Source organism: Triticum aestivum, chromosome 2B (assembly GCF_018294505.1).
Source record: "Triticum aestivum cultivar Chinese Spring chromosome 2B, IWGSC CS RefSeq v2.1, whole genome shotgun sequence".
NCBI classification, from domain to species: domain Eukaryota; kingdom Viridiplantae; phylum Streptophyta; class Magnoliopsida; order Poales; family Poaceae; genus Triticum; species Triticum aestivum.
This window is the reverse complement of record NC_057798.1, coordinates 772,123,947-772,196,035: the sequence shown is the minus strand read 5'-3', so window position 1 is coordinate 772,196,035 and position 72,089 is coordinate 772,123,947.

Sequence of the window (72,089 nt, the reverse complement as noted above, 5' to 3'; positions counted from 1 at the left end):
TCAGCTCCCAGTTATGGGACTAAAACAAAAAAAAAGGCGTCTTATTATTTATATTTACATGCAGACCTACCTTGCAGCTTGGATTATGCGCTTTATCTATGGTGTCTTCTCGACGAAATAGGATTCCCCCCACTTTATATTATAAAGCCTGGACCAAAGCACACAGGTAGCAACAAGATTCAACGCACACGCACACCCAGAAACACACATAAAGTGCAACACAACAGCAATAGGTCTAGCTGGGGGAGCAGCACAATAATCCCCAAAGAAGAAGTCCAAAAACAGCTACGCTAATCCGGCTCCGGGGGCGACAGGGGGAGCGGTGGCGCGGACATGCGGGCGGCGATGGACCGAAGCTATGCGATGGCTCTGCCGATGGAGTCCCGATCATGGTGCCGACTAAGCGGCTGCCATAGCTGTAGAAAACCACATAGTTTGTACATTGCATCAGTCGCACGAAGAGGAATAACATGCTCTATCACAAGCTTATTACGGATATTCCATAACGTCCATAGAAGGGCGCCATGGTCACCCAGAGGGCCGGTCGCTCAGCCGAACGGTTGGGCTCGAGCACCTCGCTAAACATATCAGGCAGGTTGGTATGGCACCATCCACCACCTACAACCTACCGTAAGGAGCTCTAGAGAAATCTTACCGCCGGACAAATGAAGAATATATGGTTAGAGTCCTCCGGGACCAAACACAAGGGGCACATCCCGTCGGAAGGGCCGTTTCGCTTCACTACCTCCGTACAGGAGGGGACGCGGCCGCACACCAACTGCCAAAGGAAGTTTGGTCTCCCAAAGGAGGTTCAATTCTATTTGTCCCGGAGTTGGCATAATGGCGTGGTATAGTGATTTCACGAATAACCGCCCACTGAACTCGAGGTGCCAATGCACCACGTCCTCCTCACTAGAAGGAGTGTGGAGAGCTACGCAGGCTACTAGATCCTCCCATAGTTCCCGTTCATCGGGATCGAAGGTCTGTCTAAAGGCGACGTTCTCGAGATTTCATAGGGCAGTAGCCACAATCAAGCTTTTGTCAGCACAAATATTGAATAGCGACGGGAAACGGGAGGCGAAGGGCTGTGAGCCGCACCATCGGTCTAGCCAGAAGAGGGTGGCGGCGCCCCGGCCCACCTCCATCGAAATGCCGATCCGTAGCACTAGCATCAGCTTAACGAACATTTGCCAGAATTGTGATCCACCAGATCTTTGAGCAAACGCTAGTGGTTGGTCACGCAAGTATTTAGCGCGAATAATGTCAAGCCATCGGCCACCCTCTCCGGATGCAATCCTCCATAGCCACTTAGCTAGAAGGGCAATATTCATACTTTTGGATGAAATAATCCCGAGATCCCCCTAGTCCTTGGGTTTGCAAATCTCCGCCCACTTGACCATGTGGTATTTTTGTTTATCACCATTCCCCGCCCAGAAGAACCTGGACTGGTACTTGGCCACATCCTGGTGCAGGGATTCATTTAGGCTATAGAATCCCACCAAATACATCAGTAGACTAATCATCGACGAGTTGATCAGGACAACCCGAACCGCTTTGGACAACCAACGTCCCTGCCACGGTTCCACCCGGTGTTGAACCTTGGCCACTAATGGTCGGAGGTCTTTTTCTAGGATACAGTTGTCACTGATGGGCATGCCTAGGTAGGTAGTCGGAAAGGTCCCTAACCGACAATTAAGCCGGTTTGCTATCCTAGCCCTCTCCTCTTCTGAGTAGCCCATGACCATAACCTCATTCTTGATGAAGTTAATAGTTAGTCCGGACATCTCCTCGAAGCATAGAAGTAGGAATTTGAGGTGAGCAATGTCCTCGTCCGATCCTTCAACCATCAAGATCGTGTCATCAGCATACTGGAGATGGGTGATGGCGCCCGCTCCAAGGAGGTGGGGGAATAATCCCTTAATGTGGCCGCCCCCCTTGGCCTTATCCAGGATAGTGGCCAAGGCATCAACTACGAGGTTGAACAAGAAGGGGGAAAAGGGGTCCCCTTGCCAGACGCCCTACTCCGTGGTGAAGTAGGGTCCAACCTCGCCATTGATGTTAATGGCCGTCTGCCCACTCATCACCATTTGCATCACCCATGTGATCCAACGCAGATCAAATCCCTTCTTGTACAACACTTCCCGAAGGAAGGACCAATGAACTGTGTTGTACGCTTTGTGAAAGTAGATCTTAAAAAACACCGCGCATAGATCTTTGCCTTGACCTCATGAATAACCTCATGCAACACAAGAATCCCATCAAGGATGAGGCGGCCTTTGATAAAGGCCATCTGGTTTGGGTGGGTAATTCGTGGTGCTATAAGGGCCGCCCTACTGGCGTACCCTTTGGCCATAATCCGGAAGATCACATTGATGATTGTGATCGGACGGAACTGCCGAATATCCGACGCGCCTTGCACCTTCGGGATAAGAGTGATGATCCCGAAGTTGAGCCGGGAGAGGTCCAAAACAACCTGCGCCAACTCATGGAAGAGCACCATGATCTCCCCCTTAATAGAGTGCCAGAAGGTCTGGAAGAAGTGCACCGGAAGACCATCAGGCCCCGGGGTCGAGGCGGGGTTCATACCCTTAATGATCGCAGCCACCTCGTTCTCCTCAAATGCGGCAAGCAACGACCTATTATTTGAAGTTGTTACCCATTGACCCTCGTCCCAAATGGTCTCAGCGAGGGCGATCCCCGAGTGGGGGTGGCCAACAAAGAGATTCTTGTAGAACCCGTCTACGTGCTCTCGGATTTCTTTAGGATCCTGTAGTAACCGATCACCATCCCATAGAAGCGGGATGGTGCATCTATGTCAGCGGTCATTCGTGATAGCCTGGAAGTAGGCCGTGTTGGCATCACCAAATATGACCCAATTAAAGGACACCTGTTGGCGCAAGTACTCCTCTTCCTTCCGGTAGATTTCAAGTAGCTCGTCTTCTAAGCTATATCGCAAAGCCCAGTCATCAGGGGAGAGACTGGCCGAGTCAGCCCTAAGGTCCAAGCATTGGATTTCTAGGAGTAAGGCGTCTTTCGGAGTTTAATGTCACACCCAACATTGCCCCCCTCCCATCCTTTCATAAATTGCCTGGAGCGCTTAGCCAAGAAGTGCCAATCATCAGCCGCAGACATCACCGGTGCGGCTCCCCTCGCGCGGTCATCCAATGGGCCCTAACCGCGTCGATGAAGCCCGTTGGCGCAACCATAAGGCCTCAAAGCGGAACCGTGGAGGGGGTCGCAGCCTCTCATCAGAGGATGAGAGCATAAGGGGAACGTGGTCTGACCCGATCTGGGTGATCACCCGCAGGAAAGCTAGAGGAAACCGCACCTCCCATTCCGAGGACATGAAAACCCTGGCACGGACACTCTACGTGAGGTTGAGCCGGCGATTGGTCCAAGTGAACCGCGTGCCAACTCGATCAAGCTCTCGGAGACCGAGATTAGCAATCCAATCATTGAATCACTTCATGCCGGGCACATCGACCCGCACATTACTCTTATCTAAAGGGGAGCAGATGAGGTTAAAGACACCCCCATATTATGACTGGGAGGGTTGCCGCCTCAACTTTCTGGACAACCTCCACTAGGAAGGCCTGGGACTGGGAGTGGTTGGCCGGGCCGTACACCACCATCACCTCCCATTTGAAGTTGGCATCCCGCTCCCAAACCTCCATACTCACGAAGAACTCCCCTCGGTCCATGGAGCCCATACCAAAGGTGGTATCCTTCACGCCTAGTAGGATACCACACGAGGGACCAGCTGCACCCGAAGATGGCAACCAGTGCCATGCAAACAAGTGCCTACTCAAACACTCCAGCTCAGCCAGGGAGAATTCCGTTTGCATGGTTTCCGAAATCGCAACAATGTCGATGTTATCCTCACGCATGTATTCGACTAATTGCCTACGGCGGCCATCATGGCCAAAGCCCCGCAGGTTCCAGAAAAGTGCCCGCATCTATTCCTCAAGGGTGGTCATGATGGTCATGAATTAAACAATTGATGATTATTTCCACACAAAAAATCAGCGTTGTTTGGCAAGTTGGCAGTTAGTGCACTATACCTCTTTGAAATTTTTGGATGCCTCCCTTAGAAAGTGAATTTCATTTACAACCTTATTGTGACAGATCTTGAATATTTGATAAATTCTTGCCGCGGTCGTACAGTATACACTCACCTGGCTCAATCTTGGGATGATGAAGAAATTCTTGCCCCGCCATCATCCCCCGCATGGGCTTTTCCCAGCCTGGATCCGACGGTGACGGGAGGGGAGGCAAAGGGGAGGGGAGGCGGACGGGAGGCGGAGGGGGTCGGGAGGGGCGGAGGCGGACGGAAGCCCTCTCGAGATGGGGAGGGAGCCCTCTCGAGACACTCCAGCTCACACTTCTTCCTTTGTGACTCATGCAAATATGCAAATATGGTAGGGGTGGCTTTACTTAGCCTGAGCGAGATTTGCGCAACGGCGTAGTCATTTCCAACAGCGGTGATTCCTGGCCGGTGCCCTTCGCCGTCACGACTGCAGGCGATGGTTCTATAGCCCCTTGCTGTGCCGGCCGCGGCGCCGATCGATCGGTTCATTGCTGACCCCATGCTGTCTGGATGGCGGTGAGGGTCGGCCGGCTGGTGTTGTGGCTGCACGGCTCCACCGAGATGGGTGAGCGGATCCTTACCGCCGGTTCTCTGCCGCCGCTGCCCGTTAAAGTCCCACCACCGCACGACGGATAAGGCCCCGCCGCCGCCATCATAGGCTAGGCTTCGCCGTTGAGGCCTCAGGCGGCGGCTGGACGGAGGAGGCGAGGGGAGGGGACCTAGGGCTGGCGGCGCGATCGCCCCCGGTGTCGCCTAGGGTTGGCGACCCGGGGGTGGGTGGGTGGGTGTCCCAATCAGCCCTTACCTAAAAAAAAGCAGAGTACCTGGAGTCTAGATATACTAAACTGAGTACTTCTTCTGTATCCTTGAATTGGACCACGAAACTGGATGAAGAACAAATAAATTGTCCCAAATCTCTAAACATTTACAAGCTAATACATCAGTTCCTATTATTTTCACCCCATTTGCTATTACACCATTAATTATGACTTACTTTGCTCATTTTATACCCACTTTGTTTCTTAGACCACTGTTAGAGATAAGGAGTCCATAAAGCCGTTGAGCATGTGCACGAAATGTTAGACAAAGAAGTTGCACTGGGACGAGCCCTACAAACATTTTCGTCTGTGGATTAAGCCAAGGAGGTGCAATACTGAAAGTTGCAACTATCATTTCGGGTGTCAAGATAGTACCTACTCCTTCTGTACCGGTGCATAAGTCATTTTATGAAAACTAAATAATTCCAAATACTTAGGTGCGGTGCATTAACTCTTACCTCGTTTCTTGTTTCTTGACATTAGTGAAGGAATCAATCAATAAGAAACATGGGGCGTATATGTTTTTAATAACTTGAGACTACCTAGCACGGCATGCAGTGGCTAGTTCATTGCATGCAATGGTATTAAACTATTAATTAGTGAATAAATATTAAATTATCTGGTTTTCCCCTCTGCCTTGGTCGCGGTGCACAATGTAAGATGACTTATGCATCGGTACGGATGGAGTACTTACTAGCGGAATTTTGATTGCCATTCCCTCTCAATAGGCGATTTAACCATAGCAAGTGTACTACTCTTCCCAAAGACTATAGGTGGGTGTGTTGTTTTCAGTGGGGTGACATCTGAAGCCACAAAGGTAACAACAGCCCAGCAACCACGGTTAAACTAAATATATTTTGTAGCTGAATCCTCTTGCAAATTTACTGTTTTTAATCTCAACTTGAATTCTTGAAAACCTGCAGACTCCCGTGTTATGGACTTATGGTTCCATGAGATGGCAGACGGTGTGGTACTGTTTGAAGCAGGGCACGCTAGATGTGCATTTCTCCAAGAGTTTGGCATGGCCTGGGAATTCAAGGTGGCCATTTTTTGAAAGAAAAACACCGCCTAGTAGGCAACGTTTTTTCTAACTAAAGGACATTCTGAGCAACAACATACCCTGAAGCAATGAGATATAAACATATCATATCATTTAGGCCTTGTTCGGTTGAGGTGATTTTTGAAGGGGAATGGCAGGGTTTGAGGGGGATTAGATCCCCTACAAGCCAAAATCCTCTTCAATCCACTCCAATCCCCTAGGGAGGAGGATTAAACGAACAAGTCCTTAGGGGAAAGCATGGGAGGTGCTCAAATCTGCTCAAGGAGGGGAAGTTTCGAGAAGAACACGCCAATTTTTTTACAGTTTATATGGCTAGATCGGGTATGACTCCCTTTCTTCTTGACTATGCAGGAGTGTGCATATCATATATTAGAGAAGAATGGGGACAAGAACCCCACTACCAAACAAGTTCTACATAGTATTCTTACATGGAAGATCATGCAAAATCCACCTCGACGCTACCATAAATGAATTTCTCGCTAAAGGAGAATCTTGTGAGGAGTTAAAGAAAATTGAGGGAAGGGCTCCAGATGCTTTTATTAGCAGCACCGACTTACCAGATAAATAATGGATGATTACGCCTATGCGACTTTGTGTGTTTCTCATGTATTTCTCGCTGCACCACAACTAACACCATGCACTATCATTTCTTACCACTTGAAGGCCATTTGTGTTCACCACTCTTAAATGACAACCAAAAGAACATTACATGGATGAAATGCAAGCTCACACTTCTAGCGTGACATCCTATACTATACATATATATATCCTTTCATAACCTTTCTGGGAAACAAAACTATATGTAGACTGAGATTGATAATCCTTTCACAAATGTGTCATACTATATGCTTATATTTCCTTTCCTTTCCCGTCAAATATATCCATGAGCTCTGAGACATGGGAGTAAAACAAAAAACACAAAAGGCATCTTATTATTTTTGTTTGTATGTACACACATATTGAAGATCTGATTATGGGCTTTATCTATTGTGTCTATCTAAACAATTATGATATAGCCGCTTAGTGAGTTGATGATATGAGTTGCTGAATGGCTTCTCCGCTCAACCGATGTACTTTTTTGGCTGGACATTCAAATTAGGGGGAGTTAAATCATTTCCTTTTTTTGCGAAAAAAAGGACCCATGTTTTGATCTCTTGTAACAATAACGTTTTATCAATGATTAAACATTTGGACTATTAATATTTGTTAGCACCTACCATGGTTTGTAGAAAAACTGGACACACCTTTTCTTTTTACTCATGCGGTCATGCTAATATGCAAATATGGTAGCGTAGCTTTACTTAGACTGAGCGAGATTTGCATAACGGCGTAGTCAGTTCCAGCAGCAGGGTTTCCCGGCAGGCGCCCTTCACCATCACCGCAGGACAATGGTTCTAGAGCGACGCAGCAACAGAGTAGGGTGACGGAGGTATATTCGATCGCACGGCACGCCACACACGCTGCCGCAACCGTCTTCACGCAGAGCCCACGCCTACCACGCCAGCACTATTTTCCTTCGCCGTACCCTTCACCAGCACGAACTGCCTTCCGCGCCGCCGATCGATTGATTCATCGATGACTCCACGCCATCCAGATGGTGCCTCCCCCTGCCGCTGCAGCGACGATGATGGTCGGCGGGCTGCTGAAGTGACTGCATGGTTCTGTCAAACACACGTGCGATCTCTCCCACAGCTGGATCAATGCGTGGTTCGGCATCTCGGTCTGAGATTATCCGAGATTCCCATAACCGCCGTACTTCTCAGCTCAATTACCCCCAGGAACAACTGCTTGATGTTGATGTTCGGTTTGTTACATATAGACTGTAGCCACGCACATTTTTCTCTTCAGTACTCAATATTTGTTGCTACAACTTACTGCTAAAAATCAGACGATACTATTTACCGATGCTGCTGCAGTCTCCACATTATGCATGCATCAGAAACCAAGCTTTCTTGATACAGTACACAAGTTACAAAAGCAGAGTTACTCATGAGTCCTCATGACCATTAGAAAAGACACTTGCAAAAGAACCATTTTAGAATCCTCATGACCATTCAAAGACAGTGCACAAGTTACAAAAGCAGAGTACATGGAGCCTGGATATACTAAACTGAGTGGATTGTTGTTCTAATGTTGTACTAATTCTGTACCCTTGCCTTTGCGCAATTAGGCGCACATCGTTCACACAATTTATGTTTGGTTGCATCCCAGATTCACTATGTTAGGGTTTTTATTCAAATTCCATATTTGGCATTTCACATTTATGTAAAATAGTCCACTAAATAAGTGTTGATTGTAAACACTAATTTGCAAACAGACTCTACTAAATCTAATGAATGACAATCAAGTACTGGCTTATTACACTTCTAAAGAGCCAGACATCACTGAACAACAAATTGTATCATCACTTATGCGCGAGTGGCCCGCCGATGCCTCAGGGTTAGCGATAAAAGTTATATCACAGATGGGCTACTTGACAGGCCACTGATAACCAAGCATCACATACCACTGGTTGGTCAGTGATAATATCACCACTAATCTTACCAGGGTTATGTTTTATTTATGTTTGGTCAGCCGGACAAATGAATCTGACAAAAAAAACAGAATACACAGGCATACATCATTTATTTGCACAAGTACTTTACTTTTCAACATACTTGTAATATTAACACATGAAGACAATGGTGTTGTGATGTCACTAAATCTATTATCTCAAGTAGTCTACATTTCGAGCCTGTCATTAGTGCAGAATTCTAGTAGCGGCGTTGGGAAAACGTCATTAGTGGCGCACTAGCCGGAGGCCACTGATAACTTGTCATGATTGGCATCGCAGCTCCACACCGCTAATTGAGCACACATTAGTGGCATCTTGTGGCACATCGCTAAATGAGACACTACCGGTGGCGCTGGACATATAACTTCACAGGTATTTACTATATTAGTGGCGTTGCCTAATTTTCCTTTGCCGGTTGTATATTATCTATCAATGGCATTATTAGGACCAACACCACTAGTAAGTGTTGATTGGTTTTTTGAGAAAAACATTGCCTAGGCAGCGTTTTGTCTAATTAATGGACATTCTAGGCTACAACATAACCTGAAGCAATGAGATATAAACATATCGTATCATTTAGGTGAAAACATGGGAGGTGCTCACATTTTCTCAAGGACGGGAAGGTTTGAGAAGAACACATCAAATTTTTGACGAGTTATATGGCTAGATCAGGTATGAGTCCCTTTCTTCTTGAAAACATAAGGATGTGCTTATCATATACTCCCTTCGTTCCTAAATATTTATCTTTTTAGGATTTCAAATGGACTACCACATACGGATGTATATAGACATATTTTAGAGTATAGATTCACTCATTTTGCTCCGTATGTAGTTGCTTGTTGAAATCTCTAGAAAGACAAATATTTAGGAACGGAGGAAGTATTAGAGAAGAATGGGGACAAGAACCCCCAGCACCAAACAAGTTTTACATGGCATGTACATGGAAGATCACGTCAATCCACCTCGATGCTACCCTAAATTAATTACTCACTAAAGCAGAATCTTTTGTGGAGTTAAAAGAAATTTGAGGGAAGGGCTAGAGATGCTTTTATTAGCGCACCGGCTTACAACAGAAATAACGGCTGGATACTGAAATCTGATTGTGCCTATGCGACTTCGTGTGTTTCTCATGCATTTCTCATTGCACCACGACTAACACCATGCACATATGTCATTTCCTACCTCTTGAAAGGCATTTGTATTAAACACTCTTAAATGACAACCAAAAGAACATTACATGAATGAAATGCAAGCTCGCGCGCTTCTTCTTTTCTTAAACTCAAGCTCACACTTCTAGCGTGACGTCCTATACTACATATGTATCCTTTCATAACCTTGCTGGGAACCAATGTAGACCGAGATTGACAATCCTTTCACAAATGTGTCGTACTACCTCCATCCAGAAATACTTGTCCTTGGAATGGATAAAATGGATGTATCTATAACTAAAGTAAGTCTAAACAATCATTTCGAGGACAAGTATTTCCACACGGAGGGAGTACCATATAGACTTACATTTCTTCTCCTCCCCCGCCAAATATACCTACCTTGCAGCTCGCTTTATCTATGGTGTCTTTTCAAACAATTATGATATTGTTGCTTATTGAGTTGATAACATCGTTTCCAGAATGGATTCTCCACGGGGCGGAAGTACTTTTTTTGACCGAATGGTCAAATTACAGGGAGTTAAATCATTGTCCGAGGAAGAGAACCCCGCTGTTCTGATCTCTTGTAACATGATAATTTTGCATCAACGAAACGTGTTGAGTGTTAGTATTTGTTAGCAGCTCCCATGATTCGCAGACAAGGTTGAACACACTTCTTCTTTTCTTATTTTTTTTGAAAAGGAGGATTTACCACTGACCTCTGCATCTGGGCGATACATGCAACCATTTATTAATTATTCATAAAGCTCTTATATGGTAATACATCAATAAGTCTGAAGTCACCATCTTGGCAACACCAGTCACTACTCCTATCCCCGTAATGAAGGTACCGAATGTCTGAGTCTAATACCAAATAGACATTGCACCAGCACTTAACATCTAATGCCGGATGTCCAATCCAAGCCACAATACTTGGACTGGGTTACACACCGGTTCGGCGCACTTTCAGTGGACACAACATGCGCACGTTGCAAGGGCCGTCACCTCCTGCATCCATCCATCCATCCTCAGATCATATACTGATGCATCGACCTTACTAGGCCTCTCTGCCATCGACGCCACCACGATGCCAGACAACATCGTCCTCCTGCGCGAGTCCATCGTCACCCATCGAACACCGAGTCTCCACTGCGCCATGCCGCCTAGATTCGCCGCCATCGATGTGTAGGATGAAGCACCGCTCCACCACCTACTGACGCCCAACCACCAAGCCGTCCACATGTCCGTCCAGCCGATGAATGTCTCCAAAGATGATGCCCTCAAGGGGGTGACGACGAAGACGTCGCCATCATCCGATCCAGGAGGCCCCTCAACCCCTCGAACGAGGGCTACGATGCCCACATGCACCACCGTCAATGGTAGCCTCCTCCAGATCTGAGGTTTCCCCCAGAAACAATGGAGCAAGGGATGCCCCGCCATCGCCTCCAACGAGGAAAATGACACCCACGGGCACCGCCGACGAGGGTGGCATCCTCACCCACTTCAGCAGCTAGGCCACCATCTCCTCGTCCGGTTGATTCACCGCCCGGAAGCCACCGCGAGGCAACACCCACCGACTAGATCCCTTTGAACCGACGATGAAGACAGCCAAAGGTAGAGGAGGTCACATTGCTGTGTGACCGATGCCATGGCCACAGACACCTCGTCCCGAGGCGCCCACTCAAGATCCACCGTCACAGCCACGCCTTCATGCCGTGACAGAGGGACGCCCCGCCGCCGCCATCATCCCCCGCACGGGCTTTGCCCAGCCTGGATCCGACGGCGACAGGAGGGAAGGCAAAGGGGAAGGGAGGCGGACGGGAGGCGGAGGGGGTCGGGAGGGGCGGAGGCGGACGGAAGCCCTCTCGAGATCGGGAGAGAGCCCTCTCGAGACACTCCAGCTCACACTTCTTCTTTTGTGACTCATGCAAATATGCAAATATGGTAGGGGTGGCTTTACTTAGCCTGAGCGAGATTTGCGCAACGGCGTAGTCACTTCCAGCAACGGTGATTCCCGGCCGGCGCCCTTCGCCCAGGTTTAGTGTCTGTTGTACTGTTAATTTTGGACGAACATGACATTATTTTCTCATGAATACTGTTAGTTTTTAGGTTTAGTATCTGCTTGCTTGATAAACTGTAGAGTAAGTTCTTAGCACTTTGCATTATAAAAGCAGAGTACCGGGAGCCTGGAACAGAGTGCATTGTTGTTCTATTGTTCTGCAAATTCTGTATTCTTTGAATTGGACCACAAAATCGGATGACGAACAGATAAACTGTCCAAGTCTCTAAACATTTACATGCTAATATCTCATTTGCTATTATAACATTGATTATTCTTTTTACTTTGCTCACTGTGCCCACTTAATTTTCTTAGACCACTGTTAGAGACGAGGAAGGAGTCCTTGAAGCGGTCGAGCATGTGCGCGAAATGTTAGACAAAGAAGTGCTCGCTGGGATGAGTCCTACAAATATCTTCGTTTGTGGATTGAGCCAAGGAGGCGAAGCGCTGAAACCTGCATCTAATCTTCTCTGTCTTCAAGACATTACTTTTTTTGTAGAAAAGGAGGAACCTCCCTGCATCTGGACGATGCATACAACCATTTTATTAATTATTAATACCAGACCTTACAAAATCATACAATAGTGAGACTAAAGCCACCTTCAAAACAACATCCATCGTTACTCCTATCCAGTTGATGAAGTGACGCTGATAGTCTGGGCCTAATACCAAACAGACATCGCAGCCAAACCTAACATCTATGATCTGAGGTCCCAACCAGGACGTCTGCCGGGTATGGGTACCCACCAGTCCGGCGTGCTCCTCAACCAGGACGCCTGCCGGGTATGAGGCCGCCGCAGCCACCTGCCACCAATCCATCTTCAGAGTTGTACTGCTGCATCTACCTTGCCCGGTCTGGCTGCCGCCGACGCCACCACGACGCCAGACAGCGTCACCCTCCTGCGCGAGTCCATCTCCGCCATCGGGTGCCGAGTCTCCATTGCGCCACGCCACCGTGATCCGCCGCCATCAACGGGCAAGATAAATCACCGCTCCTCCTCGTGTCCCATCCAATCAGCACTTGCTCCAAAACAATGCCCCTAGGAGGGAGAACGACACCGAAAGCGCCGTCATCGTCCGATCCGGTAGACCCAGATCTAGCGTTTCCCCCTGAACTTCCCGATCAGGTTGACGTGACCTGCAACGACGATGCCTCAAGAAGGGAACGACGTCCGCGACGCCGCCATCGTCCGCCAAGACCGCAGTCAGGCACGATTTTCACCGGAAGCCACGTCGCCCCGATCTCACGGCTGGCTGGAACCGAGCGGAACCTCGTCATGAAGACCTATGATGCCGTCAGAAAGCCGGCTGAGGACCTCCGGCCGCCCCACGCCGGCCCCATCACGCGTCGCTGGTCGGCCATAGCCGAACCATGACGGATCTGGCTGGGATGCCAGATCCACGGCCACCGCCGCCGCCCATCGCATAGCGAAGAATCCCACCGGAGGACCTCGCCAGCCCTTGGTTCGCCGGCTGCCGCCGCACAGCCAGGACACCGTCGTGGCTGCCGCGTGAAGACCCCGTATGAGGCGCCCCAGCCGCCTGATGGGAGATTCGTTGCTTCCCTCCTGCCCTAGCCCTTTAGGCGTCGGGCGCCGCCACCACCGCGGCCAGTGCCGGTGGTAGCGGCGGCAGCAATCGCCCTGGGTGGCGGCGCGAGGGGGTCGCGAGAGGGAGGGTGTCGCAAGAAGGAGGGGGTTGCGAGGGGGTCGCGCTGGGCTTCGGGATGGATGGAGAGAGGATGTCGGGAGGATTCCGGATCTGTGCTTGACTGGGCCGGAGGTGGCCGGAGAAGGGAGATCAGCCGTTGGCGGCGACGGGCTTCAAGACATTACTTATTGAAAGAATTTTGATCTCCATTCTGTCGATTCCTCTAAGCAAATCGCTTGCCGAGAGGGTGCCACCTGAAGCCAAAAAGGTAACAACAGCCCACGCTGCAACCATGAAAGAACTGAACATATACCTCATTCTTCTTGCCAACGTGGTCTCTGAATTCTTGGAAACCTGCAGACTTCGGTTTTATGGTTCCATGGGATGGCGGACGGGGTGGTACTGTCTGAAGTCGGGCCGCTGGGTGTGTATTTATCCAAGAGCTTGGTATGGCCTGCGAATTCAAGGTGATATAGAAACATGTACTAGATGAGCATGCGCGCTTTGCTGCGCCGGGAATTGTTGTGATGGTCCATCAGTTATGTCCTTCACTGTTTAGATGTCGACTTAGCAATCAAATGAACAAATTACAATACTCTAGATATCAGAACCAGTAGTAACAGACACTCTTTAACAATGTTTGTTCTTTTTAAAGCTGAATAGAATGCTCCATCTCTTTAAACTAACCTTACAGACATTACAGGAAGTGAAACCAAAATGACAACATGCTATCATAAAAAGATACGATGGAATCAGTTTTTTCAATGTCACTCATTTGAATAAAATAAAAGGAACATAAAGCAAACTGCAAACTGTACCATAACTTCATCTTAGTAGCTTTGGGCCTCTGGCCCTGTATCCTCAGGTCACCATCCATCCATTGGTGGAGGCATGGAAATCAACCTTTGCTGCATCAAACACCTCTGCCGCCCATCAATGGAGGCGCCCTCAACATCAATTATATGACTTTGGAAATAGTTCAACATCATGTACAAAGCCAAAACTGAATTAGCCAAAAAGGAAACCACACTGCAGCTTTAAATCATCTTTTTTTGGACAGAAGGCAATCATCATCCATTTCACTTATAATGTAGCTAAAAATGTATAATAGATAAGCATAACCAATGATTTAAGTTTGTAACACCAAGTCTAACCTGAAGTGTTTTCACATTCATGAGTGAGAATCACTTTTTTAATGACTCAGGGATTGGATGAGAAAAAATACAGATACAATAAACAAGAAAAAGAACGTCTTACTCAATTGATTGAGGCTTTAGACTTAAAGGCAGAGGTCACTCTGCTCTCTGTGCATGAGCAACAAACGAAGTCCCAGGCTGAGCAAGGTCTACGGGCCCTCTTGAGAGAAGAGGAGCTGAAGTGGGCATTGCGTGCGAAAACAATGAAGGTTGTCCAAGGGGATGACAATACACAATTTTTTCATATGGTTGCAAATGGCAAGCATAGGAAGAAAAAAATTATACAGCTTGAGCAGGACGAGGGGACAATAGCGGGACACGAAAATCTGAAGGCTTACATCTCTAACTATTATAAAAAACTGTTTGGTCCCCCTAATTCATCGAAGGTGTCCCTGGATGAATCTGTGATTGATGATATTCCTCAACTACAAGCAGCAGAGAATGATATTCTCTCTGCACCGTTTACTGAAAAAGAGGTTTATCAGGCAATTTCCCAAATGAAGCCGAATAAAGCATCGGGGCCAGATGGATTTCCTGCTGAATTCTATAATAAATGTTGGCATATTATTAAAGATGATCTTATGCCTTTGTTTCATGATTTCTTTGACGGTCATTTGGAGTTGTTTCATCTTAACTTTGGGACGATCACGTTGTTACCTAAGAGAGATGAGGCTGTTCGAATCAAACAATTCCGCCCCATTTGCCTACTGAATGTGAGTTTCAAAATATTCACAAAGGTAGGAACTAATAGATTGACACAAATTGCTCATTCGGTAATCCAACCGAGCCAGACAGCGTTCATGCCGGGACGACACATACTGGAAGGGGTGGTCGTTCTACATGAAACGCTTCATGAGATCCACTCAAAGAATCTAGATGGGGTTATTTTAAAAGTGGACTTTGAGAAGGCGTACGAGAAAGTAAAATGGCCTTTTCTTCAACAGGCAATGCGCATGAAGGGTTTTACTGAAACTTGGAGGAAGCAAGTAGATACCCAAGTCCAGAAAGGTAGTGTCGGAATCAAGGTGAACGACGACATCGGTCACTATTTCCAGACACATAAGGGGTTACGACAAGGTGATTCCATGTCTCCTCTTCTGTTCAATATTGTGGCAGATATGCTGGCCGTCATTATTGGCAGGGCCAAGCAGCATGGCCACGTAGAGGATCTAGTTCCTCATCTTGTCGATGAAGGGGTTTCCATTCTACAATATATTGATGACACTATCCTCTTCATGGAACATGATATGGCTAAGGCAGGTAATATGAAACTTATCTTATGTCTCTTCGAACAATTGTCTGGCCTAAAAATAAATTTTCATAAGAGCGAGGTGTTCTGCTTTGGTAAGGCCAAAGACGAGGAACACAAATACAGACAACTGTTTGGGTGCAAGTCAGGTGCCTTACCTTTCAATTACTTGGGTATACCGATCCATCACCGTAAACTCTCCAATAAAGATTGGAAATGTATTGAAGAACGAATTGAAAAAAACTAAGCTGCTGGAAGGGTAAGCTTATGTCATATGGAGGTCGGCTAGTTCTGATTAACTCAGTACTGACTAGTATGCCGATGTTCCTTCTGTCGTTCTTGGAAGGTCCGAAAGGAGTTCGCAAGCGTCTTGATTTCTTTCGATCTCGTTTCTTTTGGCAGTCGGATGAGGCCAAGCGGAAATACCGTCTCGCGCGATGGTATATCATTTGCCGACCTAAAGACCAAGGGGGTCGCGGCATTGAAAACTTAGAAATCAAGAGCAAATGTCTTATGAGCAAATGGCTCTATAGACTGGAGACTGAGCCGGAGGGTATGTGGTCTCAAATCTTGCGTAATAAGTATCTGCATTCGAAAACGCTAGCCCAGGTTACCATGAGACTGACTGATTCGCCGTTCTGGAAGGGACTTATGCGCACGAAGGACCTATTCTTTCGTAGAGTAAAATTCTTGGTTGGCAATGGCATGTCAACAAGATTTTGGGAAGACACATGGCTAGGAGAGACGCCCTTGACCATCCAATATCCTACACTCTATAATATTGTAGAACGTAAGGAGGATTACGTGGGTACCGTCCTTCAAACAATTCCCTTGAACATCCAATTCAGACGAGTGTTAGTTGGTGAGAGATAGACCGCCTGGATGCACCTGGTTTGGAGATTGATAGAAGTTCAACTCTCCAATCAACCGGATTAAATACAATGAAAATTAACTTCGAATGGGAGATTTACGGTGAAATCTTTTTATATGGATCTCATTAATTCAGACCCCCTATCTCGGTCATTACACATTTGGAAAGTTCAGATCCCTTTGCGTATTAAAATTTTCATGTAGTTTGTTCATAAGCAAGTGATTCTCACCAAGGACAACCTAATTAAGAGGCGATGGGTAGGTTCTTCGCGGTGCTGTTTTTGTGATCATGACGAAACAATACAACACTTATTTATTGAGTGCCCACTTGCCAAATTACTTTGGAGAACGATTCATATAGCTTTTAATATTAATCCACCAGTTGATATTGCGTCTTTGTTTGGGACGTGGTTAGCTGGGGTGGAGCAGATTACTGCGGCTCGTATTCGGATTGGAATGTGTGCGCTATTATGGGCTATATGGAACTGCAGGAATGATATGATTTTTAACAAACAACACACTTTAACTTTTTTGCAGGTTATCTTCAGGGCTACAGTTTGGATCCGCACGTGGTCCTTACTAACTCCTATGGACTCCAGGGAGCCTTTGGTTACTGAGTGCAACCAATGGGAGATGGTAGCTCGGGTTATTTTCAACCGGTTCGGGATGGCGCTCGCATAACAGGATAGGAGTCTAGAGAATCCTATTTATATTCATTGTGCCGGTTGACTTGGTTCGCATGTAATTTTCCTTTTTTGGATTTTCTTTTATGCTCCGTTTTGTGAGCTGTAAGACTTGTTCGACGATTCTGGTTTGTTAATAAGATGGCCGCATGCATCATCATGATGCAGAGGCCGGGGGTACGCCTCCATTTCCAAAAAAAGTAGCCATTGACTATGGAGACGGCTCTGCAATGCATATTTTGTTCTTCGAGTGGTATTGCGGGATATGTTTTACATTACCAAATGGCAAAGAAACCACTACAAACAAATAGATGATCGATTAAAAGTAACTTCTATGTTGGAGAGATATCACATTACCATTAAGGTGTCCTACATTAAAAGACAACATGTGTTGCTCAGTAGGACACCGGACCGATGGTAGCCTGAGTGCCTTAATTTCTTCAGCATCACTTCTAACTCTTAAATTCAGCATTATCTTGACTGGTGACATATCCACTAAATGATGTTAAATCAATATATATGCTCAATAAATTATCAACAAATTACATAGAGAATAATTGTCGTGAATTCCTTATGTCCGCATGGAACCCCCATATGCTTGTATTACATAAACCGCGGACTAATATACCTGGAAATGAAATTATTATGGACTTATGGTTGAGCAAGTAGGATAATAAATAAATCTGCTTACCTCTGTATTCATAGTTTCATACCAATCGAGACAGACTAACTAAACTACTATGCGGACGACAACACCCCGACCGAACGCTGGACGATGTGGGATTGAACGGCCTTGTTCAGTTTTGCTCTACACATGCACGGCTTGATATGATGCATCGTCTGAAAAACGTCTAGTGTTTGTCGTCTGTGTAGCAGCGCTCACAGAGTTAAGATGTCGGTTGTATTTTTAACCATCGTGCCATCAAGCTCTTGTTGGCAACCATCTTCTGTATATTGAATCCTCTTATGCTGGGCCGAGCTACCGTCAGTAAAGTTCAACACTTGTACAAATTTTATGAATAAACTCACCATCAAAATATATAAAGAAAGACACCCTGATTTCGCTTATTAAAAATTTGTGGTAATTTATGAAAACATTCAACCACTCAGGAACAAAATATGGATCTACAGGGGAATGTTTTAACTATTTAACTATTTTCAAATTAAAAACAAAAACATGTGAACTCTTGTGTGCATACTGAAACAGAAAGGTGTAACAGCTTTCTGACTGAAATTGAAGTATACGCTAGCTTGGTAGCTTGGTTGGTTCATACCAGGGAAGGTCCAAATCAATCACAAACCTCTGAACAGGCAGAACAAGGACGCAGGGGATGCAAACCCACCAGCCGACGCAGCTCACAGCCTCCCCCCAAAAAAATCGATGCAGAGGCAGAAGAAATCAGCAGCAGAAGGTCTGACCCCGACGAAGAAGCAGCCAAGCAGGCACCAAACACGCAGCAGAAGAGCACTGAGCACCACACTCCCCGCCCGCTGAAGAGATCGACGGCACCATGCCTTCTGAGAGTAGGAACCAGCGCCGCCACTTGCTTTCTCTGAGAGGGAACCAAAACCGGTACTCGCCTCACCCAAATCAGAAGAGGAAAAGAAGTCATCGCGACCCCAGCAGTAAAAGGAAACGAAGAACGCCACATGCAGAACAGCGGAAGCTTCGCCACTGGTAGCGACACCACATGGCGCACGCCGGCGCCGACGCCGGAGAGCGAGGTGAAGACGATCACAAAGCCGAAGCCGATCTGTGTCATCAGGGCATCAACATCGGCCTCCCATGCTCGGCCTCCGCACCGCAGGATCCTGCGCTGGTGGCGAGGGCTTGGTCGGTCCTTGAACCGCCACCGCCGCTCATGCGCCAGATGCCTGAGTCCCAGGGAAGCGAACGCCCGAGGCCCTCCCCTGGCGGAGCAGCATGGATGAATGCGATAAGGGCGAGGCTCTAGACACCGACGATAAACGTCAAACCGACTAAGATCGTGTTCACAGTCCACATACATCAAATGCGCACAACACACATGGACCCAGCTGCCATCCGACCGGTTCACACCCTGTCAAACGTTGACCCACACAGCTTTCACACCACAGATTCACCAGGAGCCTCACAATCTTGGGAGCTTAGTAATTGTATACTGATGTCAACAGACTTATCGTACTCTTGGGCACTCACTGGTGGATGAAGAGCTCCGGTATTTTCGGCCATGGACATTCGACCATCTAGGGATCTCTCAAGGAACTTATGCAGCAACACAATCATCGTCATCTTGACCACAAAGATTTCCATTAGGTACTCAAATTGATGGGTACCATTTCTACTGAGTACATCAACATGAGTAACCTGAACCTCAGTTTCCCTTGCCACACGAATTCTTTGGAACATGATCCAGTGAATTCTGGCATCTCAGTTCGTGTGAGACTGACAAGAGTGAGACTGACAAGAGGCCTCCAAGCCCGCATGGCTTTGGCTTATCCATGATTAATGTGTGTTTTTTTTTTGTGATCTTACCAACATATTTAACCCGAATTCTATAGTACCATTTTTTTAGGTAACAGAATTGACAAGTCAAACTGAATATAATTTTTTGGGGAAATTTTCTTTTTGCGATGGGATTCAACATTTTTTCCGGTTCGTACCAACGCGAGAGGAGTGATCCTAATTCATTTTTTTCCGTAAAAATGATCATGTAAAATGGTTCTACGAGTCTACCGTACCAACTCTGAAGGATGATTTAGGAGTTTATACTTTATTACTCCTACTTTGTTTTGCTAATGAAGTCTCACTCTATTTGATTCCATAATTTCATAATACGATTTGACATGTAGGTGGGTATTCTGGGCGTTGTCCCGTTTTGAGCGAGTGAATTGCAAAAAACATCGACACTTCACGCAAGGTTTGCAGGAACCACACATTTACGGAATTGTGCCAAAAAACACTAATTTTTTTAATAATTTTTTGTAAAAAACACTAGTTGGCGGCTTTGGTCGTTTTGATGAAGATTATGACAGGCGGGTCCCGGAAATGATGATGTGGCGTAACTGATGATGCTAGAGGTCGTTAGAGATACTTTTTACCAAAAACTGCCTCACTTCTTCAAAAAAGAAAAAACACCCCTGCACATAGGACGGCCGGACCTTGCCTCCGCCGCCGGCGTCTCCATGCCCTCCCGACGCCGCCCATCCCTCCTCAGGCCGCCCTCCGCAGAGCCCCACGCTGGATCCGGGCACATCGACCTCCAGCACCCCCGTCCGGCACTGGATCCGCTGGGAATGCTGCAGCTTGGCCACCGGATCGACCTCCATCACCCCCGCCCCCGTCCTGCAGCATGGCCGACTGGCCGCGGCCGGCGCGGCTGTAGCTCGCGACCGCCAGGGCTGCTGCTCACGCCCATACGCGGCCACCCCGGCTGACGCTCACGCCCGTGCGCGGCCATCGCGGTTGATGCTCGCACCCGTGTGCCCGTGCAGCATATGGCGGGTCGACGGGGAGGCGCACCGTAGAGCTCCGCCGCCGCCCCATGTCGTGCCCTCCACCGCCCCCGCCCGGTATGTCGGCGAAAGCGCTCCGGTTTCCCGCTCCCCCAGCAGCTTCGCCCCCGCAAAAGCTGCTGCTGCTAGCCCTCAAAAGCTGTTGCTGTCAGTGCTCCGGCGCCCGCGGCAGCTGCTGCTCCGGTGGGGAAGAAGGCAACGCTGAGGGCAGGCCATGGCACGTTGGCCGGAGAGAAGACGCGAGGAGGAGGGGGCTGATTGCTTTTTAAGTTTTTGAAGAAGGGCGTCCGTGTAAAATCCCCGGTTTAACGGTGTCACCTCCGAACCGTTACGCCACGTCATCATTTCCGGGACCCACCTGTCATAATCGTCATCAAAACGACCAAAGCCGCGAACTAGTGTTTTTTGCAAAAAATTATGAAAAAAATTAGTGCTTTTTGGCACAATTCCGTAAATGCCTTGTTCTTGCAAACCTTGCCTGAAGTGTCGATGTTTTTCGCAATTCACTCATTTTGAGCAAGGCAAGCTTTTTTTAAGAAAAAACTAGGCAAGTTTGATCGAGATTTCTTAGCCGTTTCCGTGCCCCACTAGTCGGTTTCACTGAGAGTGTGGTGGTTGTATTCTCCACCACACTGCCACCTACACAATAGTTGTTGAGCTATATAGCACATGCCAACGGAGTGATCGCCAATCACCAACCCAACCAAAAACCTACAGCTACGTAGTCTGTACCTAACGGCTAATAATTTAGCGTGTAAGAAAGGTGTTGTCACGGTTTTCTCATGCCACGGAGACATGCGCAAAAAGCTTTGTCATTGGCTCGCGGAGCCCTCTCCACCAATGGCATGTCACCAGCTGAGTGGAATTGAAACCTGATCAGGCCTGTGTGACATCTTGTTTTTCATCATGCATTTTTACATGCATTTCTCGCTACACCACAACTAATGACATGCATGGATATCATGTCTTATCTCTTGAGGGGCCTTTGTATTCACAATTCCTAAATATCCCCCAAAAGAAAATTTGATGAAGGAAATACGAGTTAACACATCTAGCATGACACCCCTACACTATATATATGTATATGTGTGAATGTATGCTTTCATGAACTTGCTTTGAGAACGAAATTACATGTAGATCGAGAGTGATAATGCTCGTGGAGGTGTCTCGTGCTGGGGTTACATTTCTTCTAGACCCCAATCAAGATATTTGTTAGTCCTGAGATATTAGAGGAAAACAAAGAAATTAGAAGGCATTTCACTCTTTTTATATCTTGCTTGTTGTATGATGAAAGCTTCTTCATATGTTGTCTCTTCAAGGTATTTCCAGTACAGTGTCACAAATACCCTTAGCAAAATTATGCCACGAAATTTGTCGGGAAACAAAAACCGGTATGTCCAATCGGCTTCTTCTCCCGCTGTCGATTTTTATAGCATTGACAATGATGACGGTAGTTAACGTGAAGTCTGCTAATACCTCATTGCTCTGAACTCAATACTTGTACGAAGGTGTTCGCAGAACACAAATATTTTTCTTTTGAAGACATTCCAAATTTCTTTGTACACAACGATTCAAGCATTTGCACCTTCATCCAAAAAAAGTATTTGCACCTCATAATAGAAAAGTCACATGATATAAGATCCCTAATAAAAAGAACAAAAATTTATTTGTAAATTTATTTACATTGAGTGCATTTTTTAGCGGGTGTCAATTACCATGCGTTGTACGGATGGTGCCTCTACGGGTCGGGCAGTCTGGTGCGGGGCTACAGGATCAGCCGAGATGGTGCGACCAGAACCGCACCCAAGTCAGCCCCTACTCTGCCATCGCCCTCTGCCTCTCCAGAAACTCAAGGCTTGAGCGAAAACATGTGTGAATGTGTTATCGATCCTCTCCCATCCCGTTGCTCCATCAATTTTAATTGCCATGTTCTTGTAGGTGACTCTGTAGGTGATGAGGTCATCAGTTCATGGTATGAAGTTTTTTTTCATGGCAATACTTGTCTCATTTATATCATAAAAATAAAAGTACAAGTCATGTAAGGACTGACATGGCAAAACTGAAAAGATAGCAAAATATTTCTGAGCTTGACACCAACGCCCGTGAGTTGCCTCCGGCATCACCACAGCAGCCACCAAAGAAAATTATGATGGATCACCTCCTCACCCGAGGTCGTCATGGCTCCATCGCTGATATGCAACTTTGCGGGCCTCTAATTTGGCTCACTGAAAGTGAAGACATTGCCATTGAACGAATCAGACCAACACAGCACCCCGGACACTCATCTAACTCCAGATCTAGCACCCCGGACACTCATCTAACTCCAGATCTAGCACCCCACCAGGACTAAGATGCCAAACGAGGAAACCACAATTGTCATCCATCAACAACGAACCCAACACACATTCCATCTTTCAGATGTCGTTGATTCAAACCACAATCTGCATCTGCTTCAGGACTACCTCCCAAGCTCCGCGCTGACGTTGGAACAGAAGGAAATGACAAGCGATTCTCAGCAAGATATTTTTTGCAAGCACTGAAATTGTCGGTAATAGATAATTTGTAACTAAAGTGCATCAAGGTAGGCCAATCCTTTTTGTAGCAAAGTACACGTTGGAACAGTCTCTTATAATAAATAAAGTGTTCTTAAGGACACACGAGAATTTCATCTAGTCACTTTCATCATGTTTGTTTGATTCATGTTCGTTACTTTGATAATTTGATATGTGGGTGGACCGGTGCTTGGATGTTTTCTTACTTGAGCAAGCCTCCCACTTATGATTAACCCATCTCGCAAGCATCTACAATACGAAAGAAAAATTAAGATAAATCTAACCATATCATGAAAGATATGGATCCAAATCAGCCCATTACGGAATAGCTCATAAATTAGGGGTTAAGCTTCTGTCATTCTAGCAACACACCATCTAATAATTACTTCACAATGCCTTCCCTTAGGCCCAAAGATGATGAAGTGTCATGTAGTCGACATTCACATGACACCACTAATGGAAGCAACAACATGCATATCATCATAATATCAAACGAATACCAAATTGACATGATTACTCATGACAAGACTTCTCCCATGTCTTCAAGAACAAAAGCAACTACTCACAAATCATAGCCATATTCAATATCAGAGGGTACTAAATAGCATCATGGATCTGAACATATAATCTTCCATCAAATAAACTAACTAGCATCAAATACAAGATGTAATCAACACTACTAGCAACCTACAAGTGTCAATCTGAGGTTTTGAGACAAATATTGAATACAAGAGATGAACTAGGATTTGAGATGAGATGGTGCGGGTGAAGATGTTGATCAAGATTGGTCCACCCATGGTGAGAGGGTTTTTGGTGATGACGATGGTTTTGATTTGCCCCTCCCGGAGGGAAGAGTCCCCGGCGGAATCGCTTCGTCGGAGAGCAAAAGTGCTCCCTCCCAGGTTCCGCCTCGAGATGGCAGCGCTTCATCCCGAAAGTCCTCTCCGTATTTTTTCTAGGGAAAATGAGGTTATATACCAGAAGATGGGCCACGGAGGCTGGCTAGGGTCCCCACAAGCCACCAGGGCGCGCCTAGTTGGGTGGGCGCGCCCTGGTGCCTTGTGGGAACCTGGGTGGCCTCATATGGTATTTCTTTTCTCCAATAATTTTTATTTATTCCAAAGTAATTCTCCATGAAATTTCAGCTCATTCGGAGATGTGTGGAACAGGTATCTCTAACATAGCTTTTTTAGGTCCAGAATTTTAGTTGCCGGTAATCTCCCTCTTCATGTAAATCTTGCAAATTAGGAGAGAAAAGGCATTAAAATTGCTGCACAAAGTATTATATTGATCAAAAACATTGTAAATAAGAGTAGGAAAACATGATGCAAAATGAACGTATCAACTCCCCCAAGCTTAGACCTCGTTTGTCCTCAAGCGAAAGCCGATATCAAAAAATATGTCCATATGGTTACACAGAAGGTGTCGATAAATTAATACAAACATAGAAGCATCATGATTGTTGGGGATATAACTATTTTTGTAAGCCGCCCAGGAGGGGCCGGGTTACGCAAAGAAGACTTACCAGAGAGAAGCCCAAGACCAAAGGTGAAAATGGCGGTTCATAGAGGGCTTAAGGCCCGCAGGCGACTTAAGGCCCGTTGTAATAAACCGCCATAGTAATATGACTTGTATCATAAGGTAGACTTTACTAGTCACCGAGCCGGACACTGTTTATAAGACGGCCGGGACTCTGTAAGCCGCAGGGCGTCAACCCGTGTATATAAGGGGACGACCTACTGGCGGCTTAGGGCAGGAAACAACTCATCGAGAGCCAAGCATAGCGTATCTCGCTCCCTGGTCATCGAAACATCAATACCAACCCAACTAGACGTAGGCCTTACCTTCACCGTAAGGGGCCGAACTAGTATAAAACCTCTCGTGTCCTTGTCCCGATTAACCCCTTCAAGCTTCCTAGTTGCGATGGCTCCACAACTAAGTCCTTTCACGAGGACATATGATGTGACAATTCCACGACAGTTGGCGCCCACCGTGGGGCTAGCGCACGGTGGATTTGAGTTCTTGAAGGGAAACTTCGAAGGGCTCAAGGGATACGTAGTAGGCCGGATGACCAAGAGTCATCGCGGCAAGATCTACATCGACGACGAAGGCTGGGGCCCCGACGCCGACTCAGTTGAGTACGGGTACCGGGTCCCCTTCGGAGGGATCCATGTCTTCATCGGCCGGATTGGTGAGCCGGGGCCTGAGCCGGACAACTGCACCGACCTCGTCGAGACGGCTCAGTGTGCGAAACCCGCCGGAGCTCAACCTGGCATGAAGCGTGTCTTTGTGGGCTGCGTCCACGGAGAAGATCTTTCTGAAGGACCTGAAGATGGTGGTGAGACGGCCGTCCACTCTGACGGTGATTCGTCCGCCGGTTCAACAGATTCACTGTATCAGGTACAAGATGGTGTGCTCGGGGGCTGTTCCGATGGCTTCAGTATTCCGGACCCCTGTGAGTCGCCGAATTAGGCAGGAGTCTTCATGGATGGGACTCAACCCGGCCAAAACTCTACAGCCGCTACTGCAATTACGTCCGAGATAGGAGCGGCCGGGGCAGGAGGCCCTGTGCGCCCGCCGGCTCAAGTGCTGATAGATCTCATGGATAAGCTTACAGCCCTGTTAACCGCCACAGTTATCCCTGCGAACAAAGATGAGCATGACGCGGAGGTGGCACGGGTGCGTGAGGAGATAGCTCAGGCCAAGGAGGCCTTGGCAGCTGATGATACTAGACTAGCTGCAGAGCGGGCGGCTCTCGACGCCCGGGCACATCGGTTGCAGTCAGAGGCTTACCAGTTCACGATGAGCTTAAATGCGTCCAATGAGGTAATGAGGAGGAGACACCAGAAGACCCAATCCCGGTTACCTCCAAATTATGACCCTCAGGTTCTTTTCACTACACCCGGAGCCGGCCCAAGTAACCCGCTAGATGCCAATCAGTTTATGACAGCCGGAGCAGAAGGACCGACTGAGCGTCGAGAGATGCCACCTCCTCATGTGAGCATGGCACCACCGCATTATGTGCCGATACCGGAGGGTCACTTTTCCAATCCCATGGAGAACTTAATCGCAGCATCAGCGCGCCTGGCGGCTCTCCCAGTGGACGGTGATGATCCAACAGCGGAGGAGACCCGGAGAATCAGGGAACTTGTCCAGACGGCCCTGGCTCAGCAAGAGACCTATTCTTACAGCAGAGACAGGATCCATTCAACTCCTCCGCCTTGATTAGCACCGCCGCGTCAGAACCGGAGCCCAAGTTACAGCAGGCACATGGAGTCCGAAGCTTTGTCAAGCAACGCCCAACGCCGTGACGAACATGGTGGCTATAACCCGGTGCAAGACCGAGTACGTCAGGAGAACGAGCAGGCGGCTCAACAGGCGGCACATCAGAATATTCCAGAGTATCTAACGACTTCTACTGAGATTGGAGTAGCCACCAGAACTGGTGGTGTTCCTTGTTTGATAGCGGCTTTGCGCAACGTGCGCCTGCCCAAGGACTTCAAGGGACCTTGAAAGGTGCCGAATTACACGGCCGACTTACAGCCTGGAGCATGAATTGAGAGTTATGAGATGGCCATGGAGCTGTTGGAAGTCAGTGACGCGGCAATGGCTAAATACTTCACCATGATGTTAGATGGAACGGCCCCATCTTGGTTAAAAAGTTTACCACCCAATTCCATTGGTTCGTGGGAGGAGTTAAAAGCCCCGTTTCATCCAGAACTTCAAGGACACCTGTAAGCAATCTATGTCAATCGTGGACTTGACGAATTGTAAGCAGGGGGAGGGTGAATCCACCACCCATTGGGTACACCGGGTCAAGGAAATAATTCATTCATCTGATAAGATGGATGCCGGCTCTGCAGTCCTCATGTTGGAGAAAAATTGCAGCTTTGAGCCGCTGAGGCAGAAACTGGGGCGCCTTAAGCGTGACTGCAGAGATATGGGTACGCTGATGGTGGCTTTAGTCAAATATGCCGATTATGATAGTACCAAGGATCCCGTGTCGGACGATGAGAAGACAGGGAAGGGAAAAAGGAACGGCAATGGAAAGGGTCAACAGCACAACCCGGTGAATCAAAGCGGCAATAAGCATAAGGCGGACGGCAACCCAGAGCTTGTAGCTAATGCTAATACATAGGGTAACAGTCAGAGACGTAAGGGTAAGTGGCCTCGATCCGGCGGGTCAGGCCCATCTCTTGAGCAGCTACTCAATGAGCCCTGCACGAAACACGACACCCGGGAGCACCCCGCTACACACCTGTGGAAGGATTGCGCGATCATGAAGGCGTTTAAAAATTCCAATACCTTTGATGGTAGTCATGGATCTGGCGGCAGTTCAGGAGCTGGCGGCTTTCATGGCCTGGGCGGCGGTTCAAATTCCGGTTTTCAGGGACAGCCGGGTGGAAATAATCAACAGCAATCTGGTCAGGGGGGACAACAACAGCAGCAGTCGGGTTATCAGAGCCAGCTGAAACAGTTGAGTGGTGGGCAGTACCATGTGTTTACCACTAGCTTATGCAAACGTGACCAGAAAGTTCATAAGAGGGCTGTAAATTCGGTTGAGCCGGCAGTTCCTCGTTATTTGAGATGGTCAGAGCAACCCATCATTTGGAGCAGAGAGGATCACCCTCCACGAGTCGATAATCCGGGTCAGTTAGCCTTGGTGGTAGCACCCCAGGTTGGTGGATATAAATTCACTAAGGTACTCATGGACGGAGGTAGCAGCATCAATATCCTCTATTATGAGACTTTCCAGCGCATGGGGTTGACTGAGAAGAATCTGAGAACATCCAACACTGTTTTCCATGGGGTGGTTCCTGGCAAGTCGGCTTACCCAGTTGGCAAGATTGAATTGGAGGTGGCCTTTGGAGATGAGTATGACTCCAGGGCTGAGAAGTTGACGTTTGAAGTGGTCAAAATCAGGAGTCCATATCACGCTCTGTTTGGGCGACCGGCTTATGCTAAGTTCATGGCACGGCCGTGTTACATTTACTTACAGCTCAAGATGCCGGGTTACAAGGGCACCATCACTGTGCATGGGAGTCGAAAGGTGGCCTTGGAATGTGAAGAAGGCGACGCGGCTTACGCTGAGACTGCCTGTGCCGCGGAGGAGCTCAAATTCTATCAAGACAATGTTGACCCGGCGGATATGACCTCCCTCAAGAAACCAACTACTGAGCATGACCCGGCGTTGAATTTTAAATCAGCCGTTGAGACAAAGCTTGTTGACTTTACCCCGGGAGACGCCTCTAAGCAGTTCAGTATCAGTGCCAATTTGGATCCTAAATAGGAAAGCGCGCTCATCGAGTTCATCCGTGAGAACCGAGACATATTTGCATGGAAACCTTCTGACATGCTGGGTGTACCGAGGGAACTCGCTGAGCACACTCTCAATATTGATCGAAGTATAAGCCGGTCAGGCAGTTTCTCCGACGGTTCAACAAAGAGAGACGGAAAGCTATTGGGGAAGAGGTCGCCCGGCTCTTAGCGACCGGGTTTATTGTTGAATTTTTTCATCCGGGGTGGTTGGCTAACCCGGTGTTAGTGCTTAAGAAGAACAACACTTGGAGGATGTGTGTGGATTACACGGACTTAAACAAGGCTTATCTGGCTGACCCCTTTGCCCTCCCCCGTATTGATCAAATCATTGATGCTACGGCGGGTTGTGAACGTTTGAGCTTTTTGGATGCTTACTCAGGTTATCATCAGATCAAGATGGCAGTTAAGGACCAGGAGAAGACAGCTTTCATCACTCCGTTTGGGGCCTTCTGTTATGTATCTATGCCGTTTGGACTCAAGAGTGCCAGGCAACTTATCAGCGATGTGTATAGAACTGTTTGCACGATCAAATTGGGCGTAATGTTCATGCTTATGTGGATGACATCGTGGTGAAGTCCAGAGAAAAGGAAAGCTTGATATCTGACTTGAGAGAGACTTTTGACAATCTCCGGGTTTACAAGATGATGCTTAACCTGGCCAAGTGTGTGTTTGGTGTACCTGCGGGCAAGCTCTTGGGTTTTCTGGTGTCAAACAGAGGCATTGAAGCTAATCCGGAGAAGATCACGGCGATTACCTCTCTGGCTAAGCCGGCGTGTATCAATGATGTTCAACGCCTGGCAGGTCGTGTTGCCGCTCTAAGCCGGTTCATAAGCCGGTTAGGGGAGAAGGCCTTACCGCTATATCAGATGATGAAGAAAACCGACACTTTCGTCTGGAGTGATGCTGCTAACACTTCCTTTCAGGATTTAAAGAGACAGTTGTCTGAACCACTGGTTCTTGCGGCTCCCATTGATAGAGAGCCGCTATTGTTATATGTGGTTGCTAACTCGCGGGCCATCAGTGTTGCCATCGTGGTGGAGCGTAAGGAGGCAGACAAGGAGCATCCGGTTCAACGGCCGGTTTACTACATCAGCGAGGTTCTCATTGAGTCTAAACAAAGGTATCCACATTGGCAGAAGCTTGTTTATGGTGTGTTCATGGCAAACCGGAAGCTGGAGCAGTACTTCCAAAGTCATCCTATAACGGTGGTAAGTTCAGCCCCTTTGGGAGACATCATTCAGAACAGGGAGGCCACAGGACAAATTGCCAAGTGGGCTATCGAGCTTGGGCCCTATGGTTTGAAGTATATGCCTCGTACTGCTATCAAATCTCAAGCCTTGGTGGACTTTATCAATGATTGGACAGAGTTGCAGGCACCTGAGGAGAAGTCGGATAATACATATTGGACTATTCACTTTGATGGGTCCAGGCAGTTAGACAGCTCGGGGGCTGGAGTTGTTTTAACTTCCCCTCGAGGTGACAAATTTCGTTATGTGCTCCGGCTCATGTTTCCCTGTACTAACAATGCAGCTGAATACGAGGCCTTGCTCCATGGTCTCCGGATGGCTAAGGAGATGAATTTGAGCCGGGTAAGGTGCTTGGGCGACTCAGATCTCGTGGCTCAACAGGTCTCAGGAACGTGTGATTCTAAGGATCCCCTTATGGCGGCTTATCATCGTGAAGCGGATGCTGTAGCTGGGTACTTCACAGGGTATCAGGTGGAGCACATTGATAGAAGGAAGAATGAGGCGGCTGATGCGTTATGCCGGTTGGGCTCTCAGCATAAGCCGGTGCGGCCTAACACCTTTCTTGATGTTCTGCATAATCCTTCTGTCAAGGTACCTACAGAGGAAGAGCTTGCAGTGCCAGACCCGGAGGCACAGTTGGTGGCCGCACTTCAAGTCATCCCAGATTGGACATTGCCATACTTGGCTTATATGACCCAGGGAGAGCTGCCTGAGTATGAGACCTTGGCAAGACAATTTGTCAGGCGGTCCAAATCCATGACAATTGTTAATGGCGAGTTACATCACCTCAGTGTCACAGGGGCGTTCCAGCGTTGTGTGTCACCTACAGAGGGTCAAGAGGGAGATCCATGAAGGAGATTGTGGTCACCATCCTGGCTCAAAATCTCTGGTGGCCAAGGCCTTCCGTCATGGTTTTTATTGGCTAACGGCTCATGCTGATGCAGAGGATCTTGTTAGCAAATGTAACGGATGTCAAAAATTCTCACGACGAGCTCATGTGTCGGCTCAAGAATTGAGGATGATTCCAATTACTTGGCCGTTCGCAGTCTGGGGGCTTGACATGGTGGGACCCTTCAAGAGGTATAAGGATAAAAAGACACACCTCCTGGTGGCAGTGGATAAATTTACAAAGTGGATTGAGGCAGAGCCGGTCAGTCAGTGTGATGCAGCCACAACAGTTCAGTTCATCAAAAAGGTGATCTTTCATTTTGGTTTTCCACATAGCATCATAACTGATAATGGCACTAATCTCTCCAAGGGTGCCATGGAAGAGTTCTGTCAACGAGAGCATATCCGGCTTGACGTTTCGGCTGTTGCTCATCCTCAATCCAATGGTCAAGCAGAAAGAGCTAATCAAGAGATCTTAAGGGGTTTCAAACCACGGCTCTTGGTCCCCTTACAGCCGACTCGGGGTTGTTGGGTGGAAGAGTTACCCTCTGTGCTATGGAGCATCAACACTATGCCTAATAGATCCACGGGTTATACACCTTTTTTCATGATTTATGGAGCAGAGGCAGTTCTGCCAAGTGATATCCGGCACGATTCGCCCCGTGTGGCAGCTTACATTGAGGCTGATAATGAAAAGGCTCGCCGGGAGGCACTTGACTTGTTGGATGAGGAGAGAGACTTGGCAATAGCCCGCTCAGCGATATACCAGCAAGACCTTCGTTGCTATCACAGCCGCCGGGTCAGAAGCAGAACCTTTCAGGAAGGCGACTTAGTGCTCCGGCTCATCCAGGATCAGTCCGATATCCACAAGCTATCCCCTCCTTGGGAAGGACCCTTTGTGGTCAGCAAGAATCTGAACAACGGGTCATACTACCCCATCGATATTCGAGAGCACAAAGACTCACGTAAGTCAGAGGAGGAGACCCGCCGGCCGTGGAATATAGCCCATCTTCGGCCTTACTATACTTAAGCCATCAACTCTTGAGATGTATATATGTTTTGACGATGTATATATTATATAAAGTAATAAAGCATGACCTCTGTCCTTTTTCACCCTCAAAGGTTTATGTGTCTTTTTGTCAGGTAGTGGAAACAACCAACATGGAGCGGATCATATCTGAATCCGGCTTTACCTTTGGTCCGGCTTATGATCATATCTGAATCTAGCCATGATCACTTGGGGGCTTCCTGTTCAAACATAGGTCGTATCCGAACCAAAGAGAACATAGTTGTCGATACCCACTTGATCGGCATACTGCCAAGCCTACTTGAGGGCTTCTTGATCATATTTGAATCATAGCTTAACCCCTTTGGGCCTGACATGGATCGTATTCGAATCAGCGTCATTAAACAAATCTTATGGTCACTTGGGGGCTTCTTGTTCAAACATAGGTCGTATTCGGACCAAAGAGAACACAGCTGTCGATACCCACTTGATCGGCATCGCCAAAGCCACTGGGGGCTATATGATCGTATCCGAATCTTAGCTTAACCCCTTTGGAACGGTTTACTGATCGTATTCGAAACAGAAGCCTGTAAATTATTTTGACTATCCTGCGACTTTTGTGAAAGGCATTATGAGATGTTTTTTGTCTTTCCGGTTTAATATTGGTCACACCAGGTTGTTAAGTGCCAGGTGAGCATCATATCAGCAGGAAAGATTATCAAAGGATCGCAGGTATGCTATTATGCTTATGTTTAGCAAGGCATAGTCATAAACCAGCCTGTTTATGATGTTTTTTGGTTTGTGTTCCGGGTTATCAATACTTTCCGTGACCCCGGACACGACAAAAGGCCAAGGGAATTTTGCTTGTTTTATGTGCAGAATAAGGTGAGCAAATTTAACACGCCAAGGAAATAAAAGACAGAAATATATAGCAGTGGCGGCTTACGAAAGTGTTGAGCGCTAGGAACATGCGCGAAGGCATGTCAAACATTGGGAAGTTTTTTCTACCCTATTACAAGACTCCCCGAGTCTGAATAAATGAAGCATTGTTTTTTGCAAAACACCTGGCGATTCACTCCTTCGGCGGGCTTGAAGACTCCGGGTTATCCTTCTCCGCTTCTCCGTCGGCTGTTTTGTCCGGGAAAGTTGACGAGGCCCAGTCAATGCCGCTCAAAGCTTCAAACTCAGCTTCATCATCTATTAAACCGGCTGGGTCCACTTCAGGGGCAAAAGTATGCTTACGAATTGGAGGGATCAGGCTGATTTGATCATATGGAGTGTTTGGAATTCTCCGGTTCTCACTGTCATAAGCCGGCGCATACTTGCTAAGGTCGGTGTCGTTTCCAATAAGGGTTGCCACGGGACGTATGGCTTTGACGCAGGCGGTGAAATCATGGTCGTCAAATACAGTGTCGTCTTCCTTCAGACTTGGGTATCCAAGGGCAAGGTCGGCCGGGTCTAGTTCTGGGAGCCATGCTTTAGCCCGACTCAATGCGGCTACGGCCCCGGCTCTTGAGGACGCCCGCCTTAAGTCTTGGATCCGCTGAGGCAGAAAAGCAAGGCTCTTCAACACGTCTTGCAGAAGGTGGGGAGGATGGCTTAATAAGGGTACAACGGACAAAGCACATTGTGACCCGGAGTACAGCTATTCCACTAAGGTATAAACTGCTTTAAGCTTGATCAGCATGTTTTGTTTAAGGTTGGTACTCCTGGGGCCTGTGTGTACACAAGTATAACAGTCAGCCGGAAGTAATTATTACAATAGTCATTGAAAGGTTACAATGTTCGAGGTTTTGCACAGTAACTTACCGAAGATGGCTGAGACCATTTGAGATATTTTCCGTTTTAAGTCGGACAACTCGGTTGTTGCCTCTGCAAGAGATGCTTCTGCTGTCTCAGCCCGAGTCACCAGTGAAGCCTTCTCATTAGCCCAAGATTTCTTCTCCGACTCAAAATTCTTCTTCAGCTCCTCATTTTCAGAGACACTGAATTCAAATTTGGAGTTAGCCTTCTGAGTCTCAAGTTCTTGAGTTTCCAGATGACTCTTCACGACAGCAAGCTCCGATTCAAACTGACTTATGGTGGCCTGCATTGACACCAGGTTATGGTAAGGATTATAGTAAGGTAACATTTAAGTCCCAAGCACTTTACAAGTAAAGATACTTGGCACTTGGGGGCTAATGTATGCTGAAGAATTTTAAACTTATCATACCGGGTCACACATATTAAGTCTCAAGCACTTTACAAGTAAAGATACTTGACACTTGGGGGCTAATGTATATTGAAAATTTCCAACTATCATGTTATAACCGGGTTAAATATGTTCTCTTTGAACCGGCTAATTTAACAAGTAAAGCAGATTTCTATGTCTACAGGTATTTATTCATAAGCAATAGACTTGGGGGCTGGTACAGTATGTAAGATTCAGGTAAAAAGTATAAGTTATACCTCAGATTTGTGATGTATTTTGTTTTACCATGTCAATTTCCAGGTCACGGCTATTATGCACTTGATTCAGATAGCCTGAGACTATATCACCAATGCTTAAGTGAGTATAATCAGTAATGTCCTGCTTGGCTTTTCGGCATTCGGCAAGTTCTTCCTTGGCGGTACATTTGGCAAGGACGGTAGGCCGCCCTGGTTCAACAAACTGAGACCTCACAATCTCAACTTCCGGTTCATTTGTCTTGACCGGGCTAGGAGTCTCCGGGTCATTTGTGTTGAGAGTATCTTCGGCGGGCGGATCAGAGGTTGGCACTGGAATATCAGAAGCCGGATCAGGTGGCGGCTGATGGGCAGAGTTGTCTGGAGCAGACGCATTAATCACCGGTTCAGTTACAATCGGGTCTTGGGACGGCTTATTCTTTTCGCCCTCTTGCTGGGTTTCACTTGCATGCTGTTAACAAAGGCAAGAGGATGAATACGCAAGCATGTGTAAAGTAAGTTCAAGGTACATAAGGTTACATTACCCGGGAGCAGTTTTGAAAGCCGACATGTTTGACTACATGAATTCACCGGAAGAAGGAGAGGTACCCTGATAGTTGGAGTCAGACGAATTGAGAGGATGACGAATTAAGCCCGCTAAAGTAAAACAGAACGTAAATCGGAGATAACCTCAGTCCGACGCTTCCTGGTTATGTCAGGTAAGCCGGAGGAGAGTTCCACATCCTTATTGTTCCGGGTCTGCCTCTGGTTCTCAAGTTGTTGTTGCTTCAAAAGAAATTGAGGATCTTGATAAGCAATAGCATGTGAAAATCTTACTTTCTGGGACACCCTTCGTATCTTTTGCTTTGGCAAAGGCTCTGAGTCGGAGGAGATTATAGTTACCTCTTCATTGGCTGCTTGACTGTTTCCCGTATCCTCCTGAAGGGATAGAATGTCAGACAGATAATGACAAGGGAATTGAGAAAATTAAAGATTACCTCTTCATCATCCAAAGAACTATCATCCAATTTGAGTAAGTCGAAGGCGCTGGGTTTCTTCTTTTTTGAGGTTCCCGTCTTAGCGGCTTTCCTTTCGGCTTTCTTGGTCGTCCTGGCTTGTTTGGCAGTCTCATGGTCATATTTGGTCTTCCATAAGTTATCATCAGCCTGTGGAAAGGATAAGGAATTATGAGTACCAAAAAAAGGTATAACACAGCAAAGAGTATTTATTAAGATTGATAACTTACTGGAGGGGCCGGATTCTTCTTGCAAAAGGGAAGTAAGCCGAAGGTGTTACTCGTCATAGTGCCCTCCTTCAGCAGTGACTGGGTCGTAGCATCCACCACATCATCTGGTAAGTCGTCAGGGCTATGGCGTAACGGTTCATCCTTTTCGACTGTGTAAGTACACATTAAGCCGGAACGACGGCTTAATGGAAGTATTCTCCACGTAACCCAGACTCGGACCAGATCGACGCCGTTTAAACCTTTTCCCAAGAGAGCTTTGATCTTCTTGATGGTGGGATTGAGAGGCAGACGTTCAACGGTCGTCAGTTTGTCTGCTAGCGGATGGTTGGACTCAAGGCGCAGGGCGCGAAAGCCGGGCAGAGGCTTCTCATCAGCCGGAGAAGTGTCCTGACAGTAGAACCACATCTGGTTCCAAGATTTTGGGTGACTCGGCAGCTCAGCATAAGGAAAAAGGAAGTCTCTCCGTCGCTGGATCGAGATGCCGCCAAGCTCAAGACTGGGCCCGTTGGCACGTTCATTTTGCCGGTTCATGTAGAAAAGTTCCCTGAACAATAGCAGACTTGGCTCCTCTCCCAGGTACACCTCGCAGAAGACTTGGAAATTGCAAATATTTGACACGGAATTGGGTCAGATGTCTTGAGGTCCAAGGTCAAAGAAATTCAAAACCTCTCTGAGGAATTTTGACCCGGGAGGAGCAAATCCCTGGCTCAAATGATCTGTAAAAATTATTACCTCCCCTTCTTTGGGTTGAGGCCTCTCTTCAGATGGGCAGGGGCATGATAAGACATGACCTCCTTTTTTGGCAGATGGCCAGATTTCATGAACTCAGCCAGTTTACTTTTGGTAACTATGGATGGGACCCAATTGCAGGTCACAGGGGCAGTGGCAGTCTTAGGAGCCATGACAACAATTGGCCTTTGACAAAATAAGAAGATCCGGTTCAATTTTAACCCAGAAGAAATATCGTAATTATTCAAGGTGACGGCTTAATAAGGGGCCTAATGATATAAGGATAGATGTGCAATAGTGTATAAGCCGCCATAGGTATCAAAAGTAGTTCAAACCTCTTAAGGTCATAAGAGGCAAACAAGGTTAACAGATCAGTGTTATCTATTTGAACCGGCTACATAGGCAGTTGAGTTTAATGTGTTCAACAAAAGAAGTTTTTCGGGTGATACAAACAGGTTTCATAATCTGCTACTGTTGTTGGAGATCAAAGATCTGTTAAGATAAGAAAATTTTCTAGACCTAAAAGCTGATGCAGACTCGTTCATAGGCTCGAATGAGGCTCTTAGGCAGAGAAAGGGATCTGTTCTATATCCAAAACAAGTGCGAAAACAACTACCGCGGCCATTTTTATCATTCTCAGATCAGAAGAGGCATCTAAGAAGGGAACTAACTAGGGTTTGGTTCTAATGGTGATGAACTCCGACGAACTCGAAGGTCCTAATGTGGATCTAAGAGGCAGGAAAGAGGAGACTTACGGATCTGGATGGGGCTGCGGAGGTTCGTCGCGTTTCTCTGGTCCAACCAGATCGATGTAGCGGCCTGAGACGGTGAAGACAGAAAAGCTCGACAGCGGCGGCGGCGGAGCTCGAGAGGAGGCGAGAGGAAGAAGACGAATGAAAGAGGGAAGAATGGAAGACCAGGGTCGCGCCTATTTATAAGAGAAGGATAACTGAGGCGGCATGAGAAACAAGGAGATAAAATTTATTATCCAGCGGCCCTGACGCCTCGATTCTTGGGATGGTCAGTAAAGGCAAAGATCCGTTGGAAGATATGACAGAGTAAAAATATGTTTTATTGAAGATGACGTCACGGTGATTTAACCCGGATCTAGATGATGACGTCACGGCGGGTTAAAATCTTCGCGCAAGACAAAAGACTGAAGGACAGCTTTATAAGGTATTTTAAGATTGACATGAACAGGTTCAAATCAATCTGGGGCCTAATGTTGGGGATATAACTATTTTTGTAAGCCACCTAGGAGGGGCCGGGTTACGCAAAGAAGACTTATCAGAGAGAAGCCCAAGACCAAAGGTGAAAATGGCGGTTCATAGAGGGCTTAAGGCGCGCAGGCGACTTAAGGCCCGTTGTAATAAACGGCCATAGTAATATTACTTGTATCATAAGGTAGACTTTACTAGTCACCGAGCCGGACACTGTTTATAAGCCGGCCGGGACTCTGTAAGCCGCAGGGCGTCAACCCGTGTATATAAGGGGACGACCTGCTGGCGGCTTAGGGCAGGAAACAACTCATCGAGAGCCAGGCATAGCGTATCTCGCTCCCTGGTCATTGAAACATCAATACCAACCCAAATAGACGTAGGCCTTACCTTCACCGTAAGGGGCCGGACTAGTATAAAACCACTCGTGTCCCTTGTCCCGATTAACCCCTTTAAGCTTCCTAGTTGCGATGGCTCCAGAACTAAGTCCTTTCACGAGGACATCTGACATGACAATTCCACGACAATGATCATTATTATAAAAACAATATGTAGTCATAAAACTCCCCATGAGCAAGTAAAAATCCATCACAACAACAAATTACAAAGCATAAACTTTCCTGAAAACTAACAAACTATTTTCTCAGTCAACAAGGCAATTACAATTCATCATATTTTTCAGGAAGAGTCTCATGTAGGATCTTTTATTTTAGCAAGTCCACATACTCAACTATCATTTAGTCTTCTATGATTGCTAACAGTCATAACATATATATGGAGCAAAATTTTCACCAGACAGATAGAAAGATAGGTGCTTATAATTTCGCCTCCCATTTTTACCTCAAGGGTAACATCAGCAATAATAACTCATGATCATCCATATCCAACTAGATATATATGCCTAGATCTAGGGGCGGACCTACGTTAGCCCTCCCGGTGTCACGGGACACCGGGTAAATCTCATGCTTACGCGATATGAGGTCCATATTTCTGGGCTGGACACCGATAACTTTCTGAGTTGGACACTATCCATCCGAGCGATTAAGCAGTGAGGCAGTGCAACCCACGTAGACGTAGGCACTAGTGGTCAATGCCCATCTGGCTAGCTAATGTGCGCGCACCCAGACCTAGTGTTGGGGAACGTTGCATGGGAAAAAAATCCTACGGTCACCAAGATCAATCTAGGAGATGACCATCTACGAAAGGAGAGATTGCATCTACATACCCTTGTAGATCGCTAAGAGGAAGCGTTAAGAAACGCGGTTGATGTAGTCGAACGTCTTCGCGATCCAATCACGATCCGTCCAGCGAACTCTGATCCAAGTGCCGAATGGATGGCACCTCCGCGTTCAACACACGTACGGCTTGATGATGCCTTCACCTCCTCGATCCAGCGAGCGATGGTGAATTATTAGATCGAGTCCTTCGGCAGCACGAGGTGTGGTGGCGGTGGTGGTGGATAAATCTCGGCAGAGCTTTGCTAAGCACTACAAAGAGGAAGATGGCTACGAGGGAGAGGGAGGGCAGCGCCGTGGCATAGATAGGTGCGGCTGCCCTCCCTCTACCCCTCTACATATAGGGTTAAGGGAGGAGGAGGGGTTCCCTAGGGTTCCCTTAGGGGGGGCAGCTACTGGTGCGCCCCCCCTCCCCCGGAAGCCTTGCCCCCCAAGGCAAAGGGGGTGGCTACCCTAGGGGAGCGCCCCCACCCCTTCTAGTTATGTGGGAAAGGGTGAGGGGGGCGCACAACCCCTTAGTGGGTTGGTTTGCCCCCTCCCCTTGGCCCATGCCCCCCCAACACTTGTCGGGGTCCCTCGAAACCCCTTTCAGTGATGCTGGTCATCACCTAGTACCCCCGAAACAATTCCAGAGTCCAATACCCTTCGTCCAATATATCAACCTTCACCTCCGGACCATTCCGGAGTTCCTCGTCATGTCCAGGATCTCATCCCGGACTCCGAACAACCTTAGATAACGACCATAATGACTCAAGTATACTTATATCGTCTCCAAACATTAAGTGTGAAGACCCTGCGGGTTCGAGAACTATGCAGATATGACCGAGACACCTCTACGGTCAATAATCAATAGCGGGACATAGATGCCCATATTGGTTCCTAAACATTCTACGAAGATCTTATCGGTCGAACCTCGATGTCAAGGATTCAGCTAATCCCATATGTAGTTCCCTTTGTCTATCAGTATGTTACTTACTCGAGATTCAATCGTTGGTACCTCCATACCTAGTTCAATCTCGTTACCGGCAAGTCTCTTTACTTGTTTTGTAATACAAGATTTTGTGGGTAACTAATTAGTCACATTGCTTGCAAGCTTACTGTGATGTTATATTACTGGAGTGGGCCTTGAGATACCTCTCTGTCATACAGAGTGACAAATCCTAGTATTGATCCATGCCAACTCAACAGACACCCTCGGAGATACCTGTAAAGAACCTTTATAGTCACCCAGTTACGTTGCGATGTTTGGTACACACAAGGTACTCCTTCGGTGTCAGTGAGTTGCCTGATCTCATGGTCATAGGAACATATACCTGACATGCAGAAAACGATAGCAATAAACTTGACACGATCATATGTTATGTTCATATTTTGGGTCTTGTCCATCACATAATTCTCCTAATGATGTGATCCCGTTATCAAATGACAACTCATTCCATGGCTAGGAAACCATAGAATCTTTGATCAACGAGCTAGTACGGTAGAGGCTTACTAGGTACACGTTGTTGTCTATGTATCCACACATGTATTTGAGTTTCCGGTCAATACAATTATAGCATAGATAATAAACGATTATTATGATCAAGGGAATATCATAATAACCACTTTATTATTGTCTTTAGGGCATAATTCCAACACCTAGGCTTGGCTAGCTAATTAGCCGCCACTCGTATCTCCGTATGACTGCTCGCCTGTTCGGCTTCTAGCCTTTCTTTCTGGTCTCATCTCATCTGGTCACAGCGTCACCCGCCTGCCTCCGCCGCTCGGCCAGACGAACAGTCGCCAGTCCTCCCAGTCGCCACACCACCCAACCACCAGACTTTATCATCCTGGCATCTCCCGCTCATAGCTTTCTGGAATTTTGATTTTGATTTTTGAAGTAAACTAAGGTATGATGCCCTGCAGTTGGTACTAATTGTGGATCTCTATGACTCCCTGAACTACCAGTAGGCATCTCAATTTTTTATAATTTCTGTTATCCTAATTGTATGGTTAGGGTTCTAAAATTTAAAGGTAATACAATTGGGAACAAATTGCTGCAATTTGCAAATTTCAGTTAGTGATTCACATCTGACTAGATTTTTCTCTACCACGTGCACAGTAGCAGGAAGGCACAATGTCCAGTAAGTTTAACTCCCTAATTGTACAGTTTAATGAATATGCTTATTTATCGTTTCTATTCTTGCATATTCGAACACGGATGATGTAACTCATTGTGCATTTTTTTAACACAAAAGTCAGCAAATTACCAGAAAATTGATGGAAATGACGTAGAGGGTTATTTTGAAAAAGTAATGCTCGTAACTTAATTTTTGAGTTATTGCCCAAGTTCATTTATTATATACTAAGTTATTTTGTATAGGCAATCAGGTTCTATTGTCATATGTCATCGTCCGATTATATTTATTTTCATTGTTTGGAGTTTGTATGATTTAGTATTGAACTTCACATAATCAAATAGTATTTCAAGTGGAAGTGGAACATTTCATTTTGGGAAGGAATCTTAATGCCATACATTTTTAGTTGTCAAGTGTGCTATCATATATATGATGTACACATGGACACTTGGACATTTTTGTTCTGGGTCCGCCCTGCCTAAATCTTTCCCCACTACATAATGCTTGCAAAAGAGAACAATAAAAAAGGAATAGAGGAGAACACTATTGACTCTTGCATGAAAAAAATAAATACATAAAGGTAAAAGATAGGCTCTTCGCAAAGGTAAGCAGAGGTTGTCATGCTCTTTTTATTTTTGGATGTGCAAGCTCTTAATATACAGAAACGTCACTTTATATTGCCCCTTATGATAGAAACCTTTATTGTGCAGTTTGTCGCTTTTATTTCTTTACTATCACAAGATCGTACAAAGCTTATTTTCCCTTACAATAAAAGATCATACATATTTAGGGGCAAGTTTTATTGCCTTATGCACCGATGACAACTTACTTGAAGGATCTTATTCAATCCGTAGGTAGATATAGTGGACTCTCATAACATGAAATTGGGTTTAAGGGTTTTGGATGCACAAGTAGTATCTCTACTTGGTGCGAATTTATGGCTAGCAAAGATATTGGCAATCACAACATATTGGAGGATCCATGACAATATAACTTCTATGTGAATATAAGAAAACATAACTCATTACGTTGTCTTCCTTGTCCAGCGTCAATAAATTGACATAAAACATTTAATGGGGGCTCACAGTCATAAAAGATGTTTAAGATAGTATATTTATATGTGAATCTTCTCTTTCCTTACTAATTCTTTCATGAATTGCAACATTGACCAATGCTATGTTTATTAACTTCCAGTAGATTTTACATCTTACAATTTTATTTATGTGAAGTCATTACTTTCCATAAGATAAGCATATGATCTTTCCATTGTTCTTTCATTGCTAAGATTGAAACACAAAAGTAAAGAAGTAAAACTCAAACAACTCTTTATTATAAAGCTCTCAACTTATTGAATGTGCCACGCTAGGTTACATATTGTATTTACTCATTCACTATATTTGTGAGCCCTAAGATGCTAGAGGAAAGCAAATAAACTGAATGCATTTACTTATATTTGTTTCTCGATAGCTGTCCCTCACATGATTCTTCATATTTTGTATCATGGGCGCCTTTACAATGGACTGTCGTCACTTTGTGAGATCATCTTATGCTTTCATCATAAAATAGAACCCATACATAGCATTGGGAATGGTGAAGATAGTTACCATGAAAACTTGGACCATCACATTTCTCTGTGTTCACTTTAAAAAGAATATTTTTGTGAGACACGGTTTTTTACAAGGCACTCCAATTAAAGGAACGTTGAATCGTTTCCCGTTGTATCTTGCGAATAGTCCCCCACCCATGACGAAACTCGCTTAGAGAATGGTTCTAGAGCCACAATGCAGAGAGCAAGGCGGGGTTATATTAAGGACAGTACAACCGCACCTAAACCGAGCTCCCACAGCAATTTTCATTTTCGGCCGTCCGTTTTCCCGATCTAGGACTTTCTGGCCATCCGATTTCGTGTTTGTGGCGATCTCTTCCACGATCTGTGTTAACTGGCCAGGCTGTCCTGTGGGGTGCTGCTCCATGGGCCGAAACGGAGGCCTGTGGTGCACTGGGCTTTTGCGACCCACCAGCCCATCATTGAAAGGAGGTCTGCTGCTGGGCCTGGGGCCTACGAGCGACCCCGTGAGGTCCATCCCACTCGCGACCTGGAAACCCTAATCAAATCCCGATCGAGGCGCAGCACAGCGACCGCGTCGACTCTAATCTCGATCGAGCCGTAGAGAGGAGCGGCCAGTTTCTCGATCCAGTGAAGACGGCCGGTGTGCATTGGTCCCCTTGAGGTGACATGAGGGATTTGAGCGGGATCCGGGTCGAGCCGATCCAGTCCAGCGTGTGACAGAGGTGTGGTACGGGATCCGAGGTGCAGATGCGTGTGAGGCTGGCCATAGTGGGGGTAACATAACTAGTATCATATACTTGGGACTCGCAAAGCAGTCAATTAAAGAAGAGAGAGAGTGTAGTAGTAACATAGGTAGATACTGTAACATAATAAATGTTATGCTACTATGTGTCATGCATGGCAATAAATGAGACCATCTATGATACTACTTTATGTTACTATGCACTACAGATATAGTATCATACACTAGTATCATATGCATGATACTAGTATATGTTACTCTCCACTATGACTAGCCTGAGGAAAGGTGGGGGTGAGGGCGATAATGGCAGACGCCTCGTCTGCTGGAAACTGCTCTCCTTTCCTTCAAGCTCGCTGGTAAAGTCGCAAACCTTTCCTATGCCCAGAGGTACTACATAATGCTTCCCTTCCCACTTCCCTCTGTAGCCATGTCCCGAATTCACCGTCGCCTTCTATCCTGCTTGTCATGGCCATAGATTCTCTTCTCTCCTCCTTGCCCAGTACTTTATCTCTTGTCTCCAGCGACAACACTGTAGGTGCAGCACAAGCGCGTCCGCTTGCCTTGTGTTATTTTTGTGTTTTTACTACTGAATTGTAGAATTCTTGTTGTTGCAGAAATTTGGGGATCAAGCTGCTGATTGCCTCGTCATCCAGAAAAGTTATTTTGGTGAGCAGAACATTTGCTGGAAGATGAACCGGCTTTTCCTGGCGAACGAAATGAGCTCCTATTTACTACTTTTGAATTTGTTCATTGAAACGTTGGGTCCAAGCTTGATTGTTTACACAGCAATGAGCACTCCTCTGTTCCCTCAACTTCTTGATTTTTCTTTTACATAATATTGTTTCAGTTTCAGTTCAGAAGTGTTTGCCATGCCTTTTTCCTATTGAAGAAACACGATTGTGTAAATCACAGTCCATCCATACATTTCAGTAGGCAAATAGTTCAGTTCAGGTTCATAATGATGAGTTTTTCTTATTTCCAGTTTACATATTATTATCCACATCAGCAAACCTGGGGGCTTCCTACTGTTCCTTTTTAAAATGGTGCCTCTTATTGTGCTTCACTGGCTTCTACTCCCTCCGTCCTTTAAAGAGTGTACTTCCAACTTTGTTGGAAAGTCAAACTTTTTTATGTTTGACCGTATTTATAAAATAATACATCAACATTTATGTCACCAAATTAGTAGCATTAGATTCATGATAAAATATATTTTCATCATATACTTATTTGGTTTCACAAACAATTATATATTTTTGCACAAGCTTGATCAAACTTTGAGATAGTTTGACTCTCCAACAAAGTTGGAAGTACACTCTTTAAAGGACGGAGGGAGTATATATATTGGAGTAATAATGAAAGCCTTCACATCAGGACGTGGTTGCACTGCTTATGCTGGACACTATTTGTGAGATGGCATCTCATCTACTAATACAATTTTATCTAAGAAGATGGGCCTGTTTTGCTATGGTGGGAAGCTGTAAATTTTCTTGACAGCGACAAGTGTGCCATTCCATGAATTTTATTGGGCATCATTTTCTGTATAATATCTAGAGTACTGTCCTGAGATGTAGGGGTGGGTTAACATTGTAAAGATACTACCGGCTCAGGTTTAGTCTCACTGGAAGTGTATGGGACATAATCAATCACAATCTGTTATGTGATGTATATCAGTATCATAGTGGTTGATTTAAGTTATGTGTGAATTGTTGCAACACTCAATGAAGATTGTTTTGGCATCACTTCTATTTTTTGTTTGGTTAAGTTTACCTTCTGATCTTATAACCTCTGTTGGAAAAGGCAGTGCCTAGGAGGCGTTTCGGCATGCCTAGGCGCTAGGCAATGGCCAAACGCCTCGCCTAGGGCATAAATGAAGGTCTAGGCAGGAAAAGCAAGGAATTGTCCACCCAAGCAAGAAATCATGCCACATACTGCACTGACATGCCGAACGGGTTATATTCCAATGGCAGTAGATGGTAACTAACTTATTTATATGCCCTAAACTAATATCAACACCCATATAGTAATCACAAATACACTACGAGTAAAAACTATATTACCGCCTAGGCCGCGTTCAGGGCGCTTAGGCACTGCCTAGGCACTAGGCGAAGGCCAACCGCCTCGCTTACGCCTACCGCCTTTTCCAACCTTGCTTATAACAATTATAATGCCATATTTTTCCTTCTTTATCTTTTGAGCCTCTCTAAGTTTTCATATTATCTTTTCCTTTTTTGCACATTTTCATCTTATTGTTCTACACCACGAGAGATAAGTATTTATTCGGCTCTGAACTTACGAGGGACTGTATTTAATTATTAGTTGCGGCTTGCTGTAGAAATATGCAGTTATATTGCAGCAATGCAGCTTCCATTTTTTTCAACCTTTTACCCTCTTGTGTGCATTTCCAGGTGCAATTTTAAGGCTTTATGGATCTAGATGAGTTGATGTGACAATGGTCGAGGTGGTGATGTCGTACTCTCATCTGATACATTGATGCAGACTAGAGGATGTGAGTTCTCTCACTATCTATTTCTCCTTAGGTCGTTAATTCTGGTGATATGTAAATATGTTTCTCTCTTTCAGTTCTGTAACCACTGCTGCACTGCCCTTTCTACAGTACTTCCACCTTAGTAATATTATTTTCTTTTTAGGTTTGCAAGGATTCTATATTTCACGTAATTTGATGCACACTACTACGTCTGCACTCTATGACTCTTCTTTGCCACGACACAGTTCTAAGCACTTCTCAAAGTATGCATATTGACACTTTGTACAGCTTGAGAGTAGGAGGTACGGGGCTGCTATTTAGTTATAGCATTATTTTGGCATAATTACTTGGCGTTTGTTGAACACTTTTTTAGCATGAGCATGGTTTATTTACCAGTCTGGTTTGTCTATTGTTTCTGCATCTTTTCCGAATTGAAATATTGTTCAAATACCAGTTTAGTTAGTCCGTCGTTGCTGCATCTTCTCCTCTCATGAAGATATGCACAGTACTCATTCCCAGTTTCGGAACCTTATCTGATGTTTTCGCACTTCATTTGCCCCTCAAATATTTATATTGTTCTTTCTACATGATCGATGGGCACAAACACACCATATGTTATTGGTGCAGTGCTGCGGGAGGCTTTGCAAATGCTATAGCAGCTGATCACCCAGTTTTAACATATACGGACATGGATTCCCAAAGAATTATTATCAAGGAGAGGAGAAAAGGCTTTGGACAACTTCTCTGTATTTTTCACCCACAAGACTGCAACCTATTTTCTTTTATATGGATATGACTTGTGACACATTTTTATTGAATATCAAAGTGAGTTACATGGTTGAACACTGAAGGCAAAACCGCTAGGATTCTCAAGTGTCACACCATGACGCTTTACGCTTGGCAAGCTTCCTCGCCTATCTGTGCTATGTTGCCCCTAGAGAATGGCTAAAGTAGTTACATTGATGTACAATGTTCTTTCTTGATCATTTTGTTATAAATTGCAGGTTCTCGGTTCATCTCCGGCTATTCGATAAACACAATTGCATTTATTATGAATGAATACTTATATCCACTTTACACACTGTATCTCCTAAATTTTCTTATGTAACTTACATTTTACTGTGCTATATATTTCTGGAATCACCTACCCTTTTATTGTGAAAATGGATGGGCACAGCAACGCGTGCCCACCATGATCTAGTTGTGTGGTAAAACACTACCACACCCACTCATTCTCAGCCTCCATAACCACATCTGCACAACAGATGCCTTAGAAAAGAGTGATTTTTTTCTCCCTCATATTGTCACCAACATAAACCTTTGTGTCGCCTATTGATTGAAAGCTCCACCTGTTCGGATGGTGGCTCCCCCCTTGGTGGTAATAAAGTGTGCGCTCGTCTTTCTGGTCAATCTCTAAAATGGAATCATGGGCTCCGCTGGTACCAAAGGTATTCTTAAGTTAGCAGAAATTGAAATATTGTCAGGGGTCCATAACTTTATGTGTTTCATGCACCACTCGTTTAAGTAACATGCATTTCTCGCTACACCACAACCAACACCAAGCACTCATAACATTTCACATCATTTAAGTTTAGCTTGTGTTCAAAATTCTTCAATAAACGTGTTTGGAAACTAAACCGCGTGAAGGTTCCAAAAGAACTGAATACCTTCCTGAATGATGTACCCACGCTATATATACATCCATGAACTTGTTTGGAAACAAAACCGCGTGTAGGTTGAGTGTGATAGTCCTCGCAAATGGGTCATGCTATAGTCTTACATTTCTTCCCTTCTGATCTAATATATCTCAGCTGTGAGATATTGCAGGAAAACAAAGAGACTATATAGCATCTCCTTGTTTTAGTTTATTTGCATTTGTGTAGGGCGGTTTGGGTTACATGCTTTATCTATGATGCCTTTTCAAGATATTATGATGATGTTGTCCTGCTAGTTGATAGTATGGTTTTCTGATGAGAAAACTTGCGATGTATGATAGAAACATGAGCCAGGTCATAGCATGCAACCTCTCGGCATGAGCTCCACCAGCAGGCACAGTGAACAGAGACCCCATGATCACCTGAACAGGCTCGTTTCTCTAAATTCAGCATTACAATCTATGATTTATTATGAGATGGGAGTACCTTTCGGCCAGACACTAGATTATAGGGAGTTTAATATTTGGACCAAGGAGGGTGCGGTTACTAGCGTGTAATAAGATAGTCGTATGAATGGAAATTTGATACTCGTTAGCACCTTCCATCATTTAAAGACAAATTTACATATTTTGGTGTGACTGGTGCAAATATTGTAGGGGTGGCGTACATACCTGTGTAGGTAGTCCCTCCTAAAGGTACCTCTGTTGGGGAATGCAGTAATTTCAAAAAAAATCCTACAATCACGCAAGATCTATCTATGTGATGCATAGCAACGAGAGGGGAGAGTGTGTCCACGTACCCTCGTAGACCGAAAGCGGAAGCCTTTAGTAAACGCGGGTGATGTCATCTCCTCACAAATTTCTTTGTGCAAAACTTTCATTTTCATCCTAGGAATAATCCCCCTGAGGTGTCATTTAACTTATATGCTGAACACGGCTAGAATCCACTTACTGAATTTTGTGACATATGCATGCTTCCTTCCGATGGGGGTTTGGTAGAGCCTAGGACCTTAGAGTTTGATGGTTTTTACCGTACTCTGACAGTGGGGGAATGAGAGAGGAGTATTGGGCATCACTTCCGTTAGCTTATAGTTTCCTGTCGTGCATTATTTTGCTTTATTTATAGCAAAGTGCTTGCTAGCGAGAGATAAGGTGGGTTCACTTAGCGCCTCGGATTTTGCTGTTTTGCGTCGCGTACTTTATGGCGACAACATTTTTAGCTTGGGAGCTATTGTGGCACGTCGCCTTCACCTTAACAGATTCAAGGGTAAAATACATGGGGGCATTTACGCTACTCGTTTGGTGACTCACTTCAATGTGCAGATACGCCAACATGATCACTCCTTTCCCAAGGTTTACCTAGACAAAGCATCTATGAAGGACCACCAGTTTCTTGCGGCTGATTACCCTGATATTGACATGCCTTAGAATTTAGGTTTTAGTGAGGACACTGGTGATGTTATCCCCTTGCCTGCACCTGCTTTGTTTGATTATGTTGCCAGGAATGGATATAGAGTTATGCCTAAGGACATTGTCACTTACCAGAACAACCTGGCGGCGGCGCAGGCGGAGCCTCAGCAGTGGGACCCTATGGTGCCTATTCCCCAGCACTTCAACATTGGACCTCACGGCTTCTACGACTGGTGATTACCAAGCTAGGCCAAAAACCTAAGCTTGGGGGAGTATGTATTCCCACCGACATTACATTCATGTTCACACATTTCATTCCAAGTTGTCGGTGTCCACACTTTTTCATTGTATCATCCATGCTTTAATTATTTTTCTTACTTTCTTCTTGTGTGTTTGAAAAACTTTGAGAAAATCCCAAAAATATGTTTCTTGCTTCTTTTTGATTTTCTTCCTAGTTTAAATTTCTGTAGTACTAAAAAGAAAACCCAAAAGGTTATCCTTGTTCTTCTTTTACTTGTTGGGAGATTTCCCGTGTAAATAGTTTTTCTTGTTTTTTCTTTTCCCTTTTTCGTCCGCTTGCTTTCGAAAAACCAAAAACTCAAAAAATATTTCAGTGTGTTTTGCAGATTTTCTTTTTCTTTTATCAAGTCATACCAAGGAGGAGACCACGATGAAAATGTTAAATGGCTCTCATTTGCATTATTGTTGATCTAACAAAGAGCCCATATTACCTTGTCTTCTCCCCTTGAATAAAATGTTTGCAGATTTCAGCTTAGTCCACGGCACTCTTGCACTATTATAATATCAAATCATTCGGTCGTGCAAGTGAAAGGCAATAATGACGATATTAGATGAACTGGCCGTGGCAGAGAGAAATAGGTATGAACTCGACTTGTTCTACTTTTGTAAATATGTTTAACCTAGTATCAATGCTTCAGCCTATTGTGATCAAACATGTTTGCGATGACAATTAGATATTATAGTTTCGCATGCCATGCATAAGTAGCTAGGAGTGAATAATGACTTATCTTGGATATAAATATTGTGTTATAATGATTGCGATGTAGTATGACGATATGGTATCCTCCTCTGAATGTTTGAGTGGCTTGATTTGGCACATGTTCATGCATGTAGTTGAATCAAAACCAACATAGCCTCTATGATATTTATGTTCATGGTTTTCATATCTTACTCATGATAGTATCCAATGTTACTTATGCATAATGCATGTTCATGACCGTTATTGCTCTCTTGTTGGCTGCTTCTCTACCTAATTGCTAGCCTTCGTCTGTACTAAGTGGGAATTCTGCTTGTACATCCAAAAACCTGAAACCCAAGTTATTCCAGATGAGTGCACCATACCTACCTATATACGGTATTACCCTACCGCCCTAAGTAAATTTGCATGTGCCACCTCTAAAAACATCAAATAAATATCCTTTTGTGTGCCTGGATCGTTCATGGAACGACTGGAGGTAGTCGGTATCTTAAATGCTAAGCGGGTTATTCTCAGGTTGAGTGTTTATTCACTTGCCATCGCACGAGAAAAGAGTTGTAATAGGGATGCCCAGTCCCAAACTACAAAAAGAAAAGAGCTTACAAATAATAAACAAAAACTCCCAATGGAGTCATAACCTTTACATTTCCGCTTGGGAACCGCTACTAGCGTGCTTAGCATGGAAAATATTGATAACTGATGGTCGTGAAGTAAATGAGAAGGGTGCATGTCTCAAAATGTCATTTACCTCTACTTTAAATACACGAGCTCTGGCACCTACGCAAATCACTGCTTCCCTGCGCGAAGGGACTATCTATTTACTTTTATGTTCTGCCACCACCTTCTCAAATAAGCGCCAGAACCTGAGAGCACTACTGTCATGCTGATGCATTGTGTATAGCTAATGTTGGGTGCATCATGACTGGATCTTTTCTACCATGAATTACAATGTTTAGTCGCTGCTTGAACTTTGGGGGTGCTCTGCATTTATGTTTTGCAGTCTCAGAAAGGGCTAGCGAGATACCACTATTGTCATATTATATCATGGTTGTTTTGACAACGTGTTGCTATTTGAGATATCTTATTATTGCTCTCTAGTTGTTTATGTCATTGATATGAGTTAATATAACTTTTAAGAGTTATTGTCGACATGGTTATTTATAATCCTTGGTGAAAACCTGGGTGCTATTTAAGCTTATTTATGAAACAAGAGCAAAAGAGTTAGTAAAAGTTCTTTTTTCACTTTCAGTTTATCAACTGAATTGCTTGAGGACAAGCAAAGGTTTAAGCTTGAGGGAGTTGATACGTCTCCAACGTATCTACTTTTCCTAATTCTTTTCCTATTGTTTTAGACTCTAATTTGCATAATTTGAATGAAACTAACCCCGGCTGGCGCTCTTTTGAGCAGAACTACCATGGTGTTGTTTTTGTGCAGAAATAAAAGTTCTCGGAATGGAACGAAACTTTGCAAGGATTTTTTATATCAAATAAGAGAATTTTTGGAGCCAGGAGGGACCTGAGTGGGGCACCTAGTAGGTACTGCCCACCTGGTGGCCTTGCTGACCCTCAAACCGATGCTATGAAATCCCATATTTCGAGAAAAAAATGAGGAGAAAGAATTATCGTGTTTCACGAGATGAAGCCTCCATGGTCTCCTATTCTTCATCGGGAGGCCAGATCTAGAGTCCGTTTGGGGCTCCGAAGAGGGGGGTCTTCTATCTTCGTCATCACCAACACATCTCCATCGCCAATTCCATGATGCTCCCCACCGGGAGTGAGTAATTACTTCGTAGGCTCACTGGTCGGTGAGGAGTTGGATGAGATTCATCATGTAATCGAGTTAGTTTTGTTAGGGCTTGATCCCTAGTATCCACTATGTTTTGATATTGATGTTGCTATGACTTTGCCATGCTTAATGCTTGTCACTTTGGGCCCGGCTGCCATGATTTCAGATCTGAACCATTTATGTTATCACTATGATATCCATGTTCTAGATCCGATTTTGCAAGTTATAGTCACCTACTACGCGTTACGATCCGGCAACCCCGGAGTGACAATAGTCGGGACCACTCCCGGTGATGACTGTAGTTTGAGGAGTTCATGTATTCACTGTGTGTTAATGCTTTGTTCCGGTTCTCTATTAAAAGGAGGCCTTAATATCCCTTAGTTTCCAATAGGACCCGGCTGCCACAAGAGGGTAGGACAAAAGATGTCATGTAAGTTCTTTCCATAAACACGTATGACTATTTACGGAATACATGCCTACATTATACTTATGAACTGGAGCTAGTGCCATATAGCCCTAGGTTATAACTGTCTCATGATGAATATCATCCAACGAGTCACCGATCCAATGCCTACGAATTTATCATATATTGTTCTTGCTAAGTTACTACTGTTGCTACTGTTATAGTTACTGCTACAATATCACTGCTATCACTGTTATTGTTACTGTTACTACTGCTGCTATCATCAAAACTATCATACTACTGTGCTAATAATCACTTTGCTGCAGATAATTAATCTCCAGGTGTGGTTGAATTGACAACTCAGCTGCTAATATCTTCAAATATTCTTTGGCTCCCCTTGTGTCGAATCTATAAATTTGGGTTGAATACTCTACGCTTGAAAACTGTTGTGATCCCCTATAATTGTGGGTTATTAGGGGCATGCGCAAAGCTTCACCGGGCGCATTGGTGGCGGCGGCCTTAGGCAGCAGCGGTAGCAGCTGCACTAACAGCAAGCAACATCGAGCCTAGCAGGCCATGGCCTGCAGGTGGCGCGCGTGAAATCACACTGGGCGTGGCGTGCCGCGGTGGCTGCGGCAAGCAGAGCTGCATGAGGCGGTAGTGGCAAGAGCAGCAGGAGCAGGGAGGCCGTGCTGGGGCAGGGAGTCCTGAGGCAGCCGGGGTCGGGCGCGAGCGCGAGGTTGGCGCGGTCGTGGTGGTTGCGGCCACGAGGTGGCACGGGGCGGCAGAGAAAGGAAGAAGAAGGGGGAGACCAGGGGGACGACGCGCTTCTCACCATAGGAGCGCAAGAAGGCTCGTTGATAGGCTTAGTAGCAATAGAGCAGGGGATCGAGGTTCCGGTGGCCGCGGTCATCGACGGAGATGACGAGGATGTTGCGCTACCCCCCAAGACAAAGTAGAGCACCATCTCGATGTAGACGAGGGCCCCGAAGCTCGTGGACAAGACGAGGGGATGAGTAGACACTGATGGACGCAAGTTTCAGTGAGGTTCATCCATGGCGGCGCTCGGGTGAGGAAGAAATCGAGGAAGAGAGGGAACGGGGCGAGTGGGCGAGTGGGTGAGTGGAGCAGGGGCGATAGGGGAGGCAGGGCGTCTTAATTATCCCCTTCCATCGCCGTGTGGTGAGGGGGTTCGGCAGCGACCGCGCCGCTCGGTCGGGCGATCGGGGAGGTGACCGGGGAGGGGGGAAGGCTGGGCTGGCTCGGTGGGCCGAGGCCCGGGAGGCAAGGGCTCTCTCACTCTTTTTTCCTTTTCCTTTTTTTTGTAATTTCCTTTATCTTTTTTATTTGTTTCTTCTTTATTTTAAACCACTAGCATTTGACTTTTAAAAAATATGGTATTTGGCCCAATAATCACAATGCAATTTTATGCACTGCCATAAAATGATTTGGTGAGCATTTAATATAGTTTGTAAATTAAAAAATAATTTAAAACATTATTTCTGCCACTGTTTTATTGATTGTGGGGGCATTTAAATACTTTATAAAATGTGGGTTTCAACATGACAAATATTGCCACACTTTGAACATTTTAGTTTTCGTGTTTGAGAAGTTGGATTTTTACTTTAATTTAAATTTGAAATTTGAACCGTGTTTGAATGCAAGTGAGGATTAGCAACAGTAAGAGTGATGACATGGCACCATTAACATGGGATTGCTGTAGCTTAACAAACAGGGTGTTACACTTAGTTAATCAACACAAATAGTTCCGAAGATATGCAAGTTCTCATAGCATATGTACTTTTTGTGCTATAGTTGTAAGGGGTGATCAATGGTAGTGTTAGTTTAGAAGTAGCAATATTGTAATTGATAATCAACGCCCCTTCTATCTATCACCTTGTTTTTTGATGACTCCCTTATTTTCATGAAAGCAACTGATCATAATGCAAATACATTGAAGAGGATTCTAGACACTTATTGTGCTAGTTCTGGCTAGCACTTGAGTATAGCAAACTTCAGTATTTTCTTCAGGAATAACACTAGAATTTTAGCCAGGGAAGGTGTTTGCGGCATTCTGGATAATTTAACTCAAGCTTTTTCCGATAATATCTGGGTCTCCCCATGATGGTTGGGGTAGACCGAAGTGATTGTCAGCATTTACTTGATAGAGTTTGTGAGTGGCCAAAGGGATGGAAGGAGAAATTTCTATGAGTGCAAGGAAAGAATTTTATTTAAAATCTATAACACAAGCAATAGTCATGTGTTATGTATGTGTTTAAATTGCTTGAAGGAATCCATAAATCAATTACCAATGAGATATCAGGGTTTTGGTGGGTTGATGGAGAATAAAAGAAAAAAATTTATTGGTTTGCATGGTGAAAAATATGTGTTCCAAAGACGAAGCGTGGTACGGGGTTTAGAGACCTTCACAACTCTAATCTTGCTATGTTAGCAAAGCAATGTTGGCGACTTCTCCAAAGTCCTGACTTTCTGTGTGTGTGCAACTGTTGAGTGCTAAGTATTATCCAAATGGTGATCTATTAAAAGAAGGACCAAAGAAAGGTTCTTCATTTATGTGGCAAATCATTGTTGCAGGAATTCATATTTTCAAAAGGGGATGCATATGGCGAATGTGTTTGGGCTCACATATCAATATTTGGGACCACCCTTGGATTCTCTCTAGGGAATCAAGAAGAAGCATTACCCCAAAGGGAGGACTAGTGTTAACTAAGGTGGAAGAAATTACTGATCCCCATACGGGACAATGGGATGAGGTGCTCCTTCGCAATGTTTTCTTACCTGTTGATGTTAAAAGAATAATGCAAATCCATTTTCATGTCGAAGTTGTGGAAGACTTTGTGGCTTGGCACTTCACAAGGTCAGGAACTTTTTCAGTTCATTGGGCCTATCATCACGAATTCGATCATCAGTTTGGGCACCATTACTCCAGACCAGACAATACAACAAGTACTCACATAAACACGGTTTGGAAAGACCTATAACAACTTTGAATCCCTGGGAAAAATAAAACTCTTCGGATGGAAAGTGCGGCATGTCCTTCGCGTCCAGGGTCAGAGGCAAAGTAGACACCGGTGTTGTGGGTGCATGGACGATCGGACTTCATGGTTCCGATCGTGGCGGGCAAAGACGAGACCAAGCTCCTGCAGGGAAGGCTCGACATGCATTATGAGTTGAAGGTGTAGTAGGGGCTCAGCCCCAGAGTGACAGAGCTGGCGACCTATGAGCTCCAGTACTCCGAGTGGTGGGCCGATGGCGGGGGTGGTGGCCCAGGTGAGCATGTTCAAGGGGGAATCGTGGACCGTGGCCTCCCGAGGAGCAGGTTTCCTGTAGTTGTGGCTTCAGTTTCTTCTCCCGGTTGTAATGCGCCATGAACCGCCGAGCGGAGTGAGCTTTTCCTTCTCCTTGGTAGTGAAAATGGTCCGGTCATGTATCCCAAAAACAAAAGGTCCATGTCAAATGGTCCAGCGTCCACGCGTACAAAGGTGGAGATTGAAATCCAGTTAGGGATCACATTTAATTTTCTACATGTATTTCTCGCTACACCACACTAACATTAAGCATGGAAAACATTTCTTTCATTTTGAGAGCCATCTTAGTCTCAGGGCATCTTCAACACTGGCCCCGAAAGCAGACACTGCATCCGTCCGCCAACGGGGAGGGACCAGTCGCGGCCACGGATGCGGAAGCCTGCCATGCATCGAAGCGTAGTCGCATACATTTCAAACCAGATTTCAACTAACCAGATGATTTTCATCAAACACGACGGAATTCATCAATGTTCGGATAGAAAATAGCACAGATCATCCATAAATAGCATACAATATGCCTAGTACAACAATAATTATAATTTAATAAGATTAACCGGATGTTCAACAAGTTTTTCATGTATGGATCATGTTATTTTACACATACTACCCTTTGAGCTTCATCAACAATGTATGAGTGTGAACGGTCCGTTCTCTAACATGTAACACATGAGGGTAGCGTATGCATGATGCACAACATGTAGACCGACAATGAGAGAATGAATAAATTAATTAGCATGTAAATCAAGAAGAACAAAACTTACAATCTCCATGGTTGTCTAGTGGAATGGCCACATTGCCTCTAGCCGATCAACCGCACCACAATACTTCAGGACAGAGTCATGGATGGTGTACCATCGATACGCTAAGGACATGACATTGCGTTCATGGATGATGTGCATGCCATAGGGCGCAATGTAATGAACCATTCACACGCTACCGAAAGCCCCCCCCCCCCCCCCCCCCCCCCCGCCTCTTCTTCTCCTGCCTACGAAGTCCGTAGTTACGACTAACCATACATTGCACAACAACTCATCCTCCTACACCAAGTACCTTGCCATCTTTCTTACTCTAAAAAACGACATGAAGTTCGAAAATAAACTCAATGACATTTGACCGAACACCTACCGGGCGTGGTGTCTGTCATGGATGACATCGACAAGGGGCCGAGGGTACCTGACTACGGATGGATCCTGATTGGACGACGCCTTTGGAGAAGGCGAGCGGGTGGGTGGGATCTACGGACGTCCGGCAATTCCTGGACGATGGCCGGACGGTACAAAGGCAGTGGCGGACAAGAACGGTGCAGATGCAAACTAAGGGGAAGCAGAGGCGGAATGGAAGAGAATGAGACCGGGAGGCAGGATTTGAGTGGGGCAAAAAGGACATCCGGACCAATCCACAGACGGATAAAAAACCATGTTGAATGAAAAAATGCGTCCGAACCGCACGGTTCGGACGGATGTAGGCAGTTTGAGGATCCACGTTGGAAATGCCCTCACAATTCTTGAACGGCCACCAAAAAGAAGACAGATGGCATCAAGGTTTTTCCACATGAACTCTTCTTGGTACATGTATGCTTTGTAAAATGAATGAATACCAACTCACATGCAAGTTCACACTTCTAGAATGACATCCATATATGTATGCTTTCAAGAACTCTGTTGAAAACAATGCTACCATAGATTGAGATAGGATTGCATCTCTTCCCTTCTCTGCTCAATGTATTTGAGAACTCTGAGATATGAGATACTAGAGGAAAACAATGACACAAAATGGCATTTCATCCTTTTTGTCTATTGGTAGTTATACCACGAAAGCTTATTCATGTATTATATGGTCTCCGCATTTCCAACGCGCATGCCTTTGCTCTGTCAGAAAATGATGTGTCATCCTGAAAGAAACTATTGCAGAATCTTATACCACCCATGCAAAGATAACTTATTTTTCTAAATTCAATATTTAAGGACATAAGTGTCCACCAGGCACAGGTTTTTGTTTTCATGAAGTTCTATAACTCAAGGAGGAAAGACAGAGAATTCTCAAACAAAAGGAGGAAGGACAGAGTATGGTACGGCCGCATCGGTCCTATCATCGCTCATACCAACTCGAGGCCGAAGACAAAAGCCAATCTAGCGAAAAAGATTGACAAATGTACGATCACTCGCACTCCTACCAGCGCCTATATCATAAGCGGCCATGCAGGAGCAACCGCCATAGAGCGATCGACGGTGCATGGTACCACCACCCATACCATTGTCAACACTGAGCAACAGAAGGTCCCAACTTTTAAGACGCCATACTGTACGAGTGGTGCTGCCTGCACTTGTGCTAGAGGGTGATGCAGCCGATGGAATTCCAGAGAGAAAGACGACCCATGATATGATCGTGTCGGTCATGCTGCCTCTCGTACCAAGCTAAAAAATATCAAATCAATGTTTTTTATCTTGTGCGTTATTTTCGCGGGGGTTAGACCTTATGAGGTGATGTGTACGGTAATGTGGCGACCATATAACATATGCACATAAGTCTCTTGGTTGCTTCGATTTGACATGTATAAAGTTCAAGTACCATGTACTGTTTTTCCAGTTTGAACTTTGCTAAAATAAAAGTTGCTTAATGTGGTTCTCACCTTAAGTGGGAACCCTCATTTTAACTAGTGAAAGTGCATTACGTCGACTGGAGGGGGGTGAATAGTAGATTTTTATGAATTCTTCGTTGAGGAATTTCAGGGTGAGGAAATTCCTAAGGGAAGAACTACTTGCAGCGGAATAAGTACTCAGGTATAAGCATAACAGAGCAACAACATAGGCTTCATGATGAAATGAAAGATAAAACACAGAGTACAGAAAGCGTAAACACAGGATAACAGGATGAAGACAAACTGACTGGAAATAGAATTGAGGAATTAGGGAAAGTCTTTAGTCAAAGTCTTCAAACAGTAATGATCAGGTTCATCAACACACAATTGAGGAAATGAAAGGGTTGAGGCAACAGAACCAGTAAGCTTGGTGAAAACAATGATTTGGTCGACCAGTTCCAACTGTTGTGATAGTTGTACGTCTGGTTGGAGCGGCTGAGTATTTAAACTTGAGGACACACAGTCCCGGACACACAGTCCTCACCGTATTCTCCTTGAGCTAAGATCACGCAAATCTCGCCCAACAGTAGTGGTAAGTCTTCACAGGTCACTAGTAGATAAGGGGGCTTTTGTCCCGGTTGGTAAGGCCCTTTAGTCCCAGTTTTTGAACCGGGACTAAAGGGTCGTTACTAATGCCTCTCCCCTTTAGTCCCGGTTCTTAAACGAATCGGGACTAAAGGCCGCGGCCACGTGGAGCTCCACCTTTAGTCCCGGTTGGTAACACCAACCGGGACTAAAGGAAATTTTATGATTTTTATTTGAATTTATTTTTTATTTTCAAATTTCTGAATTATTTTAACCTCTAATCTCTAATCACCACCCCTCATCACTGCTTAATTTATCCTCGAATCTCTAATCACCCCTCATCATTCCAAATAATCTAACTTCCCGAACGGTCACCCATCCTCCCACTCCCCCAGCCTGAGCATGCTTAACTTCCGGGTTCTATTCTCCCTCGTTTCCAAGTGTGCACTTGTTGTTTTCCTGACAATAGTAAGATGTCAATCCTATTAACCTTCAGGAATTTTGCTTGAGAATGAAGTGACACATTTCACTGTTTGAGTTTGGAACTATTGTTTTAAAAAATAATAATTATTTATAACACTAATATTTCTTGAATAATTAGTTTGACCATTGTTTTACCACAGGTTGACCATTGTTTGACCACAGTTTGACCAGATTTGACCAAAATTCAAAATAACTGAAATAATTATTTAGTAACACTAATATTGTAGAATAATTAGTTTGACCATTGTTTAACCACAGTTTGAATTTTTTTTGATTTTTTCCACTCTAGATCTAAAAAGGCCCATAACTTTTTTCTGTTAGGTTTTTGAGCATTTTGAAAATGTTTAACGTGGTTCCCCCAGTTAGATTTGGATGTAACTTTTCGAGTAGATGATTTTTAGGAGAACCATAGTCTTCAGCCAAAGACATTCATTTTTAGGGGTCGACTTTCCCAGTAAATATCAAACTCCTCATGAACTTATAGAGCATGTGTACACTCACAAACATATTAGTCCCTTAACCTATAAGTCTTAAATACACCAAAATCACTAAGGGGCACTAGATGCACTTACAATCTCCCCATTTTTTGTAATTGATGACAATATAGGTTAAGGTTTCAATTGGCATAAACTTATGAATTGAAAGTGCTCAATGTTGAGGAATTTGATTGCAAGATATAGAAGAACTCCCCCTGAAGATGTGCATAGTGAGGAATTTGCTTTTGAAGCAATGCACACTTGAAAAGTAGAATCATGGAGATCTCCCCGTATATCTTGTAAACCATACACGCATTTAACATATAGATTGAAGAATTTGAAATCCATGATGAAATGTGGTGACTGATGTAATTCAGCATATGTGCATAGCATATATCAGGAAATAGCATGCAGAAAAATAATGCAAAAGTATCAGGTCACCACCGGACTTAAGTTTACAACTCAATCAACAAAAGCTTCATTAGAGCGAGAGTTGCAACTTAAAAAGAACGCCCATATAGATAGACTCGCTTGAAAACTAACTCAAATTTCTCCCCCTTTGTCATGAACTGACCAAAAGGGACGAAAAATGAGGACTAATGCCCCTGAAGAATTTCATCATGAAGTCGATGGAGGAGCGTCAGCGTTGTTGTGGTCGGTTGTTGGAGTAGGGCCTGGCACAGTGTCGCATAGAATTGAAGAATGAGTTCTTCATTCCAATCACAGATATTAGTGCAGAAATTAAGCAATCCAGCATCATGAATAGCAGCGAGGACTGGGGTGAAGCAAGACAGTGATTCCATATCAACATGAGGAATATGAGCATGGTCGAAGACTTAGTCCTTGTTGAAAAGCACTGAAGAATAAAAGTTGGCTTGGCTGGCAGTCCAGAATCTCTTCCTTCGCAGACGAGCAGAGTCATAGGGGTTGTAGTCAGTGAAGAATACATGCTCGCTGAAGAAAGCATCAGCCTTAAACTTTGGAGTCTTGGAGAATGGATTCGGTGGCTTGGGCTGAGGAGTATCAGTAAGTTGAAGAAGAACCTCGGAAATCTCAATCTCTGGAGCAGCATGCTGAGGAATATCAGCTTCTGCTTCAGTAGCCTAGGCCTCCATTTCTTCATCAGCTTTTTCATCAACACTAGTGGCAGGAATCTCTTCATGAATGGAAGGAGTATGATGAATATCATCAGAGCCCATACGAACTTCAGTAGGTACTGGGGACTGAGGAATTTGCTGTAGGGGTATGAACATGAGAGAGTTGGGGTGTTGACTTTCCCAAAAGTTATCATTCATGACAGATGTGGTGCTCCCAATGTCCACATCCTCATCCACTTCCATTTCTTCAACGTCGACCTCTTCAGCTGTGAACTGAGGCGTTGGCGATGATACCTGGGAAGTTGAAGTGATAACATCAACTTCCATTTCTTCATCCATCTACTCTGAGGAAGCAGTAGAGGATTTTCTTTAGCATATTCTCCAGGAATCTGATATTCTTTACCAAAAGGAACAAGTTCCTTTGATGCCATGCTTGAGAGAGGAACGTTATCAATGGGTTTGTCAATTGAACTTGTCAAAATCTTTGCCTTCTTCGGTGCAGAAGATTCTGAGGAAATAGATGCTTTCCTTTTCTTCAGAGCGGCTCGCTCCGCAGCCTTTGTTTTCTTCACTTCCAGAGCAGAAGGAAGAATTGGGCATGGTGTTGGTGCATGCGGGGCAGAGGAAATTGGATCAATTTGTTCAGGCACAACTAATGCAGTTGCCCTATCTTGAGCAGCTTCTTCATGCACAGCTTCAGCTTCTTCAGCTATCCTGACTTGTTCTTAAGAGCAACAGTAGTGGTTGCCCTGGAAGTTTCTTCAGCGAATGGAATTTCTTTAGCAGTCCTGGAACTTGCAGTTTCATCAGCAGCCTGATTTTCATCAGCGGTGCTAGCATTTCCTTCAGTGGCTTGAGCAGATGCTTCAGTTGGAGTGACTTCAATGTGCATAGGACCGGCAACACTTGAAGTGAATTTCTTCGCCAATTTGAAGAATCTGACCTTGACTCCCAGCTAATTCTGCCTTGTAAGAATCGAATTCATCGATGAGCTTTTTGATATCAGCTTGTAGAGCGAGGAGTTGTTCAGGCGATAGGCTGAGGACATTGTCCTTTAGATAGTGCTGCTTCTTGTACTGCGCTTTCTTAGCCACTTTGGCTTGATCATATTTCCACTTTACTTCAGTGATGAATGCAGTCAACATGTGACTTTGTCCAGGAGTGAGGCCCAGCTCTGGCAGAGGAGTGTTTGGATCCTTGAGCCAGAGGTCAATGAAGTCTAGGATTTTCTTCGGATCCAATAGAAGAGGCACAACACCCCCTTTGGCTCTAGCGGCCCTTTGCTGCCTATCTTTGATGATATCAGCTAATTCATCATCATCAGCCTCATCATCATCAGAAGGCACTTGAAAAGCAACTTGTTTCTTGTGAGGACTTGGTCTAGTGCCTCGTCCTGCAGTGGCCTTGGTCTTCAGCAAAGTTGGGCTCTTTGAAGACGGATGAGGAACCGAAGAACTTGCAGAAGCTCCTGAGGCAATAGAGAAGCCTGTGGTCCGTTGGCACGTGGCAAGATGCATAGGTGCTGAGGACTTTGTCGGAGGAGCTGAGGGTTTTGAAACCCGAGGAACTTGTGCAGTTTGAGGAACTGGGGCATCTTGAGGATTTTGCCTAGGTGGCACAGAGGAATTTGGCTGTGAGGGCATTGCTGAGGAAGTTGGTTTCTTGGCTGGCTTTTTGGGCATAGCCTTTTTTCTTGTAGAAGCCTCAGCAGTGGTAGCAGCAACAGCAGAATCTTCATTGAACTTCTTCACTGCTTCTTTGGCCTGCTTTGCCAACTTGGCCTGCTTCCTGGCCCATTCATTTGCATAATCCTCACCACGTTTAAGGCTTGTTGGATCAACTCTTTGGCCATGTGCCAATGGAGGTCTTGAGAAAGGAGGGTTGAGAGCGAATTTCTTCATATACTTTGGAGTTACATATATGTAATCTCTCCACTCCCGTGCCCATCGGCGTTCAATCCTTTGAATGCGCACCTTGCGCTCGTTCTTGGTTTCTTTGCCATGAGTTGCCATATTAGGCGTGCAGTACCCTGCATAAATGTCATCAGGGATTTCAAAGGCAGTGTTGACTTCAAGCTTCTTTCCTCCTTTCTGAGGCCTTTTACCATCTGCCATTTTCTTCAGCTGGGGAATTTGAACAATTGAGTTCTCTGAAGAACTATGCAGCTTTTCTTCGAGGAACACTGCAAATGAGTTAAGTTGATGAAAACCTAGTGATTCAGCAGCAGACATGTGTACCTGTGAACAGAGTATAGGTGCGAAGAATTTGGAGAGGTCATATTCGTTCTCAGAAGGTTTTGTAAAACTGAACAAGTTTGAGGAAATTAACCAGTTGTGTCTTGAAGAATTTCACTAAGCGTTCTTTGACTTAGGTTCCAGAGTTGGGCGGATTGTTAGATTCACACAATTGAGGAATCATGAAGAAAAACGTCACTTAGAGAAATAGATCAAGAACTGAAGATTTGTGCTAGGTGTTTAGAGTGTCGAGGTTGAAGAATAAACACCTTTTGAAGATTTGATGAAAATCATCAGTCGACTAAATGCAGTAAAAGTAACTTTAATTACCCTTGATGAAGAACACGATGAACAGGAAGTGTAGATTTGGAAGTTCGTCGGCTCAGATCTTCCACGCCCTAACTCGGCGGAGGAAGACGTCTACGACGGCGGCGGAGTGAAGATTTCCGCGTCCGGCGCAAGTACGACGGCGACGAGGTCGAGGCAGTGAAGCTCTTCCTCACCGGCGATGATGGAAGTAGCGGCGGCGCTAGGGTTTGAGAAGCTAGAGCGAGGGAGTGAGGTCGAGCGGAGTAAAAGTGAAGTGAGGAAGGGAAGGGGGTATTTATGGCCGAGGTGAAAAACCGCTCGTCCGAAGAAATTGGACGAACGTGCCCCTGACCCTTCTCATTCGCGCGACATGTGTCACCCACATACTGTGAGGTGGCTATCGTGTAAGATCGTGGGTGAATAGATAAGATTTATCATGGAATGTGTAACAGTTTGAGTGGCAAAAGCCAAAAATTCAGATAAGAATTTTTAATGTTTCGTTCGCAATTTCTTCAGCTGACAATGACACGGTGAAGAATTTGAACGAGTTTCAAATAGAACACATGTGAAGAATTTATGAATAGACTGGGTTGAGTTTAGCATAGAGGGGAAAAGGGTCTGATCACATTCACTTAGCAGAAAGATCAACTTGAAGAAATAACAATAAGTGAACGCTGTAGAGGACATAAAAACTCAAGTATATATATAGTCAGTGAAGAACAACGACAGGAAGAGTGAAGACAATGCAAAGTTGAAGAATTTGTAAACTGGGGAATTTCAAGAATGAAGAAAAACTCAAATTGGAGATTTTCAACTTTGGTTGGTGGCGTAACCCACCATATAAGAAAGCTGATTTTAGACACCGCGTACAACTGTCGTAGGGTTCTGAGAATCAATTTCTTCATTAATTTCTTCACACTTAGCGGGTTAGTCTTCATTGATTGAGGAAAAATATTACTTCGTGTGTTGCACATCTAAGTCATCAAGTCAGCATAAGTGTTAGGATGTGTGTCCTTTTCAAAGAACATTCGAAGATTCTAGGATATTTAGCTCACACCGAAACTTGCTAAATATCTTCTCATCCAAGGACTTTGTGAAGATATTGGCCAGCTGGTCTTCAGTATTTGCGTGGTCGATGGAGACATCGCCCTTCAACACATGGTCATGAAGAAAATGATGACGAATCTGGATGTGCTTTGTCTTCCAGTGTTGAACTGGGTTGTGAGCAATCTTGATGGCACTCTCATTGTCGCAGTAGAGCGGCACATTCTTCACATTGATGCCATAGTCCTTGAGGGTTTGCTTCATCCATAGCAATTGAGCACAGCAAGATCCAGCAGCAATGTATTCAGCTTCAGCAGTAGAGAGTGGTACGCAGTTCTGCTTCTTTGAGGACCAACGTACCAAGGATCGTCCGAGGAAATGACATGTGCCTGACGTTGACTTGCGGTCCACCCAATCACCAGCATAGTCAGAGTCTGAATATTCAATGATATCAGAGGAAGAGCCCTTGGGATAACATTATCCAAGTGTTGGTGTGTGAGCTAGATATTGAAGAATATGCTTCACAGCCTTATGGTGTGATTCCTTCGGTGTAGCTTGAAATCGGGCACACATGCAAACACTAAGCATAATATCCGGCCTAGATGCACATAGGTACAATAAAGATCCAATCATGGAGCGGTATACCTATTGATTGAAGTCTTTACCATTTTCATCAGTGCATAGATGGCCATTTGTGGGCATAGGGATTTTGACGCCTTTGCAGTCTTGCATGCCTAATTTCCTCAGTACATCCTTGAGATATTTCTCCTGAGATATGAATATGCCATAGTATTGTTGAGAATCTAAACACCTAAAAATAATTTCAATTCTCCCATCATAGACATTTGATATTCTTCACTCATCATATAGGCAAATTCATCACTGTAACGTTGGTTAGTACAGCCAAAGATAATGTCATCAACATATATTTGGCACACGAATAGTTCATCATCATATGCTTTGGTGAAAAGAGTTGGGTCAAGTGAACCGAGTTTGAAGCCTTTCTTCATGAGGAATTCCTCCAGTGTGTCATACCACGCCCGAGGTGCTTTCTTGAGGCCATAGAGGGCCTTCTTGAGTCTGTAGACATGATATGGAAATTTTGGATCCTCAAAACCTGGTGATTAGCAACATATACTTCTTCCTCAAGCTTACTGTCGTGGAATTATCACGTCAGATGTCCTTAGTGTGAGGACTTAGTCATGAGGCCAACGCATCTATGTGGTAGCTTGAGAGGGGTTGAGCGGAATCAAGAGACGCAACACAAGACAAGGGTTTAGACAGCTTCGGGCCCCGGGAAACATCATCCGGTAACAACCCTACATGCTGTTTGAGGCTAGATCTCATTATCATCACGAGGGAGTCGCCGTAAACCAGCTCTCCTCTAGTTATGTCTAGCCCTAGAGATTGTTTCTTTTCTTCTCCCTCTTTGGGGAGCCCTGCCCCTCCTTATATAAGTTGAAGGGGCGGGTTACATGTAGAGTCCATCTCGGACTAAGATTTAAAACTATTTTGACTTCCTTTCCTGGGCTTCTTAATGTCTGCCGGTTTAACATTGTCTGCCGGTTTAACATTATCTGTCGGTGCTACCATCTATCTTAACTCTGCCGGTTTAACACTCGCCGGTTTACCGTCTGTCTTAGCCATCTGTCTTAATTGTCTGCCGGTTTAACACTAACCGGTTTAACAAGTCCCGGCCGGGTTACAATTCGGGCCGGGTCATACCGCGGGGTATATCCCCGACATTAGCCACAAGTTTAATTTGGATTTACCCATGTTAAACTGACTCTGATCATCCTTAAGTCCTTGTCACTTCCTTCTTCTAGAAAATCTGGTTTAATAGGCCAGCTTCATAATCAACTTGCTAATATTGGTTTCTCATGGAAAATATATTGTGAAGAATAACTCCTTTGATTCAGCTCCCAATGCTTAAAAACAATATTGGTCCTTGAAATACTCATCTGATCTTCAATCGGTTTAAGGACATAGAACTTGCCGGTTTATCATTGCCAAGATCACCGGTTTATAAATATTGATAGCACCGGGTCATACTTTTAGTTAACATCCAGCTTGAAAATATACCTCTTATATGCCTACCACTTGTAGCCCCCAAGTCTTAAGAAGGTAGCATAGCAACAGCTTAAGACTTGCTTCAATATAAATATCACAATCTTGAAGAAATCCAGGTTGTTCATCTCAATCACTAGTCAGAATTGAGTATTCCACATATGTAGCCCCCAAGTGTCGGGTTGTCATGCTTGCAGCAACCTGGGACTTGTAATTGCCTGATGCTCATAAAAACTTCAACCAGTGTAGCCCCCAAGGGCTGGGTTATTAGGCAATAATGAGCAGGGATTTTGTAAATATAATTATGTAAACTTTGAACAGCAACGGTGTAGCCCCCAAGGGCCGGCTCAGTAAGATATTATTGAGGTGGGACTTGATATATACTTCAATGAAAAATAACATCATATGATGTAACCCCATCATGGGGCTTGAATCCACGTCCACGCGATTAAGAGCCTTGTGCTTTACCAACTGAGCAGTGGACCCTTCAATGTAATGGATAAAAAGCTTTGTACCTTAAATTGTTGAAAGAGGCAATTGGTAGCCCCCAAGGGCCGACTCATTACAATGTGATGAGTCGGGTCTTCAATAAGGTGAGCAAAAAAATGACTTTGCATTATTAGCCCCCAAGTATCATGATGCATGCTTGCAGTGACATGAGACTTGTGTATTTGATGTAATTTCAACTGAAATAATGTAGCCCCCAAATGTCGGGTCGTAAGCCTGCAGCAACTCGGGACTATTCCTTCATTTGTAGAATAAATCATATCTATTGATAATATGATAGCCATTGCGCTAAAGCGACTTTGAAAACCTTAATCATAATACTAGTTATTGATAACCATAATAAAAATCCAGCCATGTTGGCTATTTGAATAATATACCCAATGATTTATAAGTGCATAATTCCAATCGCGCAATCCAAATATATACTGGCGACTTATAGTCCAAAGCCAGGCCGGGTCAATAAACACCGGAGTAATAATGAATATGGTCAGACAACTTGTAGTTGAAAGCCAAGCCGAGTTAACGAACACCGGGTTATTATGATGACTGAAAATTCATACGGGTCAATGGATACCGCTTCAAGATAAATTTATCAAAAGAGAAAAATCTTGACAAAGGCAAATAAAATCGTGTAGTCGAGGCTTTTCAAGGGCTGCCAGGCCCAAATTCGAGGCTTTTCATGGGCTGCCAGGCCGCTGAGTTAAACCATTTGACAAAGCCTTTTAAGATGGACCTCCAACTAACCAATCGTTGTTTTAACTTTGACAAGTTCAGGATATGTATAAGATTGACTTGTCAAACATTCGGCGGGTCATGCCAGGATTACCTGGATAGGAGTGGCTTACTTCATGAAGGTAGGTTAACCGGGGTTTTAGGTGAATACACCAGGCTTCCAAGCCGTGGGTCGGTACCCAATTACAAGGGTCCTTTCAAACTCTTTGTTACTTTGCACAAAGAGCCCCCAAGTAACTTTGTGAGCTGTGCTCAATGGGTGCCTATGTTTGAGTTGTGCTGTTAGCAACAAGACTCTCTTTGGCCCCTTGGGTGTGAAGCTCCCAAGCTTTGTTGTGGCGTGATAGCCGGATTAATGGACAAAACTCCGCTTTGTCAGCTGAAGGCCCCATGTAACCAATAATATGATAAGCCAATAAGGCGGGATACCCATGTTTGAACTGTGCATCATGGCAACAGGTCCTCTTCGGCAACCTTTAACTTTTGAAAGAGATAAATTCTTCTTGAACCGGGATTTTGAACCGGATATTGAGAGCGTCAGAGCTTTGTGCGAGACATCTTTCCCTTGAACCGGACCTTAAACTGGAATCTTTATTTTCAGCCGGAATATTTCTGACGGCCTTTAAACTCGAACTTGCGAGAAGTTAATTCTTTTTGAACCGGACATTCTTACACCGGATTTCAGAACGTCATAGCTTTGTGGGAGAACAGATTTCCCTTGAACCGGATTGTAAACCAGATATTTGAGAGCTTCAGTGAGATTGACTGCCCTTGATCCGGATTTTAAACTGGAATCCTTTCTGATGACCCGGAACTTCTTCCTTAAGCCGGGATTTTGTAATTTTCATATCTGTTCTAAGCCGGAAATTTTCTGACGGCCTTTAAACTTTCATAAATATAACAATAGCCTCCGGGACCGGGTTATCTTTACCTCCATCGTCCTGGGGTTCTTAAATTTGCTGAAACTGGCAAGATTTGCTGAATCATGTCACCGTAGCCTCCGAGTCTCAGGGTGACTCGAGGAGTTGGCTTGAGATTCCCCGTATTTGACTGCGATATAAAACGCATCAGGTGTATGTCATTGGTGTTGATAGCATGATGCAAATCCGCAGAAGGTTGAGGTGACTGCGGTGGGTTAGAAATGATCCCGTATCAGCCGTGTCAGCAACTCGGTCAATGGTTCCTTCCAACTGGTGATTTGAAGTTAACCAAAGTGTAATGGCGGCGACTTGTGCGCCTGTCCATTGAACCACCCAATGCAGACGGCGGTTAATAGTATATGATAATTTGCCTCCATTTTGTTGAAAGAAAACCGGGCTACCCAAGCTGTGACTTGCTCATACTCAATAAACAGCTCATGCAGACAGGTGCGGCCCGGTATGTTGATGTAAACCAGGCCACGAGAGATGGACGACAAGGACGACCGCAACATCAGAAGTAGCTCAGACAGATGAGTTGGCCGTGGCATTGTAAACCGGTGCGGACGGGGAAAGTCGGCACCGGTGCTGTAAACTCGCACGGACGGGCGAGTTGGCCGCGGCGTTGTAAGCCAGCAAGGACGGACGAGTTAGTCCCGTGTGTTGATGAAGTGGGCGACGGCGACTTACCCATATAACCGTCCAGCAGCATGGCACGGATCAGCCCTAGTGCGATAATCTTGGCGCACGCCCCTTCGTGACACCTTTGTAACAAATAACGACCCTGCCCAAAAATAGCAAAGACCAGAGTAATTGTTCTTTAATAAAAACAATATGCACCAAAAATAAATAGACAAGATAGCACATGGTATTTTTATCGGATGAACCCGGTTGCTGGTGTTGAATGGATTTTCTGGTAGCTTGGCGCGGTACGGACGGTTGTATAGCCGTATTACCAGGCCTCCATGTAACCTGTCCTCCTCCGTCTTTTTCTGATCTCACATGATGTTTGTACGTGGAACACGTTGATTGAAATGCCATCCATGTTTCAACACATGCACACACAGGTCGCTCGTGAGTCATGACGCCCCTCATACTGTAACTGTCAAGTACGTAGAGGGATAACTTGATCCATGTGGAAAACGCTGTTTTTAAACCGGAAGAAAAAATGACAGAGCGCCATCCGCCTCCCTTTGCTGACACATGTCATCTGGACTCCATGTACTGCTTCCTCTCTCTGCACCTTATCTCCAACAAACACACATTTTCTATTCTTCTTGCTTGCTCGCTTGTATTCAGAACCAGAATCCTCCTCCCATTTACTTACACAGCAACAGCAAAACAACACCGACGACCGACCACTGGCGGGAACCATAGCGGTAGGATGCAGGCACCACCAGCCAGTGGCCGTGGAGGCGCGGGCCTTAGCAGCGGAGACGGCGCCGTCAAGGGAGGCTTGAAGCATCAGCAGCTTGCGATCGAATCCGCGGGCGCGGCGACCCGGCAGCCAGGCGCAGGCGAGGCCGACCGCTGGGGGATCAGAGATGGTCGCGGAGACCCGGCGGCCCGGGCGGGGGGAGCCAACCGCGGAGACGGCGGGCGGGTCAGGACGGTGACTCGGACGGCGGTTTGAACGGCACGAGGCGGAGGCACGTTGCTGAAAACTTAAGGCGGCGGGAAGCAGAACCAGTGGAAGCAACAAGGCCATGGTGGAGCTTGATAGCGGCGACTCGGGGAGAGGGTCCAGCGAAGGCCGGTGGATAGGTCCGGCTCCAGGCGCGGTGGCGGCGGTTTACCCGTGGGGGATTGAACTCGGCTCTACTCGGTGCGGGCGTGCGTGGTCAATCGCCGGGCTACGGCGAGGCGGATCAACATGTAGCCTCTGGATCGGCGGAGCGAGCATACGGGAAATAAAACCGGCCACGCCGTTTTATAGCAGAAGTGAAGGTGGCTCTCGGAGATCCGTGGCAAGGCGAGCGCACCAACAAGGACGGGCGGCTCCTCAGCGAATCGCGGCGACTTGGAACAGAAGAAGCCTGATGCGCGGGCGGCGATTCATCCGCGTTGGAGGTGGAGCAGAGATTTTCTGCGTTGGCGGTTCAGAAGATGATGAGGCCGCGTCGACTTCGTCTTGTGGCAGCGCAAGAGAGCCGGTGTTAGAGTATAGCAGCCGGTGGGTCAATGGCAAAGGTGAAACGGGCGGGTTGAGACGCACTGGTGGTGCAGGGGTAGCAAGGCTCAATAGTGGTCCGGAGGAGACGTGGTGTGCTGATGGCTCAGTGGCAGCAAAGCCCGACGGCGGCCAACGGGTGCAGACATAGCCCAGAGCATAAACCGGCACGGCCTGACGGAGCTGGAAGGCCGCGGCGTCGACGGCGGTTTGAAGTGGAGTCCGACGGTGGCTCAAGGTGAAGCCACGGTCGGAGGGGTTCGGAAGGCGCGGGGGGTTGCCATAAACCGTCGGCGAGTTAACGAAAGCGAGGCGAGGTTCGCAGGGAGCCGGGGACGACCCGGTGGCCGCTCAATCCAGTGGATGAAGAAGGGCGCGACGGCTGATCGGTTCACGGGGCGCGGCGGATCATGGCCAAGACGAGGGGAACATCGCTCCGAGGTCATAGCATGGTACAGCATCCGACGGGCGCGCCAGCCATGGCGGATCGACCACGGTGGGTCAAGGATGGCGGGTCGCTGCGGCGGCTTGGCGCAGCTGCAGGGGCGACGCCGGTGGAGGCAATAGCTCGCAGGCGGGGGCGGCCCGAGGCCTACTCCGGCAGGGGCCGCGGCTGAGGCATCAGCGAGTTGGAGAGGTGCCGGTCCATGAGGACGGGCGGTAGTCAGAGACGCGCCCGGCGGTGGAGGTTCAAAGATGAAAACGGAAGCCGAGATTCAGCCCGTGGCCTCGTACAAGCTTGGTGTTGACTTGTCAAACCGATCAGGTGTTGGATTCCTGTATGTTCCCGTAAGGCAAACGCGCTAACTGTCACACGTGTGGCAGGAAGGGAGACGCACCACACGTCTCTAATGTAAACAGATTGCCACGTCATCGCATGCATGCATGCAGGAATCTTTTTCGATTTTCAGTTTTTAAAATGTTTTATCTCTTAAACGAAAGATCCGATTGAAAATCCGTTTTCACCATTAAATCTCTCGCGATGAGATCTTCGAAACTAGATCACATGTTGATATGTTTTGATGAATTTTTTTTGGATTAAAAGTTGCCATGTCTATTGCATATGAATTGCCATGATGTTTACACTGAAGTTGCCATGATACGTTTCAGCTATTTTCTTCTACACTTAAAAGTAAATTTTGACATTTATAAAACGGGGAATTAAGAAACTAGACTTGCCATGAACCATAAACTAAAATTGCCATGATACATGCACGTAAAATGGCCATGGTTCATACAAAAAATAATTTTCTTGGTCAAAGTACTGAAGTTGCCATCATCAAAATACTAAAATTGCCATGATCTACAAACTAAAATTGCCACATGGCAACTTTAGTTTAAGCCCTATGGCAACTGCAGTGTAAACATCATGGCAACCTCTGGCAAAAAAAAAATCGTCGAAACATATCAATATGGGGTCTAGTTTTGAAGATCTCGTCGAGACGGATTTAATGGTGAAAACGGATTTTTAGTTCGCTTTTTTATTTAGGAGATACAAGATTTTTAAGCCGAAAACCAAAAAAAATGCTGCTGCAGTCATCTATTCATACATGGCAAAATGAGTGGTGATGGAGGCGTGTGGGCGATGTGCAAACGCCCACATGTGTGGGCGTTAACATTTCCGTTTTTTTTTTACTTAACCTCCTCGTAGATTGCTTGCAGCAATTA